This window comes from Brachionichthys hirsutus, chromosome 3 (genome assembly GCF_040956055.1).
Source record: "Brachionichthys hirsutus isolate HB-005 chromosome 3, CSIRO-AGI_Bhir_v1, whole genome shotgun sequence".
NCBI classification, from domain to species: domain Eukaryota; kingdom Metazoa; phylum Chordata; class Actinopteri; order Lophiiformes; family Brachionichthyidae; genus Brachionichthys; species Brachionichthys hirsutus.
In genome coordinates this window covers 13,394,636-13,466,724 of record NC_090899.1, presented here as the reverse complement: position 1 = coordinate 13,466,724, position 72,089 = coordinate 13,394,636, and the positions used below count along the sequence as shown (strand labels likewise).

At 41.5% G+C, this 72,089-nt stretch overlaps 1 protein-coding gene across 1 annotated transcript; it reads right to left on the bottom strand.

The window, feature by feature from the left end:
• Positions 1-12,079: 12,079 nt before the first annotated feature.
• On the bottom strand, positions 12,080-69,876 carry me1 (malic enzyme 1, NADP(+)-dependent, cytosolic). The gene is made up of 14 exons (XM_068756298.1): positions 69,733-69,876; positions 50,724-50,857; positions 48,176-48,325; positions 30,174-30,249; positions 28,346-28,507; positions 21,998-22,101; positions 16,102-16,211; positions 15,571-15,668; positions 15,110-15,223; positions 14,477-14,582; positions 14,108-14,250; positions 13,812-13,985; positions 12,737-12,835; positions 12,080-12,658 (listed from the first exon to the last, which is right to left on the bottom strand). Exons 1-14 carry the CDS (start codon positions 69,859-69,861, stop codon positions 12,491-12,493), a joined length of 1,767 nt encoding a protein of 588 aa, XP_068612399.1. The 5' UTR covers positions 69,862-69,876; the 3' UTR covers positions 12,080-12,490.
• Between the last annotated feature and the right edge of the window lie 2,213 nt (positions 69,877-72,089).

Sequence of the window (72,089 nt, the reverse complement as noted above, 5' to 3'; positions counted from 1 at the left end):
AGATCCAATTAGGAGGGGAACGAGCTGCTTGGCGGAGGTCTGCGCTCTCTGAGCTTTTCTAATTTACATTTTATTTGAGCAGAAGTGTTCCTCTTGTGTTTGTGCTGTTTTTCTGTTTTTGTTGTTCCGAAGTTCAAGAAAAGAAGATGTAATCGTTACGAGAAACAGTCGAGCTATAATTGACAGGAATTGTGTGAGAAGCTGGCGACTTCTGTCAGTTTTGTCCTCATGTGTTCCTTTGCTGTGTTTGAATGTACTATTCTTCTACCTGCTGGGTCTATGCCAGCCTGCCAGCCAGCGACTTCCCTCATTTACTGCTTCATACTTCTCCTAGTCCTCTACCTGCTGCTGTATCTGCCCATCTGACTGCCTGCTGGGTGACTACCCCATAATATCCCCCCCGGTGGGGCGAGGGGATTACCAATCTTTCTGATGGACCATTGTTCAGAATTTTCAGTGTCTTGAGAGGGAATAGTTTTCCACCAATCTGGAATTACGCACGATCTGGTAAGATAGCCTTAAAGCATCGGCAATGTCAGGGCACCCTGTTGCTCAGCATTAATAAAGGAAAATAATACGAAGAAAAAAAAACATGGGTTTCTGTCCAGAACCACATCCAGAACCTTAGCACTACTGAGCCTCCAGCAGCAAGGAGCCCATCACAGCAATTTGAATTATAAATTGGTAATAAATATTACAAGAAGACGTTAATGCTATACTACTGAACCACACACCTGTTTCAACAAGGATTGATGCAGAAGAACAGCGATATTAATTTGTGACTCAACCGTGTGGAAAATAAAAAAGTGATGTCATTTGTTTTAAATATTAACTAAACTTTAAATATTAAATATTAACTATTTAACTAAAACTCTCTGCTGATCAGGATTCCCTAAGCCTTCTGTGATTAAGGGGAAATATTTTAAGACTCTATTGTAATTGGTCACACGTTTACACCCAGGCCATTCTCACAAGCATCCATCTGCCCCCCCCCCCCCAAGGCTGAAACAGGTCAAAGCTCTGATTTGAAAACAACGCCTTGCAATTTTCACACTTCCCCATCATGCCAGCTAATGGACTATGATTGCCAAATTAACTGGTTAGTAATTTAATTTTAATTATTCCTTTCCCTCTCCCCTTCCAGTTCCTCTCCCTTCCTCCATATTGTTGGATTTAAAGACAGGCCCTGTTTGGACTGTCACGTTCGATGAATTGGGCTGAGGCGGGTCCCAATTAGTATCATGAGGTGAACTCTTAAACAGAAAAGAAAACGAGAACCTAACAGGGACATGTCCTCAAGACATAATTGAATCAGATTACATCAGCTTCGATTTGACCAATGTTGCCTTCAGGGTAGGATTTTAGTCTCGTAAGCATTAAATTAATAACTGTTGCCTAATCCTAAATGTCTCACCTGTAACTGTTCGGAAAGATGAAAGACAGAGAAGTAATTATTTTGTTTCAATATGACAGGATATTGTTTGAATCAATTAAATACTTTTTTTTTTAGAGCAGCAGTCAATTGATCTGATTAGCCAGATCTCACAAAGTCCTCCCACACCCTTGTCTGCGTGATTGTTCAGGCGTAGACAGCGGATAACCAGAGATAACTACATCAAATAAAGCTTTAGCAAAAAATAAGGAAAACAAAACACTGGGAGCCATGCCTTCACATATTTGTGATGCACAAACATCTTCACTCTCCACCGATCCAATCAGCTGCTCCACTCAGAAAATATGAATCCCCTCATTGCTGCACCCACTGATCACACAGCGTCTGATTAAATTAACAGTATCAGCAGCTTCCAGAGCTTTTTGGACATTTTGAAAATAAGTCAGGAACTTGATAAAAACCCAGCAGGTCAAGAAAGAGAAGCTGCACAGCGAACACTTTTAAACAGCATGTGAAAGAAGACACGGGATGATGTGACCTGTACTTCAGTGCTGTTAGCAGGGTTCATGGTGAAAGGAGAAGTACAGCAGTAAACCGATGGATGTGGACCAGACAATCCGATGATCTGGGATGCATCCGACTCCAAGGTGAAGCATTTAACGGATGGAACAAAGACTATAATTATGAAGTCAGGATGAACGGTGGCAAGGTACTCCTTCTGGAGCACAGCACCATTCTACAGAAACCCTGCTTTATCCTGCATAGAGGAAATCTCAAACATGAGCAGAAGGAGATTTTATTCTCAGGTGTCATTCAGCAGAACAAAACCCACTTCTGTTACCTTCTTTTATTATTTTGTCAAGGGCTTCACAAGCACGATATGGGAGGAGGAGAAGTTGCATCCGCTTCTTATAAATTCTTAGTTTAGACCGGTCTACTTTAACTGTTAGCACATCCATTCTGCTGGGTGACTGGAGGAAAGTTTAAATAAATTAAATTCCAGAATGCAAATTTACACATTCTATCTGCACAGAGGCAGATTCTCATGATAAGAAGGACCATGCACTATTAGCTGCTCTGTCGGCAGGCATAGAAATCTGTTTACTGCTACTGCATTGCTATGCTATTAGTTGATTATGTGTATCAAAGCATTGTTGGTAATTTGTAGCAGTATTTGCATCATGTTAATGTTAGGTTTCTCCTTTTTCCCTCGGTTCTTTTATTATATCTCATGTTGGAGGTGTTTATTCAATAATGAGTCAGGATTATAAAACAAATCAAGTTTACTGAAGGTTTTCAGTAAGTACAAAGCTGGTAAGGAAATACAGCGCTGGATTCTCCTACAGACGCGGAAGTGGGACTCTGTCGAAGAGTCCCGAATGTTCTACGGCAGTGATCTTTATAGTGGGCGACAAAACACCCTCCTCCTGGGATGGGCCGTTAGGGCCCTAACTTATTCCCACCGTGTATCAGTTACAATGTGTGATACTTTATATGTGATTAATCTATGTGTGTGATTACCTCAGAGTATGTAGAGATAAAGAAACTAAGAGTGTTTGTGCAGCCTGTGTATTGTGAGCGTGCATGCATAACTCAAATATCTAATGAGATCTTGGATGAGATTTTTCTGGTTTGTGTGTTGGAATTTAGCATGATAAAATAATTTAGCTGTTTTAAATAAAATAAATATGCAAACACAGGGGCTTGTACAACAAAGGCTATAAAGTTCCATTTACCGTGAGTGTAGGTGCAAACTGCTGAAGGTGTGCACTGCTACATCCTGCAATGTAATGGTGACCTCTTGTGCAATGCCACCTGTCACAGGGGAGCAGCTTTCAATCTAAATGCTTTTCATATATTTCACTCGTCTTTAAATTTCCACACAAGACTTCATTTGCAACAAACTATTTTTTACGTTGAGGTACTTTTGCTAAAGAAAAAGAGCTATGATGGACGACCCCACTATCTTGTTAGTGTCCATGATAATATTGTGGTTTACGAGAATAGTACATCGTTCTCTCTCTCCATCACTTCTAATAGTGCATCTCTTCCTCCCTCGTCGTATAAGTGAGTCTTCTCTGTGGATCTTGGATCACATTACCCGAGGCAAGTCCAGACTTATGATCCTCCAGGCCAAACTTAATGGGACACCAGAGTCCCAACCCGCCCCAACCAGCCCAGTGGATTAGTGCTACTCAGATTTCATCATGTCCAATTCTGCCATAGACTCCCTTCATACCATTTAACTACAAATATGAAGTGGCACCTCTGGGTCCAAGACCTGCTGGACTCTACCCATAGCTTCAAGTCATGTGGCCTCACTCAGCAAACCTGGTGGCCTGAGGGCACTGAAACAGAGCGAGAGAGCGAGAGAAGGGATGGCTGACCCAGAAACACCAGCGCGGTCAGACACATGATGACCGCTCCAAATTTTCTGCAGCCAAAGATCTGGGCTGAAGAACATCTGCTGAGCATCGCTGGAGTGGGAATGGTCAGTGTCGGAAATCAAAAGAGAGAGAGAGAGAGAGTTGGCAAGATTAGGAGCGAGTGTGAGAGAGAAATATGTTGTTTTCAGTTGAGCATTGGTCAATGGTACCAGTCTTCAATTAACCAGAATTAAAATGGAAAAAGGTCCGGTAAGTCCACGCTTTTCTGCTAAAGTCTAAAAAGTTGAATGCCTACAATTATGGGCTCATGTATAAACTAGACTAAAACTCAGAGACCACAGACCTCCACCAAGCAGCTCATTCCCCTTGGATCATCACCAAAAGGTTCTAAATTGTTCTTGGTATCTTTATACACCAACCATGAAAAGTAAAAGTGAATCAGAGTGAATTGCTTTTTGAATCCGTAAATGGAGTTTTCAATGTTAGAATTTACTATTTTGTCCTCACCTCATTCCATTTAGACATTTATCATAATAGTTCATATCGGACCCCTTTATGACTTTGATTTTTTGTAAGTGAATTGAATGCAAATTTTACAAGATATGATTTTGTTGAAGAAAAACAAAACTCCATTAAAAGTAAATGGAAAAATCCGGATTGTGACAGGATCCACAATCCGATCCAAATGAAATTTGGTGGCAAAATAGAGGTACAAATTTTGATGCTCCATTGACTGCAATGTTACTAAAAATTTCAAAGTGATCCAGAACCCAGGATCTTTTCTGGATCACCACCAACTGTACCTCCCAACATTTCATCAAGATCCATCCAGAACCTTTTGAGTTAGCTTGCTAACAGACAAACAAACCAATGCCGGCAAAAACCTAATTTCCTCTGCGGAGGTGAAAGTCAGTTATCACAATTTACATTCATGTTGTATGTTCATTCACATGCATTGTCTCTCCTTCTCTCTATCACTCTGTAGAAGTGAGAGGACCATCAGGGATCCAGTCTTTACTCCTGCCCTGGACATCCAACTGTCCTTAAATCGGCATCAACTCACATCCGGCTGATGACATGTTCTCATCAGGACAACAATCACTAGAACATTCTCCTAAATATGATGTTTTTCACATAATATCCATCAGTGTTCCCTGAACGGGATGTGGTTCCCTGACCAGAACCCCAACATTACCAAACCTCTGCCAGGTTGCAGCGACCTGGTGACTGTGTGTTCCTATCTGTTTCCTGTTTTTCTCCACTACACACTGTGTAGAATTCTTGCAGCTACTTGTGGGAGAGGAAGGAGATAAACAGTGGTGGAGAGAGGGAGCCACGTCGGAGACTCGTCATCGTGCATGAGGGGAAACAGAGGCAGAAATCTGAGCCTAATCAAAAAACCCATCTAAAGAACAGCGTCAAAACAATTAGGTCCGTTCCGTCCGAGCTCAGTGTAACGGAAGCCACCGAGATGACAGGGAACTAGTGAATTTGTGGTGGGCACACAGCGGCTGAGAGATCTGGCAAAACTAGTCTTTTATCTGATTGGATTACTGTTACTTAGACCGTGAGCAGCCGAGCGTGACTGAGGGAAAGCTCTTATTTTTTATTTTTTTACTCTACTGCCTGTCTCTCGTTCTGCGTAGGATCCTAGTGGGTGGAGGCGAGGGATGGATGTAGACTCCCTGACCTACATGAAGGACGTTTCCTCGCTCATGTGTACATCAGGGGCCTCATGTATCAAGACTTGTGTGGATTTCCTACTGAAACATGACGTACGCACAAAAAAATACAGGGGCCTCGTGTATGAACCGGGCGTACGCACAAAAACCTGGCGAACGTACATCCTCACGTCAAAGTTCAGATGCATCAAGAGTGAAATGACCGTGGAAATGTGCGCCGTGCCTCACGCCAACTTCATGGCTTGCAGGCGCACGTTTCTACAGCTGTTGGCCCTTTGGCGACACTTAGAGGTGATGCTGGGAAATGTGAAATAAATGTGAAATACACATCAGAGAGACATGAACAATGAACACCGATAAACAATTAACGCACTCAGCAGTCTGCAATTACAGGAGCGGAGAGAAAAGCATGCGCAAAGTGGTGCCTAAAGCACAATGGCTGCCTTGGCTCTATGAGAAGACACTGCAAATGGTGCAATGAGAAGAGCGCGTGTGTTCAGAGACCGGGGGGGAGGATGTACCGGCCCATGATGACGACTGGCTCGTCAGCCGCTTCCGGTTCCCGCTGTTAATCCTCCCGGAAATGTGTGCAGAGCTGCGGCCGGCCCTGGAGCGCGACAGCGCATGGACCCATGCGCTGCCGGTACCGATACCGGTGCTGACCACATGGGGTTCCGCGCAACCGGGACATCCCAGAGGGAGCTGGCAGACCAATCGGGACTGTGCCAGTCGACCCTGAGCCGAGCCGTGTGGGACGGAATCATCCGCATGTCCTCCCGGTGTATCACACTCAATGCAGCTGAACAGGCCGGCATTAAAGCAAAATATGCAGCGAGGGTCGGTGTTCTTAATGGAATCAGGGCTATCGACTGCATCAAGATATTCATCCATTCAAGTTGGTCCGTGAGGCGCATGCACGCCCCCAAACACTGTCCCGTCTTCACAGCATCACGACTAGTCAGTGGTTAAAGTTAGTGACGTCCTGTTTTCTCTGGTTAAAATACAGCTTCAGATCTTTCTAACAAGCCCCTGATTGTCTCTGTGTGCAAAGAACTCATGTTAATAACTCCGTGCGTCTTGATCATCCTCACACACGCGCTCCCCTCACCCCTCTTGCCCTTACTGCTTATATAGGAGGTCAGCGTGCCAAAATGTACATCTTCGCGTGCCTCCACTTCAGTTAAAAGCATCTCCAACTATCTTTCTTTAAAGTTTCTCTTTTTCATTGCTTAGCCATCCTTTTGTTTTCAGTTTCTGATAGCGCAAACAAGGGAATCTCAGGTGCAGGAGTCATTAAAATACGATTTAAATGGCAGCGTGGACAGGGCGGGGTTGGCGCCTCCAACATGTGCGCTCGATTTCATGTTGATTGGGATGTATGAAGGAAATGTGCTTGGATTCATGCGGACGCACGGCTTCATACATGAGGCCCCAGAAGATTACATGTTGGTGATGATTCAGAAGAGATTCTGGATCCCTTTGAAAGTTTCATCAACATTGCAGTCAAGTTTCAAGATTTGTTCCTCAATATCTCGGTTGATTATTGACCAATATTTATGGAACTTGACACGGTCGTGTCGGGTGGGGGCCTCTGTCGCACCACCAAATTTCATCTGGATCGGATATGAATTGTGGCCATTATCAAGATAAAATAAAATGGAGGTACACTTGCGTTTTGGCCTACTGTGCCTTTAATATTAGAGATAGAGATATCTTACAGCTGAGTCAATTCTCCATCAGAGCATGTCAACGGGTTTGTTCTCTCTTTACCCGAGGAGACAGATTCAGATGAAATCAGGGTAAATTTTCACAACAAAAGAATTTTGTTTTTGGACACTTTCAATAATATCTCTCTCATTACTTCCACAAAGGAGGTTCTGTCTTTGCTGGCCTTTACCAAGACACTGTGGAATCAGTAGTGGACAAACAGATTTGTTGTATCTTCAAAAGCTCCAAAAGAACCCGCCATTACTGAACGCGTGTTTTTTGGGAATAGTGTAACTTATAAACTAATGTGAATCCAATTGCTAAATTAATGTTTTAAAAGGTTAAGGAATCTAAACATGCAGATAAACTAAATGTAGGACCATCATTTTTGGTGTAAGTAACAGTATACTGAGGTGCTTGGTGGAGGTCTGCGCTCTCCGAGTACCGAGTGCTTTTCTAGATAGAAATGTGTAGAATATCGACATGTTTCAATCTGTGCGTCCTTTGTACCAGACAGTCACAACCGTGAGACGCTGTCCTGGTGTAGCTCCGTGACATACTGATAAAAAAAATAACAGCCTTTGTGTGTTCTTTAATCTATCTGTCAGGTGGACGAGCTCAGGTGGACTCTTGAGCAGTTGAGGAGATAACACAGAGCAACTGGGCCACATCAAAGAGAACCTGGTTATAATGGCCAAGGAGAGCACTGGAGGTGCATTACCATCACATACACACTTCTGTCCTCATGTATAACCAGCCACACACACACACACACAGAACATACGTGCAACAGGACAGACACCTTGATCTGATGAGAACAAACTGCCTTTTATAGTCATAACAACCACAAGCTGTTGTTGGCTCTCGCAATTAATTAGGCAACTTATTTAGATCCGGATGCAATATGCATGTTAACGTGACAAGTAGAGTTTCAGGGAAAAAAAGAGAGAATACTTTGATGTTTGTAAAACGTGGCAATAAATCACAGAATTAATGAAGATACAGAAAACAATCGACACGGTTCTTTTTGCAGATCATTTTAATCTTGTTGTACAACGTACAATGACAATAAAGATTTCTATTCTATTTCTAGATAGACGCATGGTAATAGCTGAAAACACATGCATGTTGAATGTGATTAAAGACAATACTGTTCCTCACAATGTAATCAGACTTATTATTGGTGCTCTCTTACTGGCCTCAAATGTGTCTTAAGATTGGTCTTTTAGTCAGACGTAATATGAATTGCCTTAAATAATGCATACATGTAAGCTGCAGTACTGTACTTTTATTAGAGAACCAGTTTTCTAAGCTAGTTTGGGTAGATTTTGGCAGGTCAACATACAAGGAGCTCATAAAAAAAATAATTCCATGTGCAATCAATTATAAAAGTAATATAGTGTATCAAAAAATTATAGATCTGTAATTTACAAAAGAGTCTCAAGGGGACAACACATGCGTGCTAGTTTTATTCTACCTATTAAGATGCGTTTGTTCCGTTTGAGGATCTTTAATAATGTCTTTGGATTTACTTCTTTGCGTGGTGGAGCAGAAGTGAGGGATTTAGGTCACATGCAAATGTCTTGCTTGTCATATTTTCAGCATGTGTTGATCCATCTGGAGCTTGCAGCAGAATAATAAGCACAAGCCTCGCTAGCATGTGACGGTCTTCAAAAGGCGGCAAAGACATGCTCAACAGCTAAAGGCAACATGCTGCGTAGCTTCGCCACACCGGGCCGAAATATGTTCAATTTTCTGTTTTGAATTATGAGATAAAAAAAAATAAACTTCTGTAGACCTGTCACTTGTTCAACTTTGCCTAAAATTATCATTCAGCTCAGCAAACAAGACAACATTTTCCACTAATCCTACAACGTGGCCTATTTTAACAGAGCACAGATTTTTTTTTCAGTGATGAGAGCTGCAGGGAATAATGTCCGTGCTCCATGCACTGCAACAAAAATTAATTAAACACGACTCAGGGTCGTGATCACACATGTCATGTTATATCGCAGTGGAAGAATCCCTAGACACTGGGTGCAAAAGCTCCATCTCATTACGGAAACGTTGTCATGGCGTTGGCGCCCCTGCTTGGTATCTGCTCGTGGTACCCGTCTGTTAAACAACAGGCTGTCGGAAACCTGCGCCCACCAATGCCTCTCAGGCTAAAACCTGTGCAACGGGCATGCCTCGCAAACTGTCTGCGAGACAGGCGTCTCCTCGGATTACTCCTAAAATCATTCACCTAAACAGCACAACGGCACAAAGCTGCTGGACAGCGGTGGTTTTGACAATTGTCCTCATTTCAGTCCATCGCCGGACAGGCCGGTCGTTGAACCTGACAGAGAAAGACCACAAATAGCAACGAGATTGCTATTTATTTGAAGAACATTCTGCATCTCTGGAAAAGAAAACTATGATGTGTAAAATAAATGAAAGGAATTTGACGACCATAAATCCTTGCTGTTTGAGAAATCATCTTTACTGGTTGTCTTTTCGGTTATTCCCTATTAGAGGTCAGAGGTCAGGGTTGAAGCTGATAGTGTGGTGCACTTCAGCGAGACGCAATAGTGTCCACACCATGTCTCACACGCTGGATTCACCGCAAACAGCTGTTAAAGACTCAATATCTTTCAGCTAGAGGCAACAGACTGACCGAAGGATGCATCAAGTATGAGCCGGCATTAGCTCCATAATCAAGTCAGTTAAAATATTTTTTTAACTTAGTTTTGTTTATATATTGCAAATGATCAAAGTTATCTCAAGCCACTTTCCAACAAGAGCAGGTCCAGACCGAGTCTTTACTCTACCAACAAATCTCTCACCAGCAAACACTTGACCACATCGAATAAAGATCTTAAAGTGTAAAATGTTAATTAAGCAGGCTTTAGAAACCAGCTGGAACAAAGCTTTTGTGACAACAAATATTTCATTTAGTTCAATTACAAATACTTAATATATATATATATATATATTAAATAAGCATCAATTTCAAATGTTTTTATTGTAAGTTCTTATAAAATAATTATCCTTTGTATTCTGTTGTGTGAGAAATATTAATATTTCATTATTAATATGTATACATAATTTAAAACATACATTTATAATTCCTCATGAGACTTTACATTTGGATTTAGAACCTACATGATAGAATAATGTCAAATAAATAAAATACAAATAATACATCCCAAAATATTAGTATCGTATTGCAAAGCTCTATAAATGTCTGGGAATATCCAAATAGTTTTTGTCCATTTGTGCATTGGCCTCCATCATTTCATGTTATGCTGCCGCCATATTGACCCCGATAACGAATTAAATATTCTCGTGAAGATGCAGCTGGTGAAAATTATTAATCCATAAAGGTATTATTTAATTTATTGTGACCGTGATTACAAATTCATACGCTGTTGGATCCGGTTTAAGTCCACCAGACTCCAGAGGCTCTCTGTCAAACAACATGCTAGAGCGCCCCCTGCTGGCCTTTATAGGCACCAGCTCTTCTTCATACACCAAAAAAAGTTTGATTTCCACTGCATGTGAACGCTATTATTTGGGTTGTATAAAATAAACTATATAGAATAGAATAATGTAAAAATATATGTCTTAAATATTACAAATTACGCCACATCATATTTTGTGACGGTGGAAAAACAAAATAGCCATTTAGTGGTCATGAGAAGAAATTACACAAACTGAGTCGTGGCTGATTGTGGCCGGTAAACTGGAGGGGGCTTGTTTTGGGTCGGTGAGGGTGGTGTTGGGGGTGTCATGGCAGACAAGCCACAGGGAGGATGGTTAGACAGATTCACGCTGGCGACATTCCCTGGGGGGCGGCTTTACTGATTGGCTCTGATCACAAGGTCTGAGCAATGCGTCATTGAATGTGAGACTGTTAAAACAAGGTCAAAACGATGCTGGGTCCCAGCTCAAGGTCACCAGCCTGTCTGCAGTGGAACACTGGGTTGGACCGAGACAGAGACATGGGTTCTAAGGGCTGCTGGGAAGAACCCACATTAGAACTCCGTTATGATCAAACTAACCGAACATTGTTCAATTACTAACTCATCACTTATTTGTTTAACACACACTAATGTGTCAGATTTTGTAGCCTTCTTTTCTTAATCTGGAATATACGTCTGTGTCTGTTAATCCGTGTTGTGATGCACATTTCATATATAGTTATTCTCATAATGCACAACCAAGAGAGAGTTTTTGGAACGCTGCCATTCCTGGCCTGGACGACTGCGTGGTCTCGACATTGAGACATATTGATCATCACGTCAGAGTGATGGCTGCCTGAGGCTGATTTAAAAGAGGATAAAGGAGGAGGAAACCAAATGTTTGTCTCGATGAATCTGCCCTGGGGTGAGGGGGCTCAGCACTGGATGACTGGTGATACTGCTTCCCTATTGATTGTGAGCTGGGACGGGCAGCAGTCCAACCAGGCCTCTGGTGCTGACTGCTGTCTGGCCAGATTGACTAATTAATGTAAAATCAAACCTCAGTTTAAATCAGACAACATTAATCACAAAACAAACTGTTCTGATCTACCTGCTGCTTTTATTGCAGCATAAAACACTTTGCATGGTTCTGTTTTAATTTAATCCTTAAACCCACTCTAAGGCTCCTGATCAAATCTGACGATTAGAAAGAAAATCTGCCTTAAAGAAAATAATTTAGTGTGAAACAGAACTATACTGGGTAATTGTTGCGATGACAGAAGATGACCTCTTGAGGGAGCCAGAGCATGATGAGATGATGTTTTAAGCGAGTAATAAAAAAGAAAATGCATGAATTCTTAAATTCGTCAGACCAACATTGCCCGTAGGTGTGAGTGGGCGTGTGTGTGTGTGTGTGTGTCTTCAGGAACACGAATGAATGACTCGCCACAAACACAGGTTCTAGTGTCCTCATTAGATGTCCCTTTAATATCCAAGTCTAACACACAATACATCCTTTGTAAGTACAAAACACACAATTAAACCCATTTTCATTTGACAAAGAACTTTGGATTTTCACTGACACTGTTATAAGTGTCTTTTAGGTTACAACTGAAACTGAATACCGAGTGCAGTATTTGATTTAGTATCCCTTCCCATCCTTTGTGATATTCAAAAGGCACTGCGTATTGAACTGCATTTCTAAACTACTGTACTTTTGCTGCTAAAGATATAAAACACACTAATTCTCCTTGTGTTTGTCAACATTCATTTCACACTAATTACGTGACAGAGAAATCTCTACCTGACGGTAGCTGCGCAGCGTCTTTTGATGATGACGCATGTCAGTAGTTCACGTCTCCCGCTCTGTTCGCCGGCTTACAGCTTGCATGACTGCACAGTCATGCTGTCATCGGGCCAGCGGTACGAGTCCACAGCAAACTCCTCATAGTCGGTGCTGTAGGTGAGGGAGTTCAAGTATGCTTCTTTGTCGGACGGTTCCGGGTGAAGCGTCGCCATGCCGTGCTCATAGGCATACTCCATGATCTGTAAGGCACAGGTTTGGGATAAGGTGAGACTCTGACATGTTCAAGTCGAGCCACTCTTTCTGCACCGAGAGCTCACCTTGGCGGCCAGTTTCAAGGAGACATCCCTGATGGAGCTGAGAGACGGATACAGTCGTCCTTCACTCATGTCCTTCTCTGTCGCCAGGTGGGCCAGAGTCTGATAAGCAGTTAGCACACGGTTCATGTTATGGTCAAGAACAAAGTTAAATAAATAATAAGCCCAACGTGAGAGCGATTCAGATGCCACTCTGTCACAGTAACTTGCTTCAGAGTTTATTTCCTGTTTTATTTTGAAAGTTAATTTTCCCGTTACGAGTCTTTCCTTTTGCTTTACACTCGTTTCTGCATCGCTCTGGATTTATTTCAACCGCTAATGCCCTTTGCGCTTACTTGGTGCTGTGTGTTTAATCTCTCCTTCCTTTCATGTCTACATTCCCTTTCCCCACCCGTTTCTTTGTGTTCTTCATTTATCTTCCGCTTTGAGTTTCTATTTTCCATTCAAACTGATTGTCTAGTATTTCCCACCTGCCTGCTATTGTCTCCTCTGTCCTGTCCTTTAACCTGTGTTCTCCTAGGTCCCCTCGCTTTGCTATCTCCTCTTTTATTCCCCGTGTTCCCGTCATTTCCTTGTGTTTCCAGTCTTTTCTTAGTGAGTTTTCCACTAGCGGTTTTCCTTTTCATTTTGGACTGTTTGCTTGGTTGGTCTCTTATATTTGGTCCTGCCCTCCCTTTAGGATATTGTCTCGTTGTTAGCAGGACAACTGCAGAAACACACCCTGCTAGGATTTACACAGAAAGGAAACTATTGATGCATTGACCTGCTTCTAAACACATTTGCAGAAAAGCAAACCCACTTTGACACATCTCAAAGCAGTAATGACACCACAGACTGACTTTTAGTTCAGCTGTCAGTTTCCCTTTAAGCTATTAGGTCTCGGTCTCAGAACTATTTCCTGATATCTGGTTGTTCTAATGTATTGATCTGGAGAGAGCGTGCGTTCTCTAGAAATATACACAGCAGGCCACCATCATTAACGAGCACAATGGTTAGTATTTAGTGCTAATTCATAGTTTTAATCTAAATTTCAGAGACAGTGCTGCCGGCAGACAGTGTGTGTTTGTCGGTGAGTCACCTCTGCTGCATTGAGGAAGATTTCCTCAGAAATGTGTCGGATGGAGCAGGCAGTGACGCCCAGGCCAACGCCAGGGAAGATGTAGGCATTGTTTCCCTGACCAGGATGGAACGTTCTTCCATCAGGCAGTGTGACGGGGTCAAACGGACTGCCACTGGCAAAGATGCCCCGCCCCTGTAGCACAGAGTGGCGCAGTAACACTTTCAAGTCCATGATTTCCATTCGATAAAGGTGATTTTGCCATTCACAGCCACATGTGGGACTGTAGCTGCAGCGTAAAGGGTTAACGTGGGCACCTCTGTGAGTGTGTAGCACTGCTCCGCAGTGCATTCGGCTTTACTGGTCGGGTTGCTGAGGGCGAAAATGATTGGACGGTCATTGAAGGAAGCCATGTCCCTGATTATCCGCTCGGTGAAGGCTCCAGGAATGGCCGCCACACCTGAGGTAGAAGATGTGTGAAACATACATCCCGTTTCTGTCACTAGTTGCTTTCTCAACATTATCATCCAAAGAGAAAATTCAGCTTTTGTATTAGTCCTTAAATTCTCACTCAGCCTCTCATTAAAACTTCCTTTCTTCTAACAGCCCTTTACTTGGCCCAAGTCTCCTTTAACCAACTAACAAATGAAAAACTGTCGAGCTTCATCAAATATTTGTTGTTTTACCAATGATTGCTGTGGGTTTCAGTTCCCGAACCACATCTTCCAGTTTCCCCATCTGCTGATGCTCATGAGCAAACCTCTCCTTTTCATGTGTCAAATGGTCCCGACCCTAAAAATGATGGAGAGAACCATGTGGAAAAAGAACACGAAGCCTTCTGCAAAAACACTAAACAAAAACAGCAGCTTTTAGTGCTGCAGGAATGAGAGATTCGACTCCACTTAGGGAACAATGTGGAGGTGGTGAGGAATGACTGTGGGTGAGACAGGCAGGAGCCCTGGGACACTACTGGTAGCGAGCAGGAGCTGAAGACATTGAAAAGGAGCTGGAGGTGGAACGATGGATTAGAAACATGGATAGTACAGATAAAACAGATGTGGAACAGATGTAACGGCTCATCTCCGGTGATTCCGAGGAAAGATCTGTCAGATAAATTAATGAACCACGGGGAACATTTTTCACGAGTGGCGAGTAACTGGACCGAACATTTGGAAAATGCACCAATAAAATGCACCAGGATATCTTTTTATCCTGTGATAGCACAAACATGTAGCATTTTAGTTTAAATTTAAATATATATATCTACATTTTACTGTCTGAATGAATGCACTTTAGTCCATGTGTGTGATTTACTACACCTTGACAATGAGACCCTTGGAATCAACCATCCAGATCTTCTTCAAACATTCCTCCTTAGCGAGTCCTTCCTTCTCCATTGCCATGGTAACTAGCTCAGCAATCCCCATCGCTGCCTGGGAAAGAAAGAAAAGGGAAGGATCGGGTTAGCAGCTTAAAACCTAAACCAGCTGCAGGTTAATGCGTTAACACCTTGTTTAAACTATTTGATACACCACTCCTAGTTCACTATCTTCATAGGAGTGCGAGAAAAACTGCTCTGTGCTCCTGTAGTTGTAAATATGTTCAACATATAGCATCAGTTTCTTTCCACAAGGATACGTGACGATATTGTATTATAGGTTCTCTCTAGAACATGTGGGACTACTAAAGCTAAATTCAAGGTGCAGTCCTCTTCTGATCATCTATAGCTATAGTTATAGCTGCTGTTCTTACAGCTTTCCTTCAGCTGGGCTGCACATACCTCCCCTGCACCTTGGAACACAATAGTGTGGTCGCACAGTTTGGTCTTGGTGATGCGGAGGGCGACCAGGAGTCCAGCGACGGCCACTGCAGCAGTACCTAAAGAGAATCAGAACGCAACATGAACACTCAGGTTCAATGTAAAACCTTATTTTACAGCCAGTGGTTCTCAGTCTCATAATTAACAGCATAAGTCGGTGTTACTGGCATAAATGATGACGCTGAATTAGGTGCATTAATCCAACCCCTTCATCCTAGTAGGATGTGATGACCTCAGGTGACCTGCAGCCTAAAAGCCAATCACATCGCACCATAAATCAAACAGAACATCTGTACATTCAACATCTATTCTGTCTTTCTTGGTGCTTCAGTAGAAATGATACTTTATCTCTGCTGGTAAAGGACACATTTTAGCATATCTTCACATTTATATACAGATAATGATGAGATGAAAGAATGAGCTGCTGAGACGTGTGTGTGTGTGTGTGTGTGTGTGTGTGTGTGTGTGTGTGTGTGTGGTGCTGCTGATTACCTTGGATGTCATCGTTGAATGTGCAATACTTGTTGCGGTACTTGGTCAGCAGGCGAAAAGCATTGATGTTTGCAAAGTCTTCAAACTGAATGAGACAGTCCATCCCATACCTGTAAGCAGAGGCGCATTTAATCCGGCTCAACTAGCGTCAAAAGACAGAAAGACGTGAAAGAGACAAAGATTCGCTTTGAATCGCTTACATGAAAGATCTTTTAAAAGACTTGCACAAACACAGAGAGCAAGTCTCATCTTAAATAGACTTAATTCAGTCCTGAGGGGGGCGCTCTTCCACTGCAAAATGCAGCACCCTGACCCAATGACCCAGCACCCTGACCCAATGAAACTGCGTGAACTGTGTTCGCACAGTTCACGCAGTTTCATTCGTCAGACTGACACCTGTTTTCTTTATGAAGACATCTCACAATGCAGGGGAGGAAAATCACTGTGATGCAAAATAACACGGAGCCCACCCATCCTCCCAGGAAACCAGCACAAGATGCTGCTCGGACCACCTCACATCCAGTCTGAGCAGCACCACAGAAGCCAGAGCCAATGAGCTCCTACAAAAACTTCATGCAGCAACAATAAGGCCAGCGTTACAGGGCTGTAAAGGAGATTAAGCAGCCACAATGACTGGATGCTAGCAGAACACTCACAACAAGGTACGGGCAGATGTGTGCAGAATCACGTCATATACATGAAGAGCTAACATCTGATTACAGCTGGCACAGAAATGGCTTATGTATCCATTTTTTTCTCTTATAAATTTTATAGTTTTTTTTTTTATTCTTTTCTTTTCTTTTCTCGGGCATAATGGGCAGACAATTGTAAGAAAGCCGTATTACTCAGACAAGAGTAAATAGAGACTGCCCCCCCATCCCCTAACACCTGCAGGCATGTAAGGTAGCTTATTAACCAGGAAGTTAAAATAACATTTATATTTCTCTCAAGACAATATTTGTCCCCCTCTTCTCCTTTCTGATTTTAACCTCTTCTTTCTTTCTGTTCAGACTTTTCATAAAACCCCACCTCAAACCCAATAAAGGGAAATGCTCCCTGTCTGTGCTGTTATTGTACATTTCACTGCTGCTCTCTCCTGCTTGTTACAGTGGCTGCTAAACTGCTTAGACTTGAAGCAGGACGAGGATGAGACTGAGCGGAAGCAAGACAGGAAAGAATTGCAGGATGAGAGGCGAGCTCAACTGCAGTAAAACCTGACGACCTGTGGACAGAGTGCCGTTGCTGGATCACTGTTTATTCTTGCCTCTGCCACAGTGTGAGACACGGATTCCTAATAAAAAGAATGATAGCCCGACTGACTCACCGCCAACACAGCGGGAACGGCGAGGGGGAAAAAAAAATGTGTTTCCTATCAAGCAGAGAGCAGCACGAACACTCTGAGCTGTACGAAGAGGACGGATACTGATGCCAAGAAGGGAACCATAAACCTTTCATTGTGTTGCGACAGACAGGCGACAGGGTGGCTGTGGCCTTGCCCCGATGCCAGTGCGGGGCTCTTTGCGCCCACTACTGGAGAGTTCACAGCATTACAGGCAGAACAAATCTGCTCATGCACAATCATCCAGAGAGATGAATTCTGGAGTGCAGCTCTTTGAAGAAGTTATACTCACATTAGGTGTTCACACCTAACAGAAAATATTATTTTCTTCCATTATTGGGGGAGATATCAGGAAAGCTGAGTTGTGAAGACATCGTTATTCAAGGGCATGGGCTGATCATGAGCTGCAGAGAGATCTGTGGTTGGGTTAGGTTTAGGGAAAACAATATCTTCCAAACAGAATCCTCCGTGGTCTCTGACCAGAGGGAGTGTTTCTGCCAATGAGTGTGAGCTCTGCTATGAACGAAACACCTCCGGAGGCCAATAGTGTTTGGTGACCTTATATTTCCTGAAGGTCTGTTGTCTTTCCTTGACAACCCGACGGATGGAACGTCGAAGTCTTTCAATGGATTGCAGTGGCAACTGACAAAAACATCAATATTTGCTTCTGTATCCAAGTTGAACTATCAAGGGCGACACGCTAATCGAGACAAGGCATGTCTAAAGGAATAACAAACACCATCCTTATTCCTGACTGCACTGAGCGATGCCCATTAATCTTTGAGCGGTAGGGGAGGTGCTGAACAGACTGGGAGATTGTTCTCACACAAAAAGCATCATTATTTCTATAAACAGATGTTTGAACTTGGAACTTCTGTTACGCTCTTTTGCCTGAGGATGTTTTAACTTGGCAGAGGGTTAAAAAAATGCACTAATCTTTGTTTAAAAGTACTTTGAATTATGCTCTGCAGATTTCAAGGACATAATTTAGTGTACAAAGGAGGGCATCAGTAAAGCACTTCCTAGGAACATATACTGGGAAAAAATAAGTAAAAGGAAACAACACTATCACAGATTAAAGTATTTAAGATTTGCTGGACATTGTTTAATCAAAGTTAATTGATAGTTGCTTTAAAAGAAAAGCCCAAAAGTCCATAACTGTCATCACAATTTTATTGGGTAAATATCAAACCCTGATTGGTGATTCCATACCAGAAAAATTAAAGCTTTCCAAACAGGCCCCGCCCACTCTGAACCAAACTGAAGTCTCACATTTGAAATAACTAAAGGTATTTTAACTTTGGCAGAAAAGGCCACAGATGACTGTGTAAAGTCGAGGCTTAGTCTCAAAGTCAGTTTCCCATCATCTCCTGCCAATAGATAATACAATTTGCTTAAAAAAGCAGCTATTATATTAAAGAGTTGTAGAAACTTGATGAAATGTGATTCTACAGCTAGCAGAAAGTGTTTGGAGGTCATATCTAACACTGAGGTGGAGACTAAAAGCAAAGTGCAAAGAGAGACAGGACCTCTGCAAAGGTCACTGACATGGCCGTTCTGTCCAAACGCAGCCGTCGCACCTGTGTGTGTGTACACAAACACACACACACACACACACACACACACACACACACACACACACACACACAGGCTGTGAGTGCCATTCCTGCAGCGCCTCGTGGCTTCATGGCTGAAGCCTTAATAAATCTCTGGCCCCTTCTCGTTGTTCAGAGAGCCAGCATCTCTCAGCACATATTATTTGTCAAATCCCCCGGCTGTCATTAAAGACAAAGAAGCATTCTGCTTACTTTCTTCTCTCCCTCACTCTTTCATCCATCCATCCATGAGTTTAAAATAGTTGATTGCATTCCTCGAGCCTGATCTGAATGGTTCTGAGGCCTGTTTCTGGTCATGCAGCTTTGCTGACAGATCTCACCAATTCTAGAAATTCCTTCAGCATTTTTTTTATGGGAAGTGGAAATATTTACATTTTACCTTTGCACATTGAAGCCATTCTTTATTCCCCGGCCACTCACTGCCCATGTTTGGGGCTGTCGATCATGACATCACCTCTTCAGATCACCTGTTCAGATCTATCCAATAGCGAAACGACACACATTGCCAAGTTGTAATTCTGTAATCTAGCTCCTTCCTTGATGCATTTCCTCCTCACTCTGCCTAATCCAGCGATGTTGCCACAGTGTGTGCCCTCCACCTCCTCTTCACCGCCTATTTTGGCAGATCCTTCAGTTTTATCAGCGTGTCCAGCCGTCAGCCTCTGGAGAGTCATCTGCCACCACCACCACCATGGTGTTCTCCAGTATCAAGACTCCCCATTCAGACTGGGTGATAAAGAGTTCTTTATCCTCAATGCTCAGCTGACTTAAACATATATTTCTCACTTGTCTCCTTCTCACTTTGACAGTGCATACTTCCACCAAGATTGGCCTCATAATCGAATTATGTCTTTAATTGGAATGAATAATAAACCATGAATAATAAATTAAAAACAAATAAAACTTAAAAAATGAGATGCTTTGCTAGCTAACTGACAAGCAACCGTATAATTTGGCCTTTATGTGCCATAAAATCCTGAATCAGAATCTTTAATCCCATAAGAACACAATTCAAGGCTAACTATTGAAAACGGCTCCTCTGACACTGCTTCACATAAAACACAGATAGATTCCAATCATTTATATATAAACAGCTGAGCTCTCAACAACAACCAGCACTAAATATAACTACTCACCATGTGCAATACCGCCGCCTACCTGACTTCATGTGCAATAACTAATGTATGCTACTATATGCAAAGTAGTGGACAGTCTCTCTGCATGCACTGTTTATCACCTTCAATCTGTGTCGTTTTCTTCTGCTCTTAGTTGTATTTTATGTTGTAACTAAGCGCCAAAGGGAGCAGCACTCCTAATGTCATCGTGTAACCGCTATGCAATGACAATAAAGGCTTTCTATTTATATTCCTACAGAGACATCTGCCAACAAAAACATCAATGACGACCTTTGATGAAATGTGAAAAGCAAAGGTGATTGTTCCCCTGACAGAAAGTGCTGCGTTCAAAGTTTCAAAACCTTGAGCCTTATTTCATCCTTTCTAAAGTGTGTGGGTGTTTGTCGAGGCAATGGGATTAAGGGATAATTCAATTGTGCCTGAAGACAAAAGCAGCAGACAACACCTGCTGGTTATCCACAATGAGTGAAGGATCCGGACGGGCGGCTGGCCTGACATCAAACAGTCCGTTGCGTTATTAACCTTGCTGACAAATTTTGGAAGGGTAGATTACATAACCCACCAGACGTCTGCTGCTTATTGATGATGAGTCGATCTGAAGTATTTAGCTTGGTTTCTTAGAAATCTAAACATAAATATTACTTTACAGACTTGCAGAGCTATAATCGCTCGTTCAATCTCCGAGTCCGTAATTATTCATTTTCCGCCAAGCTGTTCCCTGCAGTTGAGAAGCTACCCAGTTATTAGAGTCACGGCTTCCTGCTGCCAGCTGGGAAGGGCTCAGACCCAGGACTCTCCTTCTGGACTCTGGTCTCTATGGGATAGGATGACTCTTAACCAGGCACATGTGTGTGTGTGTGTGTGTGTGTGTGTGTGTGTGTGTGTGTGTGTGTGTGGCTGTGATGGCTCCATAGCACACGGTAACATAGAGATACGTGGACCTGACTTGCATGCAGTAGAAGATATACAGAAGTCCCTGCAACACACACATGAGGCAAAGCCCCAAGCGAAGTTAACTTCAGCTTAGTGAGGAGGGAAATGATAAGCTCAGCGTATGAAAACAGAATGAGTGAATGTGGAATACTATATGCTTCAGTGCCTTGAAGCTCAACTTTCACTGTGATGTCCTGCTAAATAAAGCAGCAGGGCGTCATGACATCGGCGGTCTGAATAATGCATCTTCTGTGCTTGTCATAGCATTCATATGGTCGGATATGCTGCCTGGACTGAGATCATAGAGGTCAAGCCAGAGATCTCCCATTATTCCTCTGATCGTCTGTTTACAAGCTCAGTCGCATTCCCTCAGCATCAAATGTTACATTTCTCCATATCCTGTTTACATCAGATTAACTCTCCTTTCATCTCTGATTCATGAAGCGTTTCTGTGAACTAATGAGAATACCATGTCATTGTGCTTCAGTTTCTAAATAAATCACATGCATATCCATATGCTGCACACAGCATCGTCACCAGAATGTCTGAGCGGCTGTGTGCTCATTGAAACCCGATGGCGTCGATGCTTACCAAGGCTCGCTGATCACTTTTCAATAAGCTGACATTAAAGTGAAGCCATTTCACAGCAACCAAGACTTTTGTTCAAACAAGGTAAAACTGGTTCATCCGTGTCTGAAGTTCCAGACTCTGGAATTCCACAGTCGTTGGCTCCATCGCACTGCACACTCTGGCTATGCTAAACAGCTTAACATATTTCTAACAGCCCCGTTTGCTGTCTGTATTGAAATGACAATCCCAGGCGGCATGAAGGGGGTGGGCAAAGGATGATCTGAAGGCAAATACGATCGTACCTATCTGATACTGCGTTCATAAATTCATCCAGCAGGTCATCGTAGGCTTGACCTCGTACCCTCTTATGTCTCAGGCCGATATAGAAAGGGTCCTCCAGCAGCTTCTGCAAAAACACATGGAGACAGAGGACAGAATAGGAAGTCAAGAAGAGATAAGAAAGACATCACTTCATTTTTAATGTGCCATCTCAACCAAAAGTTCATTCATTCTTTCATAGACCTCGCTGGTACAGGAGCAACAGTGTGTGGATTTCTCACTGGCCTTGGCTGGATGGCAATTTAAAGAAAGAGGAGAGACGTCTGCAGTATGTGGATTTGTGGATATATTCTCACACATAAACACACCTGGGTCTCTGCAGACCTTCGATCTGGGCTGTAATGTGAACCATGTGTGTGATCCTCCAGACCAGAGAAACATCTCCTGTCACTTCACACATAACCCGATGATAAATGTACAGTAAATCCAATACCTGTAGAAAATATTGTCATTTTCACTGTAATATAAATCATTTTCACATGGTTCAAGATGAGTACTCATGATTCCTATATTGCCTATCTCCTGCTTGCGGTAAATAAAGTATGCATCTTCGTGCTTTTGCTTTATTTGAGATGTTATCTGGTTAAGGTGATATAAATAAAGGCAATATGTGAGTATAAGGGCAACAGGAGACATCGTCATTTTCAATACCCATATAGAAAAGCAGAAACAACCTTTGCACCTTAGCATTTTGAAGAATGAGAGGGATCCAGCAGAAGAGAGGAAAGTCGTGTGTGAGACAGAATAAAACAGACAGTGATAAATTAGGTGAATGCAGAATAAATCACTTACAGACTTTCCTTTGTGATATCAGAACATTCTTCATCAGAACTTTGACATGCTGTACTTGCCTGCCATAACATGGTTGTGGGAAAATCCAATAAAAAAATACAACATGCAGACCATGGAAGGCCCCAGATTTGAACAGCTCTACAGCAGAAAGACAGTACAAAAAAATATATATTTTTCCTTAGCTAGAGAAACAACTTGTTATCATTCTGTTGAAATTGTTATTTAGCTGACTTATTTAAATTAAAATAAGTTGTGCTTAATTAAGGGTTGTGTCCTCTTTCAATGACGAATACCCCCTGGAAGGCATCACCTCAGCTGCTCCTTGTCACTGAATTTGACCTCTAGACTGTGTTTGTGGGCAATAAAATAAAGCAGTTTTTTCCTTACTATTGTCAAACAACTATTGCTGACTACTTTCTGTTTGTCTTTTTTATCTTTGTTTCATGAATAGGATTCAACAATAAATAAATCAGGAGAATAATCTCTCAACAACCATTTTTTTTCCTACATTTCTTTTTTTTTTGCACTCATTAATTTTTGCTCTGAAGAGCCACAAACAAGTCCTGTTGGTGCAGCGACCTTTACTTTGCTGGCGATTCATAATTAGAGGGTGCCACCAAGAATAGCAAAGCGGAGCGAAAGCGACCAAGTCCAAGAACCGCTCAAAAGATTTATTTAAAGCAATATTTATTTGAAATTGACTACTCATTTCCTGGCAAGCTTTAGGCAGCAACAGGCAAAAGTTCAACTCTAACCATAGAAGAAAAACATTTTCGTGTGATCCCATGGTGAAGCGGGTTGATGTCAGAGCGAGCTTTAGGTGGCAATTCCACAAGATGATGCAAGAGCAGGCAAGAAGAAAGACAAAAATAGTTATTTGAGGTTTTTTTGTTGAATGTTCCCACTGCTAAGTCACTGATGGTGAGTTTTTCCATTACTATTGAGATGCAAGCTTTGACAAAACCACATTAAAGATAACTACAACAAGCTGCATTATCGGTGCCTGGGACAGTCCTGGATGAGATTCAAGTGGTCTGACCTTGTTGTCACTGTGATGAATTATGGAACCGAGTCCCCTTTGACCCAGATCATCTCCTGTTGTTTGATGGAACAGTACTTTGAGGTGTAAAATCCAATTTCTCTCAGAAGTCCACATGTAAGACTTTAGAGCTCATGTTTGCTAGAAACGGGTAGCTGTGTTTTCACTGTTGGGACTGGCTCCAAATTGATGACTCGGATTAAGTTCTATCTGACGGACTTTTTGTCCGGGGCCTTTGATGAAGAAGTAGTTTAACATCTGACTTTTAGAGGTAAATGTTACTACCTTTAAGAAAGTTGAAGTTACTGGTGGAACAATGCCAGAGGTCAATAAGTCTGAGGCTTTTGAGATAAAGGCCTATCCAAGGCCTATCCAGTGCAGGCATACAAACAGCATATTGTCCAGGATGACATCAGTGAGTCGATGTTATTTCAGGTGATCCAGGGATACTTGATCAGTGCAGGGAGATAAGAGGATAATGCAGAAACAACTTTCCATGCAGACACATTTCTATGACTTTGTGTGTGTTTGTATGAGCTGAATAGAGGAGAGGGATCCAGGAGTATATTGCTGGTTGTGTCACACAAAATGCATGTAAATTCATGTTCTGGACGAGAAGGTTAATACCACTCTGTCTTTATTACTATATCAAAAATTCAGCTACTCTTTATCCAGGAGCTAGTTTTTTGCTTTGAAAATTGACAAGATATACCCAACATACAATTCCTTACATATATGTTTTCTGAGATAACACAAGCCATCTGAAGATTTCATGTATCCGTCTGTCTCTCCCTCTCTGTCATTGTCTCTCTGTCTTTCTACCTCTGTCTCTCTCTCCTTCTCAATCCAACCGGTCAAGACTATGAGCCTTAGGTTCTGTCCAAGGTTTCTGCCTGTTAAAGGGAAGTTTTTCCTTGCCTCCATCGCCAAAGTGCTTGCTTTTGTGGGTCAAGTTGGGTTCTGTCTTTCCGTGCAGGTCTTTCCATGCTGCACCTGTAAACTGCCTTGAGATAACCTACTGTTATGATCTGGCGCTATAGAAATAAAAATGAATTGAATTGAAATAAGATAAATTAGTTTAAATGTGCTAATTAGTCGGTTAGAGCGATGCTAGTAGTCATATTTTGTTACCTTTTGACAGAGATCAGTTTTCCGTTTTCAGTGTTTCAAGTCTTTTGCCATCTCATCACTTGGTGGATATAGATGCATATTTGCCTTAAAGACATGATTGTAGTAACAATCTTCTCATCTAACCTCTTGGCAAGAAAGCTATTAAGTGTTATTGAAATTCTTCAAACTATTGTTCAGAGAAAGGGGATCAGGGGGTTTGACTGCTTCATTGTTTGGATGTCTGCCTCTTTGCCTCTCGTTCCCTCCTATATCCACTAAAGGGCAAATACAATCCCATAATAAGAGTCATTTTAGTAATTAGCGAGAGCTACTCCTACCTCATAACCTCCCTCCTCAATTTGCCCCCATCATGCCTTCATAGTCTGGGCTGCAGAATGAGGGGGGGGGAGGGGGGGTTAGTCTGCCTATAGTCCTGAAGAAGCAGACGGGACACACATAAAGGTACACTTACAGATGGCCAATTTATCCCATTACAACTCACTTAGCTTGTCATCTCTTCATTGTAATGAAAAACTGGAGAAGCTGGTTGTTGTCAGACGTTTTCTTTAAAACTGCATGATCAGTGTGTGTGTGTGTGAGTGTGCTTGTATGTTTGTCCTCCTGCATTTTTACCGAAGCAAAAGTTGCATGTAACTAATAAAAAAGATTACAAAAAATAATATCCTGTCTTTTTTCAATATAGAACATAGAAGATATACATATACTGTAAGTCTCCAGTCCAAAGAACTGTAAAAAAAACACCTTGTACTCGTTATATTACTTCATATTAAGTGTTTCGGGTTGTGGTATGAGTTTCTAGAATTAGCTTCTGAGCCTGGGAGCATGCAAGCTCCTGTAAAACCATGTTGCAATTTTTGCATTTCTGTTTGTACAGGGATTAAACAAACGCATAAAAATGAGATAATTATTGCGCTTTAAAGGTGATGTGAACCATAATTATGAGCTTTGGACAGATTCTGCTTCCAGACTAAACGCAAAGACTTGGGAGTGGTGTCAACTGTCTCATCCAACCTTTGAAAAGAAATCAAAGACCTGAAACAACAAATATTTGACTTGATTATGTCCCAACAATACTTCCATATCTCCACCAGACTGATCATTCATGAGATCTGTATTCATGCTGGCTGACACACACATCAGTGTTTTATTTCTTGTTTCTCTGGCAGTCAGAAGGCAGATTGAAATATGGCTAAAAGACAATGACACAGCTCGATATATTTGTGATTGAGTATTATGATGCCCATAAAAGTCTAAAACAGTGGCAGTGCAAGCAATAATGTACTTGACAGATGAATATCACTGCAAGCCAGAATGAAAACCAGAGCAGAAACAAACAACTAGGGCATTATACTCAGTGTAGAAGAGAAGCCAGTGCAGGAAGAAGCCAAAAGGAAGCGCTAAAGTAGAAAGTGCAGGCTTGCTAAGATAAAGAGCTCAAGTGGACTTGAGCAAAAAATATTATTATCTATACCAAGTTCACTGCACGAAGAGGACTAATGTTGCAGAGTAATCTGTCTGGGAAGAAGGACTGTGTCTCTGTTGTAATGATAAAAAGGAATTTTGCTCTGACCGGGAACGTTTTCACAGAATGCCTATTTAGATAAGGACTAAACGCTACACAGGTGAGAATGTAGGGTTATTGCTGATGCACCTTTGAGAAAGCAGTGATGAATCAACTTTAGAATAGGCATGAACTGGTAAAGCTGCAAAAGTGGTGAAGGCTGCATTATTTTATATTTAACTGAGCAGCAGATGAAATCAACCATCGTGCAATGCAGGCAAGTGATGGATGTTATGGCCATGTTGTTTGTTGGTTCACGAAGCGCTGATCGACACGTACGTAACTCCAGATGCTGCAGTGTTACGGCTCATGTCTCTTTTGGTTGTGGAAGACTGTCATTCTTTCTCAAATGAGACATTTAGCTGCTGCTCTATAAATAAACAAAGACGCCAAAAATAAGGGTTGCGGTTCGTTGCGGCAGCGCAGTACAATCCCTGTGTAAGAATGGCTACTGTAGAACCTCAGGACATGAATGATGCCGTGACCTGCATGAAAGCAGTATGCTTGTCTGATACTCGGTGTCTGTCCAGCCCAGTATTGCATTTCATTATCACATAATACTTAATTACTACTTTTTATTGATTTATCCCTCGGAGGGCAATTTGGTTTACAGCAGTTAGAGTCCAACTGTAGTCTGCTGCTGGTCGCCGCGTGCGCAGGCGCCCAGGCAATGTGGGTGAAGTGTCTTGCCTAAGGACACAACGACAATGCGCGCATGTGCCTGAGCCGGGAATCGAACCGCCAACCCCTCGATCATAGGACTACCCTCTCAACCACTGCGCCACCATCGCCCCTTTTTTTTTTTTTCTAAAATGCTCAACTGCGGCACTCATTCTGAATCCAAGTGAGACGTGCTTGGCCTGAATTTATCTCCTATTATACTGAGTCATGGGAAGACTTTTGGAAAATGAAGGACAGCTCCTAACACGCTGAGCTCAGCTGTGTCAGGCATCTGAGGTTGTCACGCCCTTGGCCAAGTACGAAAGTTGAATAAACACAGAAGTGCACACAAACTAATTTTAGTCTGTTTAAGGCTACAGACACACGTGCTGCCTTGCCCAGAGCTTGAATCATCTTCTGGAGGCACTAAAGAGGTGTGGCTCGCCAGCTCTGCTGGCTGCTGGGCTCACAGGCTGGCAGGCGGAGAGGTGCTTTCCCACATGACATCCTGGTTCTCAAGGTGATTCCTGGTTCTCAAGTGTGAGATTAGGTTCTTTCTCTTGGCTGATTTCTGAATCGAGGCCTGTTAACCCTTTATAGGGAACTCATTGAAATACATGTAGAAAGTCAAAGGCTCTGGTCCTATGGCAGCTAGCACCTGGATCTGTATCCCTTTGCCGCTTGGATTCTCTCACCCCACCACATCTCCTTTCTTCTCTGGACCTAACTTGCATGTTTTTGGTGGTGGGAGGAAGTCGGAGTACCTGGAGAGAACCCACTCAGACACAGGAGAGAACATGCAAACTCCTCACAGAAAGGCCGTAAGCTGGATTTGAACCTACGTATGATCTTATTGCTGCGAAGTGAAAGTGCTTACCACTGCGCCACCGTGCTGCATGATGCAATTTATCGAGCCATAAATGATTGAAATTTGTCTCACACTGTGACTTTATTTTCATGTCACAACATCAACTTAAGTCGCTGGTCAACACCCACTATAATATTTCATTATTTTTCCCATTTATGTACAATTCAATAGGCCTTTTTGTTTTTTATTAACAATGTAAATTATGAACTCAAGTACATTTCATGACTATATGCTGCTTGTGGTTCTAAATGACCTCTTACCTCATTATCTGTGCCCACATCCAACATGACAGGCAGGCACTGCTGCGGCGGCATGCCTCCACAGGCTGTGTAGAGGGCCAGCTTGCCTACTGGGATGCCCATGCCATCACAACCCAGATCTCCCAGCCCCAGGATCCTCTCTCCATCCGTCACACAAACAGCCTGTTAATCAAAAGAACTGTCAGCCATGACTTATAGTCACCACGTCATAGGGTGAGATCTGTGCACTCATGATGCTTTTACTCATGAATATATGATCTAAAGCATTATTTTCCAAAACCAGGCTGCCCTGCTGTGGAGAATTGTTATTTTTCTTTTCCCCTAAACTAAGTCTTTCTACAGCTTCCTGACTTTCCACTCACTTATTGCCTCAGGGCTGATTCCACATCAACAAACAAAGCAATTGTGTAGCACCTAATTTCAGAAGTGTTTCAATTGAAATGTTTCCAATTCTAATTATTTCCCCCCCACAACCACTCGAGCGAAGCAGAAAATCCTGGCTCAATATGTTTTACAGCCTTATTCCTTCCGCAAACTGATGGGATTAAAGACATTCCAAGGTTTTAAATCTACAATGACCACATTTAGCAGATTTTCCCCAACTAACACTTCACAATATGCGACAGAGGGAGTGCAAAGGCTTATCAGTGGATGACTACCTCAGGTCTCCATGGAGATATAGAGCGTAGGCCATATTAGACAAGACCACCCTGATAAGCAGAGGTGGCTTGTGAGCCTTAAAGGCCCTGCCGTTGACAGACATGAACAGGTGTCTGAGGCTGCAGGTATATTGGAAATGCCAGGAATGCCAACTGGTTTCGTCATTTTAGCATGACTAGATTATGACTTGCACATATTTGATCTGTAGAGAAGATTGAATCAATATTTCAGGTTTTTGGGAAGTTGGCCAGTAGAGCAGGTCAAATAAGGCATATCCAAAATTCTTCTCCCTCCCAAACAGACCAGTGGATTCAAAGCACCGGCTGTTGGTAGATGACCCACTTTTGACGAGTATTAGACTACTAAGCATTATTTAATAATTATTTACTAATTATTATTATTATTTCTGACATTTAGACTTATATTGCAATGAGATTCACTCTAAATGCTGTTGCAAACACCATGGACTGCTTTCACTCAAGATCCCTTATCATAAAGTTGGGAAACCACTTTCGAGAATGTCTTTCGTGAAACAAAATTCCATAGAGACAATCTTTTCTCCATGGTAGCAACATGAGCCGTTTCTGGATACGCTGCTTCTGTTTCATAGTCAGTTTGTATTTCTCACCACATGCAATGACTTTGAAGCATTTTGTGTTACAAGAGTGTCCATACTACATCCTTATAATATCGGTTTGCTGAATGCATCTACTTGAAAGAACAAGGTCACACTTTATTTTGCAGCCAAAAAACAAAAAAATAATGAATTCTATTTCTTCTCTCTGGCTTTCAGCTCCAGAGTTGACTCCTATTAAGAGCATAAAGGTGACACAAATATGCATTATGTTTTTTACATACTGAATAGTTATTTCAAAGCATCTTGGATCTGTAGTTTTCAGCTACTTTTTGTACATCTGATTAAATGTTAATGTGGACAGATACACACAGTATATCATATCTGTGTCCTTTTCACTCATTCTGTTTTGACCGGTGGGCCAATCACTGAGGTATCTTGATTATTACCCTCTTTTTACTTTTTTATGCTCCATCTATTGTGGTCACTCATAAAAAAGCTTCAGAATAGTTCCTAAGGATTTTGTAATAAGGGAGTGATGCAATAAAATGAATATGAATGTAACTTCATGCCACTTTGTTTCATAGAACTTACCCTGATGTCCTTCTCTGGCCAGTTCTGGAGCAACGTTGAAATGTGGCCGCGGTCGTGAATGGTGATGAACAGCCCCCTGCAACAAAGAAAGACAAACAGAAGAGCTTCAATTTTAAAACACCGCCATGGTTGCTCTCTTACTTTAACTTTGAAAAAAAAAAAAAAAAGTCATTGCTGGTTTGATTAGAAATGTTTTGCTACTGGAACGTCAAGAAGAAAATCTGTATTTTATGAAATTCAGAAAGTTGCAACTTGTGGTGACAGGTTGAATCAGCGGGACCCCAAAAAATATCCTTTAAAATGTGAATCCCTGAAGTTTAAATGAGCAGCAGCACTACAGTATAGTTTTTACAGGCTCTACTTTGGTGAAGCAAAATGTCAATCAACGAGTCTTGGAAAAAACAAAAGAAAAAAAAATAGATGTGAATACTTTGCACTTAAAAAAAGGTTCTTATCTAAGGTTAGAAGGAAAAACAGCTTAAAGCTCTGACGCTAAGGTCGTTAGAAGTTTAGCAGCTATTCGCTTTCTGCTTTTCTTTCTTCTGATCAGGATTTGATTGACTACTGATGGTATGTGGGATTTAAATGTTGAGCTCAAAGCCCCAGGCCGAGTTTGTTTTGGACCTGTGAGGCTCCGGAAATATTAATTTATTATAGTATAACCTCCTCCAAGCAAACCTCCCTCTTTCCTTTCCTTGCTCCCTGGCACCAACATCCTCCCTTCTGGGAAAATCCCAGGATAAAGAGATCATATCTATGAGGGGGGGTCCAGCTGCAATGGTTTTCCTATCTAACACACCCATTGGGCTAAATTTCAGGGACAACACCTCCAGTACCAGTGAGAATAAAGATATCACTATTTGTGAGAATGTGCTCATAAAGTAAAAACCCATTCCAGGTCAAAACATGGAGAAATGTTGAAATGAAAACAGTATGACACATTGTAAGAATCAAGAGTAAAATACAGACAAATGAAGAGACATACATAAAAGTGTCACATAAAAATGCTTTGATAAGTCAGGGATGTGGGTTAGAATATATCTCAGCATGGGTTTCCACTTAAAACAGAAAGTATTTAGTGGAAACCCGAGTCAGGAAAAATGTCTAACTTCTCTGCTATGCCATTTTGCTGTTGCTAGCATGCTCACAATGATAATACAATGGCATTTTGCTGGTTATGTTTGTCATATTTCCCATATTTCTATCATGCTTTTACAGGCTACTATAAAAGCTCAAGTCTGACATCTCTTTTTCATAAACATGAATATGAAGTTACGGCTTGATACGGGCAGCCCATTGTTCCCAAAACTTACAACTTACAGCATTGCCCTCATTCTTCCTGTAACTCATGTGCCATGTTTTTACATTTACTAGTACTAGTATTTTCCCCATATTAATCCTATAACTTGCAATCACTTAATATTCTGAAAAAAATTCAGAGCAAAGGCAGCTAAATATTTTTCAAGTGAGGTATCCCAAATGATCATATGGAATGAATTTAGATTAAGTTCATATTTCTGCAAGTGGTTCTATTGCCAATACAAATGTGAGGGAGGAAACTGTATTCATGCATGTTGTGATTACAGCTTCTATAATGGATATAATGCATCTGTTCATCAGATATTTATATTTGAGAATAGACAGATTTAAAGAAATTAGCTGAATTGACGGAACATATAACAAGACAAATCTCTGTTGTGCAAAAAGCTCTGCAGGTTGTTTTTTTTTGTGTGTGCAGGTTAAATAAAGGTTACCAGACATTTGTCATTTTAAACAGAGTTAGACTTTTATGGCAATATAATGACCCACTTCTGCATACTTCTGCACACACGTGTGCACAGCAATGTGCTGCACAAAATGGGACATGGGAATATCAGTTTAAATATATACAGCTGTAAGGTACGTACGTGGAAGGAGGTGGATTGGGTTTCTATTTTACAGTGGATGTGCCAGAGAAGAAAAAGAAAGGAGGAAGTGAAGCCTGCTGGGTGTTTACCTGTAGCCAAGAGGGGCCGACCGATTTACCCCATCGGGGTAAAGACTGAGACTTACCAGACACCAATTTAATCATAATAATTCATTCTAAAATGTAAATTACATTTGATGATTATTGTTATAGGGTTCACTGAGAGTCAGTGCAGATGCTGCCTAAACTCTGTATTTCACCTTCTTTATTTTTATCAGTGTCAAACTTGACACGGATCAGGTTTACGAATAAAACTTATGTTAATAAACCTTGTAATTGCACAATATAATCTAATCAGTATAGGTCGGAGCACTTACCATGAATTCTTTCCTTCTACAACTTTCATTTTCTGCCACGCTGCACTTACAGAGAATCACCCTCATTACTTTTGACTTGAAAAAGTAAAATGAAGCCGAGCTACAGGACTGCCTGTGCCTGCAAAAAGGTCACTGTGCTTTATCACAAGATCTCAGCAGGCAGACTGTTACAAATCCATCATCACGGCCCGTAAAGACAATGATCATCTTTTGAAATGAAGATAAAAACTTTATGGATCGTTGAAGGCAAGCCAACACTCTCACAAGGATATTTTTTTTTTTTTATCAATAATCCAATTCGTGTGTGTGTGTGTGCTGATAACACGCTCAATAAAAGAGGCAGTGAGAAAGATGTATTTTTGGTATATACTCTGACATCATTGTTGTGGAAAGTATTTTCGGTGCGTCTGCATTCCTTCCAGATGTTGCTGCTAGTTTAAGGTTAACATTTGCATCGAAGCTGAAAGGAAAAAGTGCTTTCCCAAGCTTTTACACTTGTTAAGCCAACATAAACAACACATGGTTCTGAAACTCGGGACAGAAGCCCGACATCAGATAAATCATTGGTCTTAGTGACTTGCCATTTTAATCATTTAGGCCCACTTTGGACCCATTTATTATTTTATTTATTCAGATTTCATTTCAAAACTCTTTATGATCTGATAAGGCCCATTAAGTATAAAATGTAATAGCTTTGTAATTTTTTTATTTTATTACATTGTGCACTGATGCATTTATAGGAACAATAAATTTTAAATCGATTATTTTGGACATTACGTCCAAATCTTTGCACAGGTAATTGTCATCTACTGTATTTGTCCACATTAGACAGTGTGACAGGCTGAGCAACCCTTGTTTACACTGTCCCAGGGGAGACTTTTAACTCTTCAGCTGAGCTGAATATTTTAGGTGTTGGAATGAAGCCGGAGAACCCGGAGAGAACCCACACAGACACGGGGTGAATATACAAACTCCTAACAGAAAGGATTTGAGCCCGGAACCTTGTTGCTGTGAGGAAACGCCGCTACTCACTGTGCCGCCGTGCTGTCCATCACAATTTGTATATTCTTAAATTAGTTGTAGGAACTCAAATAATCTTTAATTCGGCCCAGTAATGAATGAATGAGGCAAAAGGACCTTTGTTGACCATCGCATATTTCTTCTCATGCTGATGTGTGTGTTCGTCAGACTGCTGCTGCTGAAATAACCACAATGAATAGCAGTGACTTTATTTTCTAGATGAGAGGAGGACCACAAAGAATCGAGCTGCCAGGTCTGGTTCATCCTGCAAGAGAGTGTGACGTGAACAAAGAGGGTAAAGAAAACAGCCCGATGGCATGAAACAGCTCCACCGCTGACCTGCAGCCCAACACAAAACACACCATAGGGAGTGTGAAATGCTGGCAGGAGTTAAAGCCCATTTCCACACCGCAAACTCAAAACACTGGCCTCCGATCACTGACCCGTGTCCACACAAAAACAGCAGCAGTCGCTGGTCTTCACCCACGCCGCATAACCTTAATCCTCAATGTGCTGGACGGGCCGGTTAATAATCCACATAAGGTTCAACTGACACTGGACACAAATCACCGGGAAAAGGCCGCGACAGGAGGTTCAAAGGTCACAGTCAAACACTCTGAGACTCCCCAACTCATTCAGCTCCAGATCTGCCATTTATTTTCTAAATGTGCTTGAGAGAGCTTAATAGGATTTAATATATTCTTGTGGAAGTCTGCCCAGAGCGAAGAAGCAAATGGCATCAAAGTGAAAAATACAACTTGTACTTTTTTTTTTTTTTACAATCTGTAACTTACAAGGATCTTGTTAAAGCCTCTTAAACGTCACTTTGACACAGGAAAAGCCTAAAACCCCAGACAAAGATTTGGGTGTTGTCTAAATGCCAGCTTTTACATCATATTTGGAAACGGTGTTATAATTGTTCAGAGGTAGCTGCAATGTTCCAAACAGAGACCTACATAAATCTGAGGAACGACTGGAACTCTAATCCAAGGATTCATCTTGCGTCTCTGAGGGAACCACTTTTGGGTTTTTGACTCCCACCACGCCAATCTGGAATGCATATAATAATAAATAACAGATATTAGTCTGTTGATATATATATAAATTCTGAATTCTGTGTGTGTGGAGGGGGGGGGGCATGACAGTAACTGTAAACCTACAGGCATTCATATGGAGAGAAATGGAAACACATTTAGCTCTGCAAGTGATGCAATCCCTAGTCACTCGCGCAGTATGCAGTAGTATTATGTCTACACTCAATTAGGAGTAACAGCAAAGGTTTGTGCATGAACAGACAAAAGAAATCATGCGGCAAGCACAAACTGAACATTTAATGAACCGTAAAGTTTCAGCACAGCATGGAAACATAAACAGAGAGGCGTCCAACGTACAGTTTGCCTTTGAAGGAGAATGGAACATATCCATTCATTGGAGGATCGCACATGGATAGGAACGGCTTTTAAAAATGTCTTCAGACAGGAGTGGCACTCCAATGTTAACACGGGGCAGCTTTCTGCCAGAACAGCCGCTGGGATATTTGACAAATCATTTCATTAATGCTGGGAAGTTCAGCAGGCCTCAACTGCAGCAAAAGCATGAAGATGCCAGCAGCCTGAGATGGAGAGGTATAATTTCAGTCGAAAGGCCAGACATGGTGACACAATGACTATTGGTTACTTAATGCAGTGCTCACATTCTTTGTGTGAAATACTGCGCGTCTGCCATATAAATTTAGCTTAGAAACAGGGCTATTGTTAATTTAAATAACAGCCATCTGTCTCCCAACTGCAGACAGGCATAGGTAACACCACAATCATCAGTGCTTTCACTGCATTGCTGTTTCACAGCGGTCACAGGGGACAAACGGAACCATGACGGGATCCGATGCTTCGACAGCCATGTGAGGATAGCCACTATGTTGGGGTTGTTTTATTCGTGCTCGATGTCAAAAGCCAGTTTGTCACAGCGCTAGACAGATACCGGCTTTGACCTAACTCGCAACCGTGTGTCATCATATCAGGGAAGGACCCTCCGAGGACCAGCTCAGCATCAAATGGGACAGCTGATCACAGCGACACATGAGGAGAGACATTCACTAATAGGAGACAGAGTAATGTCTGTGACTGGATGTGGTATCGGACCACAAGCTGCAGACAGCACAATATTTAAGCACCAGAGAACAGCGCGGTATTTTATGGGGTAATATCTTTCCATGGAAAGAAAATGATTTAATTTCAGTCCATGCATAAATTGTAAGTTCCTGTAAGTATGCACAGCAGGTCAGTTACATTACTGAGGTTGAACCCTTGGTTTGTTCATGCTGATCATTTCTGACGTGACTAAGCGAGCAAAGTCACGTCTGTTAGCGCTGTTGGAATCAAAAATAACCCATTCATACTTCCGCACATAAATACAGCACCTTTTACACCTTCACAGTGCCCAAAGCGCTTCACATTAGGCCTCACATTCACGCTTCAGAGACCTTGACATTTGGACAATCAGAGCAGTGATTTGAACTGCCGGCCACTGGACAATCCACTCTACCAGTACCAGCTGAGCTTCAGTTGCGCCCCCCCAAGCAAAAAAGCGACCAAAGGAGGAGTGGAGGAAAACTCTGAGAGAAGAGCAGGGATGCTGGTCGAGCCAATCAACGGCCGCTTTCACACTGCAGCCAGAGCTCCCGAAAGCTATGCTCATTGTGAAAATAACCAGTTGAAATGGAAAGCATGATCGTCAAAGAAAATAAATGCGTAGCAGACCTCTAGGAAAAGGAAAAAGGGCTGTGTGAGAACAAAATGAAATGCAACCGAGGGAGCAGGGTGTTGGGGATATTTTTGAATAAAACCTGAATACATGTAACTATTCATATTACTGTTCCATCCGTATGTGCAAGCACACCTAAGTCTTTAGGCACTTCAGTTTTTTCTTTAAAAAGGTCTGGTGGGTGTATTTAAAAAACCCCATCTATTTCTTCAAGGATTTCATCTCGGCACCAAGATGCGACTGTGCCTGGCAATGTTTGTTCAACACACAGCTCCCATCACTTAGAAATGAAATGTGACAGGCAGGAATTCTCATCCTGGTCTCTTCTTTTTCCATTCCCTTCACTCCTTGCGCTCTCAATATTCTCTGAAGACAATGCAGTCTTCTTCTTCTTCTTCTGCCTCCCACCCTCTATGGCACGCTAAGACTTTGACAGGATTCCATTGCATTACAAGTATTTAACACATTGCCTGAATCACTCTCTCTCTTTTTTTACACAAGCAGGAACCAGTTCCAATCTCTGGCCTTGGAAAACCATAACCCACCCACAAATCATTCCATTGCAGCCCACTGAAATCAGCCTAGGCCCCCATGCAACAAGCAATCTTTCCTTGTGTAACTTTTCCAGACATAAAGAGGGGAAACTCTTGAGAATGTGAATCCAAAATGAACAACGTTTAACCCAATCTTATAGGCCTTTCATCACTTTGGGCTGCATGCTGAAGCAAAACACACAAAGGCATGGAATCATTGACAGTGACCAACCGGCAGATAAAGAAGGGACACCAAAGTGCCGGTTAGAAACCTTTCAGCCCTCTGAAGCCAGATTCTCCCTTTTCTCATCACACACATCTTGACATCTGGGGCATGACAGTGACATTTCATGTCATAGTCAAAACAAGAAAAGCACTCAGAGTGCAGACCTCTGCCAAGCAGCTCATTCCCCTCGTATTTAGATTTACACCATCCACACGGTGATCTGGATCACCATCAAAAGGTTATAAATTGTTCTTGGTATCTTTATACATGTCTATACAAGGGGGGATTCCAGATTTGTTCTTTTTTTGGATTCTTTTGGATCCAGATGGGTTTCCAGATCGCTCTCAAAATTTAATGGGATGCAAGTTAGACCAAGACCCAGCTTCAGTTGAATTTTTCCATCGATATCCATCCAGAACCTTTTCCCTAATCCTGCTAACAGACAAGCAAACACCATGAGAAACAGAACCTCCTTGGCGGAGGTACTGATCCGGCTTCCCTCAGCGAGCTTCAGCATAAGGTGCAGTTTTAGGTTCGTTGTAGAATAGTCAGGAGCAGATAAAACATTGCATAAACATTACATTGAACTTCAAACACCTTAATGAAGGTAAAGATAATATTGCAGATCAGTGAGTATGGTTAAAAATGATTTCTTGTCTGGTGTATTCTGACATTCATTCTGTACATTTTCTCATCTTGTTGTCTTTTCAAGCTGCAGGAAGATACGGCAAGCCTTCATATTTGCACAGATAATTTGTCTTTTCTAGAGTGCTTACACTACCACCTCTAACCCGGTGTTGTTTGGTAGATGCTGAAAAGGAGAACTGTGGTATTCTGTCCCAGTTTACCAAGCATTTAATTAATTGTGGTTGATGCCTGCTTAGGTTCAGAAATAAATCTTGTTTTGGGTTACATTGAGAACTTCAGAAAGGGTAGGAACATCTGAAACATTGTGGCTTGGGTTAAAATGTTTCTTCTGAAAGTAAGGGTCTCTTGTTACCCTCGCCGAAGCGGAAGCGAGGGTATTGCAATCGGTTTAATTTTTTTTTAACATCATCTGATTTAATCCTTGGCTCCCAACATGGGATATTTTACAATGACAGGGTTAATTAGGACACTGTTAATGTTGTCGCAATTTTTTGATTTTGGCTGAGGCACATTCAACTTGCTGTTGTCTTTTGTCTTTTACTTTTGTGGTCTGCCTAAATTATTGAGACAAACCTGGAATGTGCAATTGTTTTTACGGATTTTGTGTATGCTTGGTTTGGCCCAAAGTAGACTGGTCTCTTCACCTACTGCATCTATTGATCCTTGTGCTATAATTACTCCCCCAGACTGTAGGTATAAACAGGGTGTGTGACATGGAATATACAAAATACTCCTATTATGTTATAGAAATGTACATCAGAATGTTCAAAAGTTTGGGGTCACTTTGAAATGTCCTTATTTTTGAAAAAAAGCACATTTTCTTTCAATGATAACTTTAAACTAATCAGAAATACATTCTATACATTGCTAACGCGGTAAACGGCTATTCGAGCTGCAAATGTCTGGTTTTTGGTGTATAGAGGCCCATTTCCAGCAACAATCACTCCAGTGTTCTAACGGTACGATGTGTTTGCTCATTGTGTCAAAAGGCTAATGGATGATTAGAAAACCCTGCAATGTTAGCAGAGCTGGAAACAGTTTAGCTGATTAGAGAAGCTATTAAAATGACCTTCCTTTGTCTGGGTGACCCCAAACCTTTGAATGGTAGTGTACATCTGATGTGATTAATGTGGATTGATAATTATTAATATTTAGTTTCTTCATTTGTTGGAAGTAGGATAAAGTTTATTAACTTTAATTTATAACTTGTTTTAATATATATTTAACACTGAGTGAAAACAGAACGTCACCCGGGTCGAACCCCGTTCCTCTGGAGTGGTCAGAGGTCAGACAGAGAATGTGTCTGCATCACCGCCAAATCCAGTCACCACACAGTGAGCTCTGTCAAAATGAGTACATAAGCGATTAAGTATTAAAGTGTGTTATATGTCTTTGTATATTTCCATAACAACAATGACAGGCAGTGAAACATCATTTTTGATTTAGATGAGAAATGAGAAATGAAAATAGCCGGTCTGATTCTCCGAGTATTGTTATGTTTGAAACAGATTTTTTTTTTTGGGGGGGGGGGGTTAATCTCATATCTCAGAGCCCACTTCAGCAGATGGATATCTTCAAGTTTTCAGTTTCAAGCCAAAAGCATGAAAGGATTACAAGTGTTAACAAGCAAGGCTGATCTGAGAGCTGTCAAAACAAAGACAAATCATCGGCCTTCTTAGCACATGATGCATTAACTAAGCAGAGAGAAGCTCCGACTGTATAAATAAAGAGCAGAGCTTAAAGTATCGGACACTCTCTGACTCATACCATTTAGAGACATCACATCTAAGTGCAGATATGAAGGTGATTATTAATCCAAAAGTCTGCTGTCTCAGCTCTTATCAACTGTAAGGAGTGTTCGTATCAGCGCACCACTGACCCAGCTCTACTCTACTAACAAGACTATAATTCATTATGACTATATAAATATGTTCCAAGATGCTGACTTCTATAAAAAAGTTTTTCATTTCTTCACAATATGGCAAGTCCTCCAAACTAAATTCAGTAAAAATACATCTTTTCTGAAGTCCCTTTCTTAAACCTCACATTTTATACCTCTGTTTTCTGCCTTGATGCAGACAAATTAAGAAATATGTTATGTTGGCATTTGTGAGTACGGTACTGAATTTCTTGCCAGGAAACTGATAAGAAGATACCACTCGTCTGTCAACTAAATATTGGTTTTTACATTTGGATTTAAACAAAAGAAATTCAGTTAGTTGATTAGAAAGATTAAAATTTTCTGCTAGAAATTTAACTTCTTTTTTTCTTCTTCGGTTTACTTTGAGTTTCACCAGAAAAGTTATTTTCCAAAGCTTTATAATGAGCTATAACATGCATGAATATTGTGTTTCCTTATCTTAGTATTTTTTTTCTTCTTCTTTTTTGTTTGCGCAATTGTCCCACTATGCAGCCAGAGGTCATAATTGTTATTAATGGTGCAATCATGCATAAGCAGACAATTTATTTAATTTGTCTCTTGTATGGGGTGGCATAGTGGTTAGCGCTGTCACCTCACAGCAAGAAAGTACTGGGTTTGAATCCTATCTGTGTTTGTATGTTCTTTCCGTGTCTGCGTAAGTTTTCTCCAAGTTCTCCAGTTTCCTCCGAACACCAAAGACATGCAATTTGGGTGAATTGGTTATTCTAAATTGTCCATAATGTATGAGTGTGTGTGTGAATGGTTGTCTGTCTCTGTGTGGCTCCGCGATGCACAAGATCTTTAGTAAATCTGATGATTAGGTGGGCTCAGCAAACATGAAACTGTCAATCTCCATCATCTTCACTAAGGCACTGATGTCCAAACAGCATCATCAGGTCACCACTGAGATGCACCAGCGTGTAGAGAAGTGGTCGCAGCTCTTTAAATTAGATTGGTTGTTTTAGCATAATTCCATTAGACCATAAGGCCATAATGACGGCAAAAGTTTAGAATGCAACTCTTTTTCTTTTGAGTTTCCAGGCAGTCTGTGGGAACCAAAGCTGGATTTGACAAATGATTGTGCTGTTTTTCCATGCAAAATGGTGATGTTTTGTGGGTCGGAGAGTGTGACAGAATCCCAACAGTATTTTTTTTCCACCAATGAAGAGCTGTGGATTTTAGTTGCGGGAAAGACGTTCCAGTTGGACCACCACTTTCAACACTTTTGTGTATAGTAGCTTAACAATAATACAAAAGATTCTAATGACATTTCTACTTGTGATCCACATTTCGCCCAGACCTGAACTCAGGGAGGAACTGTTGAATTGATCCATACTACAGTATTACATATGCACTGCATTACATCATACATGCCCATCTGGCTGCTGCATGTCACACAGGAATGAGGCCAGCAGCATGACAATTCTGCTGAGATGCCAGCAATTCACTATAGTTTTAAAGAAGCCGCCTCGAACGAGTGCTTTGTCGCACATAAAATGCATGAGCATTTTGACCTTAGCAGGTGTAATGATGACGTTTTATTGAATGATATTAAATAGTATTGAATCATAGGGCCCATACTGGAGTAAGTTTGGGGAAAACACAATATTGTTAAAACATCCAAGGAACCTAGTACAAAGTAGTGGAGGTGGCAAAATTGTGCAACCAAAAAGTTATTCCACAGGGGGCGTCATATTTAAATCATCATCTACTCTTAGATTTATAGCCCCTCTAGTTTCCCAAGGCACGATGATTAAAGTTAGATGTATACACTGAGGAGAAACTTTAGACCCTATCCTTGCCCAACACTACTGTCATTCAATACATTTCCTCTCATGTTTAATGCACTGTGAAATTCACATTAAAGCCATTCCACAGAATGTCGCCAACCTGTCTAACATATCCTGAATGAATATTCTGCTCGGACACCTGAGGGTTGGCTTTAAAAGTCTAACTATGACTCACACAATACCAAATGAGCTTCTTGGGATCATCAGCAAGTCATATTTTCCAGTGTGGGCTGGTGAAATGTAAATACCATGCACCAAAATTTGACCAGTGGAGATGGTTTGGACAAAGCAGTTATACAGAACTGCGCTCCATAATTTTGTCTGTGGTAGGAATGGAGAGTCTTGCATCAATGTATCATTCAGAATCTCAAAAAAAGTCAAATTAAAATTGCATTAGGGTAGAACTGTGGCGCAGTGGGAAGCGCTGTTGCCTCACAGCAAGAAGGTGCTGAGATCGATTTCTTTCTGTGTGGAGTTTTTAAGTTCTCCCTGTGTTTGTGTGGATTCGCTCTGGGTTCTCCGGCTTCCTCCCACCTCCAAAAATCTGCAATTTAGTGTGAGCGTAAATGGTTGCAAATGGTTGCTTGTCTTCCGTGTGGCAAGATACAGTGATCTTCTCCCATGAAGACTGTGCTGTCCATCTCGCAGCCGCCTGACAACAGAGGCATGTTTGAAACTGAACAGACAGACATTGCACAGCTGAGCCGTGGTAGACAAGGACACTAAGCTGCTGCTGCTTCTTCATGCGCTCCATCTTCTTCGCTCACCCCCCCCTTTTTTGTCCACCTACGTTGTACATATTATGTGTCTTTTTTAATTTAAATTTACTGTTATTTTGCATCTGTGGAGAAATTTATTTTGATTTTATTGGTATTGTTAAATGTCGATGATTTATGTATTAAGGACTTTCAACAGAAACAAGACCGCAAGGGCTTTTTTGAAATGCTCCTCTTAGACAGGATGTTGACTGTACTTGTACTGTAATACATGCTACTGTTTGACTGTTCTTGTACTCTAACATTCTATCTAATAAATATATTCATCATCATCATGCCTGTAAGTTTTGTGTATACTACCAGTATTAATTTCGGTCCACTTCACCCTGTCCTTTGCATCGTCCTCCCCAACACCAGCCACTCTCATGTCCTCCCTCACTACGTCCATGTATCTTCTCCTGGGTCGACCTCTAGCCCTGTTCCCTGGCAGTTCCATCCTCAGCATCCTTCTACTGATATAGTCCCTGTCTCTCCTCTGGACATGTCCAAACCATCAAAGTCTGGTCTCTCTGACCTTGTCTCCAAAACGTCTAACCTTCACTGTCCCTCTCATTGTCTCATTTCTAATCCTGTAAAACCTGGTCACTCCCAAGGAGAACCTCGGCATCTTCATCTCCTCCACCTCTAGCTCCGCCTCCTGTCTTTTCCTCAGAGACACTGTCTCTAAGCCATCCATCATGGCTGTCCTCACCACTGTCTTGTAGACCTTTCCCTTCATCCTAGCTGACACTCTTCTATCACAGAACACACCTGATACTTTCCTCCACCCATTCCAGCCTACCTGCACAATATTCTTCACTTTTTATTTTTACTGGGTATAGCTGATAAATTAACGTATTATACATGGAATTCTGAAAAGTATCCTCACATTACAGACTTCTATGAGAGTTACAAACTACTGTGCCCGAAATTTGCTTTGCTTTCACTGGCTCTCTAAAGCTTCCTCAGACATGAGCCCTATATTATTATACAAGGTCCTGAAACTCCAAATTAATCCCAAATGTTTGCCACGTTACCTATGAGGTCAGTGTTATAACAAACCATTTCTTTCCTTTCTACCTTGCCAATGTTTCAACGCAGATACATGGGCTTCTCCCACCAAAGAGTAAAAATGCAGAAAACAAATACGTGAGCAAAGGTCGTTCAATAGGTCTTGATAAGGGAACAAATTATCTGTGGACTTTCAAAATTCCAATACAGGTCATAATAGTTCAATAATGACATGCATAATAATACTAATTCAGTAGACAAGGTCATTTTCTGTTTGCCCTGGAAGCCCATCCATCCAAATGGAGTGGTTTCTCTCAGACATGTGCACCGTAAATCTGTGTGGTCCTGAATGGAGTGAGGTCACGGCTCCAAAGGCCCTAATCTACAAGTCTGGAACACTTCATCATCAGCATGTGCCACTGAAGTTTCAGCCCATGCCTTTCATTTGGCTTGTATAATCACGTGCAGCACACCCTCTGTTCTGGTTTAAGACCTCATCATGGCCCAAGCCTGGTTCTATTGCAGTCCATCTTTTATGTAGCTGATTATAGGTCAAGTCACATTTAATAGTTCTGTGTTTAGAAAACCCTGACATGATATTACACATTCCTTGTGATTTGTCGTAATACTTTTCTGACCGCACAAGTTCGCCAATTGCCAAACCATCCCGAAAACAAACAAACAAACAAACAACAAATCCTAATTCTGCACCGTTTGCTTCACAGCAAGAAGGTTCCAGGTTTGATAGCTTAATGTGTGTATGTTTTCACTGTGTCTGCGCGGGCTCTCTCTGGGTTCTCTGGCTTCCTTTCACCTCCAAAAGCATAGAGCTTTGGTGAACCCATATAGGAAGATAACATAAAAACTGCAAAGAAAGACAGTCCCTGGTAGATTCGAGCCTGGGACCTTCTTCCTGTGAGGCAACAGCGCAAAAATCAAGCAAGACGGGAAGTACAAAACCAAACCAAAAACCAGAATCACCGTCAGAATAATTATCAGCCAAAAACACAAACATAAATCGGGCAGAGCACAGACTGGCATCACGGAGCAAAACACTATGGGCATGACACTGGGAAGGTGCACGAGAGACAACGCAATAATCCGGTGAATGTTATCAGGTGAGCAGTAGTTCTAAAGCAGTCAATGACGGGAAGACGGATCACAGGTGTGTCTGCTCCGCTCTGCCAATCTGTCCCCTGCCACGCCCACTGCCGAGAGGGAGAGGACAGAACGAATGAAAGGAAATACCAGGAGCAGAAATGATCAAAATAAAGTAACAAAAAACTAAACCTAACAAATTTGTTGGATGAAAAAAGTTCATAGTTTTACATAAGGGTTTAATTTTCTTGAATTTAAGGCTAATTTATGCACTTTAAATCTTTTCTGGTTCAGCCTAAAAAAACAAGGTTAATAAAGTTCATTGTTGTAAGTGGATCTATAGATAGTTGTGTTGAATCCATAAACAGGTAGAGTATTTATTTTCTCTTACATACAGGAGAATTGTCAAATCAAATGTACTGACCTGGTTCTTACCCTGGACTCTCTGTTGGAAGATGATGAATGCCATGTCTTACTTCCAAGCTCTTGTCAGGCAGAGAGTCTCGTTACCCCTGACTAGGAATTCAGTCATGGGCTACCAATTTGTCTCCATCAGTGAGATGGATTTGTTCAAGTCACTTGTCTCAAGAGCTCATTGAGGAGCCAGACTCTCCAGTTTAAAGTTCTTAGTGCATGTTTATTTAGACACTCCATAGAAGTGCAACACAGAGGGCAAAGGGAACACTGGCAATGCTTTAAGTCGACCTAATTACCTGAATGTAATAATTGGGATCATTTTTCATCTACAAAGCATGAACATTTATCACAACTGAGAGCTTTTAGCTCTCAAACAAAATACACAACCCACCTCTATAGTGGAAACAGAAGCAAACGTTGTGAAATGAACACAGACAAACCGTCTCTGCTGAAACACTGTGTCTGTCATGAGTACGGTTGTCCACTAATCTTCCTATAAGGTGAATGTATTCCCTTTTTCCAGTTCTCCTTCCTGCCACTGCCCCATCAGTGAATCAGCCGTGTTTTCACATTTAATGGTGCTTGACCTTTAGCCTCCAGCACAGAGTCTAGTGTCGGAGTGTTTAGACTCCACGGGGCAGATTAGCGTGTAAAGACATGCGAGACCAGGAGACGCTGCTGCCTCCACACAGAAACTCTTTATACCTGAGAGCCCGTGATTAGAGTCCTAATCTGCTGCTGTGGTGATCCTACTGGAGGATGCTCACGCACACACACACACACACATGAACACAACCCATTCACAACATGTTGCAGGCATTTCTGGAGGTCAATGGGGAGTAAGCGCTGTGCATAAAAGACTTAGATAAGAACAATACCTCTATCCATGCCCAGCTGAGACATTTGCTGAGGCTACAAGCCAGCTGACATGTCTGTATGGGAGTGAAGAAGACATTGTTTCAAGAAAAATGCAACAGAACAATCTATCCAAAAATCTGTTTGGACATTTCAATCATCCGTGAAATACTGATTTGGAATGAACAAAAACAAAAAAACAAAATTGGAATGAACTTTACCATGCTAATATAAGTCACTGTGCTGCATTGAAATGAAACGTCTCTTCATTCAAGCTGCATTTACTGTGGAGGAAACTGGTAGCTTAGCTTGCTGCGCTTTCCAAGTAGCTTGCCCAACACTGATTACAGATTCAGTTGGCCAATTAGTTGAGACACACACTCAAAACCACAAAGTGGCAATTTAAAGCTATAAAATATGTCCTCTGGGAACCAGAAATATACATGAAATTTCCTTGTAATCCATTTGAACCAAACAAAAAAACTGTCAACCTCATGGTACCACCACTTGAGAATGTTATACTCCTGCCAAAGCTGGTCGCGCCTGACATTGCCATCCAGGGAGCACAAAATTAACTTGACCAAACATAGAGATGATATGCAAAAAATACACAAGGCATGGTTTGCAGAGGGAAGTCTGGCTCGAAATCAAAATCTGCTAGGAGACAGTGGGATTTGTCTCGGGAGTATTCTGGTGTATACATTTTTGGAGGCCAAAACTCTGAACCCTGAGGCCTCTGGTAGCAGGTCCAGTCCCAATGCAGTACAAATTTGACAGAGTACAAAATAGCTCTTCTGGTCAGTTCAGTATGAGAGGAAGGGAAGCATGCTGGGGATATGTTCCACATAGTTCTGCAGGGATAAGAAAACAGGGCGCTGGGTTGTTGTTGTTTACATGGAAATATGTAGCTCTAAAAGATTGGGGTTCCTCATCTAATTACAAATAGTCATGGTGGTGAAGTCTTTATTTGATCAAGTGTTTAGGAGACTTATGATAGAAATATAATTTTGCTAAAGAGTCAGTGCATGATATGGAGACATATTTAAACTTGCGTATTTTACCAACACTCTTACAAAGTGTTTAAAAGTACTAAATGTTTAAATGTTTTCGCCACACCAAGCCGTGTTGTCAAAATCAAACTTTCTTAAAATTTCACATGATGTCTGTCACTTTGACCAAAATACCCTCCGGCTACCAGCAATGGGTCACAGCAGTTGGCTGCTCTGTGGATTATTGGCTTAAATGTGTTCTGATACACCTGCCAGGGATGATTGTGAATGGCATTTACAGCTCAGCTTTAGAGTCTGTGAAGGACAGGGTGGTCTTTTCCCTATCGGTCTGAATAGAGTACAAACAAACCCAAAACTTGTAATGACCTCAGCTCCGATAAATGCAGGAAGGAAGGGAAAGGAAGCGTGTGTGTCAGAGAGTGAAAGTGTGTTCATAGCACATGACAAGAGGAAACCAATGAAAACCAACCATCTGTCTGCCCGGAGCAGAGCCAGTTCCCCTCAAGGTAAACTCGGATTTCTGCAGCTTGCAGCAGTCCTGACAAAACTCCAGCTGAAAGAGCCACAACGCCCAAATCTGGCTCAGATTTTAAGACATCAAAGACCAGCTTGAAAATAGCGTGCACATGTACTTACTTAAGGGTCCTTGGGTTTTTGGTTTCATTGCGATGCATCAAATCATGTGACAATTTACTTGTAGCTTCATTACATATTATTGAAATCTTCTGCAGTCTACAAAAATGTGGAAGTTCCATCCATCCGTTTTTTATAACCACTTATTCTTTGCTGGCTATTCAGGTCTCACATTGGAAAAGAAGTAGGATACACCCTGAACAAGTCACCAGTTATTCTTAACCAACAAAAAGAACCCTGCATCCATTCATTCTTGCATTGTAATCGCACCGATGATGACATACTGCATTAGGAGTTGGTTGATCAAGACAATCTGCTGGTCAATGACCTAATTGAATGTTGATAATTTACCTCAACTGTTGAAAGTCAATACAGAATAACATGATATAAATGTACCATAACTATTGGAGGAAGATTGCCGTCTCCTCATCGCTCCAAACAAATGTAATGTTTTTATATGTAGTGAACAATCCACACCCTTAATTTCCATGCCTCGTGATTAAGTTAAAATAAACTTTGTTGCATGTGTTTTGATGCACTGAATTTATTCCACTTCAGTTAAGCATCAAAAACAATTTGCAATGTTTTTTTTTTTTTTTAAGTGTGCAGTATTGATAGTGTACATGTTTAGACGTACAATAGTGGCTTGCATATTCTCAACTCGATTTGTTCTATAAATGTCTTCCCTTATCAAATATTACATATAAACAGTGTTCTGTTATTGTCACAAACCTCAGATCAGGCAGCTCATAAAACTATTCAGTTTGAAACAGCAGCCTGAAGCATGAGAAATTGATTACACACAGCCAGCAGAAGAAAATCCATGATAAAAAAGTACCACACAAAACAATCTGCCAATATAGTAAAACACCTAATAGCTGAGTGGAGGAAGACTAGTTTGGTGAGAACAGGGAGAGAAAATTGCATCACTCACTTTCCTTTGGCTAACCGCCTGCTCACACCACATAAATAAAATAAAACAAATCTACGTTTGGAACTTTTTTTTTTAAATTAAAGAGTTCACTGCTGTGTGTCTCACCTCGGTCTTGTAAATATCCTGCCATACTGCTGACATGCCGCACCCACAGTGGGAGTGTAAATGATGGGCATAAATCTTTCGATGTCTGATGTAAGCACCCGGTAGAACAGCTTCTCATTTTGGTCCTGGAGCCCCATCAGAAACACATATCTGGGAGAGACAGGAAGGGGAAGGGAAGGAAACACAGCATGTTAACCTCGACAACTACCTGCTGAACTGAGAAGGGGCTCAGATGTCAAAACCTGTGTGTTTGGGACTGAAACGTACCAGGCAAGATGGAAGGAAGAGGAAGGAAATAGTGGAAGGCGAGAAGAAAGAGGATTTATTTATTTGCTCAGACTAGAACATTTTTAATTGTGAATGTGCTCATGTGAATGTGAAATTAGTGTGACCTTAGAAAGAAGCTCACATTGATGAGATGAAACATGAGGAAAAAGGAAACGGAATTCCACCCAAATGTATAATAATTGCTCATAAAGATTTGTTTTTCTTTTGTTCCAAATTACTGGAAAATAAACAGAGTAAAAATCAATCCCTTTGATAGTGTACAAAAGCGCTTTGTTCTGATTGTAGAATGACAAGAAACTGAGGGTTTGTGTCTGACCCAAATTAAACAGCACATGCCAAAAAGGGCTCTTTCCCCAATCAGAGAAGTTTCCGTAGGGCCAAGAAAACAAGGTGCCTCTTGTTGAGGGGATAAGAAGTATGCACGCCCTCTCTGCTATAGGTTAGGCCACAGCAGCTGCACAATACATGGTGGTGACAGTTTCTATTGAGGACAGTGTTTTTATTTTGGTGAACCAAATTAGCTTCTGCCACATGTAATTTATCACATGAGGGGACTCATGCGCCTCACAGTATGAGAGCCAAAGTCAGTCTTTGAGTGATTAATTGTTTGCTGGAGACTAGAGTACATGCTCCTGAGGTTTTTACATAGTTTTTGACTTTGAAGTTGGATTAAATGTTTCTGTTGGCATGACTGCCACACTTTAGTGTGGAGGTTTTCAATTAATGCTTTCATTGTGAACATCAGGAATACTTTATCACTACACTCTACACAAATAACACATTATAAAGCACTATATTAACAGTCATAAAAAATTATAATTATACATTATAATGAAAGCTCTCGTGTTTAACAAATGTCCCTATAGGACTGAGCTCTTGTGGGCGGATATGTCGGACGTTGTTCCTGGTATCTGCTGGAGCCATGCATCCAGCTTGGGGGTTACTGCCCCTAGTGCCCCGATCACTACTGGTTTCAGGAAATCCAGAAACATGAATGTTTACAGTACAAACTGATTTATGAAGGAAGATCCACAGAGTGCATTGTACCATTTAAAGCCAACTTACTGGAGCTGCCGGGATGTACTTAATCTCTAACGTCGTCTACTTTAGCATAACTGACTCATTTGAAGCTTGTTACTGGTTTCCAAAAACCTCATTGAATATGAGGTTTCCCCTTAGCTGTATAAACTGCAGTAATTCAGTTGGCAAGGCCTTTGAACATCCATTTCCTCTGCTGACAGCACAGTCACAGTAGATACTTAAATCACTCTATCATCTCAGATCATAGGCGGATGTGCTTACAGGACTCTTTGCCATGATTTGTCACGATACTTTAATAACACAACAAAATCCACAGAAAGAAAATAATGGGAGTCTAGATATCCGATTAAAATAGATAAGGATGCAGCAAAAATTGCATAAATGTTTTAAAAGAAATTGCATGAGGCCATCCAACAAATAATATTGAAGCTGGGAAATATACTGTATATAAACACAGCAGGCTTGAGCAATGATATGCAAATAGCTGCAGTTAATCCACAGAAGCAAAGCCCAAAGTGGAAATAAATTAGAAGCTGGCGGACAGATTGTCGGTGACACTGATGGGGCATGGGAATGGCAGGATCATAATTGCTGTTTTAGAAGATGATGCTGTGACGAGGCCGTGGTAGAAAATAGCGTTGCCTGCAAGAAGCTGTCCAGTTCATGTTGACCTTAAATCCAGAATCACTCAGGCTTGACATTAACAGCGACAGCTGATAGAAGAGTGGCCTGAGAAATGGCGTCTGGGATAAGAAGCTATTTCACAGACAGATAACATTCATGGCGCTACGTATGACAACTTCACTTCAAAGCCTGGCCTCCTTGATCAAAGAGCCCAGGTTGAAAAGTGAGCATGGGGAAGCTTCCTAAAATAATGCTAACAGCCACGACTCGTACGTTTCTAATAATGCATTCAGAATGTAACTGAAGTTTTCATTTGGTCACTGTGGGGGTTATAAAAACATTAAAGAGAGCAGGAAGGAGTGAGAGAAATGGAATGGAAAGAGGACTGTGGATATTTGTTCAGTGAAATATGCAGTGTCGGGAGATGGATGTCCGTCTGAGAGGGGTTATTGCTAATCTGCCTCTCATGTTTTGAAGCCTTCCAGATGTAGGATCTCGTTGTGTGCACAGTGGCAGGAGAATCCTCGGGGGAAACAGGCAAAGCTCGACTGAATATTTGAAGATGGAAAAAAAGAAGTCTGTTTTTGCATGTCACCTGTCCAGGTCCTCTGTCTTCATGTCATAGTTCTTGAGCACCCGGAGCAGCTGGACATCCTGGCTGATGAAGCAGGGAGGCAGGAGGCCATGGATCCCCAGCTGGAGACGCTCCTCCAAAGAGAAAGCCATGCCCTGCAGAACACAAACGCAGCAATATGATGCTTGTGTTGAGATTCTAGAGTCTAGAACTGTTAATTGCTAACCCAGACTGTGCAGAATCATTTTAATTTCCTGCTAGTGAAGCATTTCCCCTCACAGCTCTGCTCTTGGTATTTAGCCCCATCACAGGTCAACTGCACTCTTTGTCCTCTGTTTGAACTTTGAACAATTGGATATTCATGAAAATATTCACTAATCATTTTCTAGTCAAACATTCCTGAGTGTTGAGAGAAGCAGCGTGCCAGACATGTCCTCTGTTCCACCAGGGGGTTTACTCTCAGAGGAGCTGCCAGTGTGTGTTCAGAGGGGACGCTGTAGCCTTACAGTCTGGCGTGACGTCCTCTTCCACCAACGTGCATCCTCAAAGACACACAAACAACACGGCCGAGACTAATGACCTACTTCACTTCAACCTTTACTTTGGCTTTCATCTTACTCTCCTCTGACCTATGATTTGACCTCTGACCTGTGACATTTTTCCACCAGAGAGATGTGACTTCAGAAAGTGGTGATGTCATGAGAAAGGGGATATTTAAGCAACAGCTCCTCTGATATAAATAGAAATGATTTGTCCCCAGATCATCATGAACAATCTTAGACGCTGTATTTACATTGGGAACAGCGTTCACTCCTATTCTCTACTAGTGACGCATAAGAGGGAATTTTAATTGTCACCCAAACCATTAAAAACTGAGCCTTAGCCTCAAGATGCCAGTTACTGTTGCTGACTGGTCAGACAAGCATTGTTAATGTCCAACGTTTGGATCCCATCCATGGATTCTTGGCCCTGACACCATAATTTAAATCCTTTCCAAGCCACCAGTGCTATTGTGTGTCTGGTTGTGTTAAAACATTGTTGAGATTGTAAAAGATGCACTTTTTCCACACAATACATGTTAGAGGAAAGCAGGAAACACACAGCATAGATAAACACACTTGGAATACAATTTCTCTGTCTTGCAGAGACACAACTGACATATATGCTCCTAAAACTTACTATTCCAACAGTTAGTTAAAAAGCAGACAATTTTCAGACTGTTGAGTTTAGATTTAATCTTCGTGATTGCTGCTGGTGGTGATACTATGAGGGAGGGACTGACAGGAAAGAAACAAGCCAAAACATGTCTTTTCCTCTTTGGCAGAACATCTAAAGAAATGGGTTTGCATGTTTTTTCTGTCAAAACCTTTAAGGAATTACTGTATGCAATTACATGCATTACCGGAGAAGCATGTAAACATCCGTTGGAGCAATGTTAGCTGGCTCAGCTTCAGTGAAAAATAGTACCGGCTATTTCAGACACTAAAGTAGGGCTCTGGTCTCTCCGTCCTTCTACAGGGCTCGATGCAGTCTGTACTTAACGGACCTCACAGAGACAGAAGCCGCTCGGAATTACAACCTTACTCCAATTATCAAAAAGATTTTCTATTTTTCAGAGAGCCAGCTGTTCACTTCAGACTCAGCATGTGCATTTGGAACAGAAAACTGGCTCTTGATGCTTCGCCCCTCTGCCTTCTGCCACAGCTGACCATGAGGGGAAAGAGTCTCAAAATACTTGAGGCAGAGAGCGCTCTTTCATTAGCTGCAATGCTTTTATTGGATTCTTATGTTCTGCATCTTGTTTCACAGCGAGAAGTGAGAGTTCCTGGTGCAGCTTATATTGTACATGGATAGTGAAGTGCTAAGAAAAGACTTATAAAACACACAGATACACGTTAATTCCTCCAAGACAACAAAGCCACACTTTGCTGCCTCACGACAGAGTGGCTTCAGAATAAGGGTCAGGTGAAAGATTGTCAAATGACAAAACCAGGAGTGTAACAACAACATGAGACAGTTAAACAATTCTGGATGTAAATATTCAGTATATATTGCACTGAATGCAATTGTATTATGCCAAACAAAATTTCCAAATTCTCTTTTGTCGAAACCTTTTGTTGTTTTTATGTACAATTTGCAAAGCAACACAACAGTGAAATATAAATGTGCAAAAATGCAATAGTTCATTCTGTAGAATAAATATCTATAACATATTTGTAAAACAAAAACAAACAAAAAACATATACCGGTAGCTTTGTGTCAGAGGAAGTCAATGGAATGGATGGTAGCATAATGCCTTATAAAGGCATCTATATATCTGTTTCACTGACCAACACTCTAAATATCCAGCAACTAAACTACTACTACTACAGCTAGTACTACTGCTACTATTACTACTACTACTACTTAACAGATTTATTTATTCAATAAGTCACTTCCAAAGCGCCATAAATGCTACCCTTTTCCATCATTCACAAACAAGGATTGAAAATGTCTTGCACTCAAATTGACATTTTTTAAAATTCTGTTTTCTGTACGTTTACACCTGTTTCTCCTAAATATCTGAGCTGTATATTAATTTAGGGCACACCTGAAATTAATATACAGTAGTCCTAGGTCACATCAAACAAACAATCAATCAAGCAATCAATCAATTAATTACAATGTTTTCTTTCTTTGAGTTGGGTGATTAAAAGTAGAAACAGCGGAAATCAAGAGCAGGTGCTATTCTGTACATTGTGGCCAGCTGACATAAAAGTCCCATGAAAGCGTTCAATGCCTCATTAAGAATAATTACCCACACAGCTCCTTGGGCCCCAAAGGCTGCCACTGCCGCCTGTGAAACAGATACCATCCATGGAGTTCAGCCCAAACAGACCAATTAACTTCCTCCACAAAGGGAGAGGCAGCTTGGCCTTTCAGAGGGGAATCCCTGGCCTGTCACTTCGGGATTGAAGATATGCATGATTGGGTCAGGACCGGGTTGGGAATGGTGAGAGGAAATAAAATGGGTGGGGGTTCACGGAGAGAAAATGTAGCATTGCACGGTTCGAATGGTTTGGCTGAGAATCTGTGGGATGAATTGACACCAATATTGACATCTCTTTGACTTTTGACTTGAATGTTGGCTTTGCTCTGCCGTTGTCCCGGGTTTGTAAATAGAATCAGCGATTCATTGTCCTTTTCAGTGAACATGACTGCCAGTTAGCCTTCTGAGACATCAAGGGAGCAACATTGTCTCAACATGGGCCAGAATTGTGAGCCAACATTTTATCGATGACAATAATACTGAAGCATTGCATTTAAACTTTATAAGAAACTAAAAAAAAAAAAAAAACATCCAGCAGTTCTGCTCAGTGGGAAGTGAAAATATCAAACCCGTCAGAGCCTTTTTAATTCTTTTAACAAGCACTGCTTGTCTTCTGAAGGGGAAGTATGAACCTGAACAAGTCAAGCATTAGATTTAGAGGTGCATCAATCATGGACTGAACCAATGGCAACATTTTCTTTTACTGCGTTTTATGGTTTATGTTCATGACAACCAAAGTATACTGACATGCACACATTACAACACATCCAAACCTAAAAGCAACCAAAACTGACCACACATACTCACAGCATTCCTATGTTTGTTTGTCTGAACACAGGTTTGACTCGCTGCGATGCCTGCCCTCTCTGCCCTCGCGAGTCCTAAACTGGGCTGAGCAGAATAAACCCTGGAAAGCTTCCACATGTCCCTGACCACATCTGAAGTGCCCGCACCCTTTGCCAACACATGTGACTGCCGCAGCGCCATGTTCCAGAAGCCACGGGAGCAACCCAAAACCTGTAATCATCCCAATGGCGAGTGGCACCCCTCAACCTCGCGCTGCTTCACTGCCCAGCCCAAAACGTTCAGCGGAGAGGAAACAGCTAATTAGTTTCCCAGAAGGCCAAACAAGAAAGATTAAACAACTGATACAAGGCCTTCCCCCACCAACACTATCAAAGGGAGGGTTTCTGCCATCTCGGTATAAAGATATAGGAATCTAAACAGTATGCTACCTTCTCCTTTAATTTCCCTCGGCCATAACCTCGCTGAGCTCAGCACAATAGCCACTCCCTTCATTACAGCTAAATTGTCCCTCGACTCAAATTCCTTAACGTTGTCCTCACTGTTTGCTTTAACTCGCGCAGGCTCCGTCTGACAATATCAACACTGTTCTCAAATGTTTCTCACGCATGTCCCCCCCCCCGAATATTTTCCCATATTTCACTTTGGGAAACTGAGGCACTTTGCTACACTGTGCTGAGACAAATTACAAACATGAGTGCAGCTGATAAAACTAGGAAGGCCTGCCATGCTACACATGTGCAGTCGGTGCAAACAGGGTCAGAAGAATATTTTATATTGTATATAACCTTGGGGCAATGCGAGCACGGAAAGTAGGCTAATAATTTACATTAAATAATATGGTATGAATTTCAGTTAAACTAAGTTCAATTTCTATTATCTTCTAAATGGGTCAGTGACAAGTCTCAATAACATTTAAGGAAATATGGTGGTGCAGTGGTTTGCGCTGTGGCCTCACAGCAAGAAGGTCACAGGTTCAAATCCAACTTGGGGCCTTTCTGTAAGGAGTTTGCATGTTCTCTCCGTGTTTCCGGCTTCCTCACACCACCAAAACATGCAAATTAGATGAATTGGTTACACTTAATTGTCCGTAGGTATGAGTGTGTGCGTGGATTGGCTGTCTATAAGTGGCAATGCAATGAACTGGCGGCTTGTCCAGGGTGTATCCTGCCTCCCTGGGATAGACTCCAGCATGAAATGCAGATAAAGCAGTTAAGAAAATGGATGAATGAATAGTGCACACATTATTATTCACTATTTATACATAATTACTTTTGTACTTATTCGGCAGATAATAACAATTTAGTGCATTATTTCCATGCATAACATTTCACATATCCTGCTTTTAATAATGACAAAAAACATTTTGGGTATGTTTACTGACAACTGCTATCTTAACATGAACTTCTGTATCTGCACTAAGAAGCATTAGGAAGATGCAACTTCATACAATAACATGAAGTGATTCCTGAATGTAAGCTATTGCCAAACAACGATGACTAGACATTCCTTTATACTTTATCAATAACAGGAGTGCTATTATTTATCTCATAGCTGCTAAGCTATTATGAATGAAAGAAACAAATATGTGGAAATATATGGATCTTACATTGTATAACATCTAATGCAATATCCAGTAAAGTTTAAAGTTTTGAGTAAATGTCCATTTTGAGTAAATGCAATGGCCTGCTGGAAGACCGGAAGCTGTTTTGCGTGTAGTTCAGTCTCACAGTACATGTTGTTACAGCACCCAGCCCTCTTTAGATTGCGTTTTTGATCATTTGCACATCAGATTATTTTACTTGTACCAGTAAAGCACAGAAACACTCACATAAGCACCTGGGTAGCTAAAAATATGGGATTGTGACTCACTATGGGACTAAATAACTGGTTTCAATAGGCAATATGTTGATAGAGGAAAGCTTGAACCAAAGACTTACAACCACAAAGCCTTTCCACTTTCCGGGAAAAACTTTAAAATGATGTAATTGCACACAAAGCCATGATTGACTTGGTTTGCGACCTTCCCAGATGAGACAGGAGGAGTTTCACAGCCCTCTGCTCTCAAACACACTAATCCTACGTCCAAATAAAAAGCCGATGAATCTTTCCCTCTTTCTCTTCCCCTGTGACCTCAGAGATGCTGCTTCAATAGCCATGCTCTCTGGTCCCGGAGACACAGCCCCCATTGAGTCTCCGTCAACCACGACTGGAGATCAGACATGTAGACAAAAGCCCACAAGCCTTCAGCAGGGAGAGGGCTCAAATGTTGGGCACCAGGATCCGGCCTGGCGGAGACCTGTGTGGCCACAGAGCATTACTCTATTCAGCTGTGAGTGGGAGAGGGAGTGTGTTCTTTTCACAGTAGACTGAGTGGAAGCACTGGAAGGGATGGCCTGCTTGTACGACCACCTCCTGAAAGTGATGTATAGTAATAGTCATCTTAATCCTGCTCAATCCATTTTTTTTCCAATCAGGTTGTATTAGCACCAGCACAATTTTTTTTAACTCAATGATTCAAGCCTTGTTAATAATATTTATGAGGGATAAGCGTACAAAGAATCCCAGAGTGTTCCATGGGGATTAGAAATAAACAAAGGTGCAGTAAAACCTGGTAAAAAAAAAAACCTCATCAGTGCCAATGAGAAGCAATAAAGATTTGAAAAAGAAAACTTTAATTAACACAAGATGGGAAAAGTATTCTGCTTGGCCCAAGTCCCAGTGTCTCATGTTTTAATCAAGTCTTTATGCACCCAACATGGCACTTACTGCCATTTTAATTGTCAAATAAACTTCACATTGTTAAATTAAAAGAAAAATGATCAAGAATTACTTTGTTTTTATATATAACTGTGATACAGCTAAATAGACATGAAAAGGGTATTTCTCAAGTATTTTTTAATGCTAACACTGTGAGGTGCTGTCTGAGTGACGAGTATTGAAAATCAAACATATATTGTGATCTACCAATTATTATGACCCAATTAATTACTTATTATGAGATGTAATGAGAATAGTTTTAAATTTGAGAACATAGAAAAGCCCAGAAAAATTGCTGAGCCGGTGTTTCAAAGAGGAGAACCCGACTGTTCAAGATCACAGAGGGCATCAAAATCCAACTAAATATTGATATAATTTTATTAACTTGAATATAATGGGGCGGGGGGGCAGCACGGTGAAAGAGCCGCCTGAAAGCAAGAAGGTCTCATGTTCGAATCTGACTTGTGGCCTTTCTGTGAGGAGTTTGTATGTTCTCCCCGTCTCTCCGTGTGTTCTCGCCGGGTTCTCCGGCTTCCTCCCACCACAAAAACATGCAAATTAGGTGAATTAGTTACACTAAATTGCCTATAGGTGTGCGTGTGTGTGTGAGTGACTGTCTGTCTATATGTGTGGCCCTGCGATGAACTGAAGATGAATGAATGAATATAATGTTGTCCATTTCTTTTGTTTGTTTAACTGCTGAAAGCCTGAATTCACATTAGGAATATAGTGCGAGTGCAATATAAATATGTTGTATATTTTCAGCAAGATAAATGAGTTCAAAAGCTTTGTGTTGGCAGTACAATTCACAATGTGTGTGGTTGCATGTATAATAGTTGATTTTGAATCAAACTCAAATGAAAGTGTGGGAGGCCAACATTTGAATATTCAGTGGGGCTGTGAGGAACCCGGTTCCTGCAGTGCTTGGGTTCAGCCACATTGGTGTCGCTCTGCAGGCCAGAGCTTCTGGATTCAGTTCTGCTGGTGATGTCAGGGCTCCTCAGACCGAGCACCTCTCTGCAGCTGACCAAACAGGGAACAGAGGGCTGCTGAGGTTCTTCCCATAAACACTACAATCTGCATCATCCACTCTACCCCTACTATTACCATCACATGTTCTCTCCACTCTGCATAAGGACTCCCGGAAAAGACGCTGCTGTGAAAGACAGCAGCATCTCATTTAGCCGGTCCAGGCAGATGGCCGTCCACCATGAGCCTAAGGTTCTGTTCAAGGTTTCTGCCTGTTAAAGGAAGGTTTTTCCTCGCCTCCGTCGCCAAAGTGCTTACTCTGGTGGGTCAAGTTGGGTTCTGTCTTTCCCTGCAGGTATGTCCCTCCTACTCCTGTAGAGTGGCTTGAGATGACTTTCTGTTGTGATCTGGTGCTATAGAAATAAAATATAATATAATTTAATTTAATTTATATCATTGCACTCAGCAGAAAAAAATGGCACGCAAGCTACAGAGGAGAACAGGAAGATGGTGATTTGACTTTGACCTGAAGATAAAGAAACTTCATACCCAGGAGGTTCAGATATACTCACATAAACATCCTTTTACTTAACATTGAAAATGCTACGCAAACCAGATGTGCAGACTAAGCTCTTTTTGAAAAGTGCACACAGAAAGCTGGTAAATATTGAGAGTCAGCAGAAACTGAGTTAGAAACTTGCTATCACTGAAAGAATCCTGATGAGTTCACCGGCTCGGCCCGTGGGTGACCCATTCTGGGGGAGATTCTGGCCAACAGCTGGAGGAAACACTGAGTCATGCACCTCCATCCCCACTGTCACATTTATAAACACACACATGCACAAATATACGCTCGATGCAAATGCAGAAATGTCAATGCAGATTAATAAATAATAAATAAACACGTAATAAACACGCACGGAGCATCCCTAAGCCATGAATAACACAAAAAGATAAGTCAATGTAGTCTTTCCTCACGACCCACCACGTCGTCCTCAGTGTGCAGAAGTACAGCACGGTGCCCCCTTGTTTGACCAACAGGGGCACGTGAGCAGTAAAAGAGTAGGAAGCAAAGTGAAATGACAGATTGATCCCACAGCTATCATAGTCAGGATTAGAGAATAGGTGAGAAAGATGAGAGAAATATAGCGCTAAAAGGTGACCAAAAAACAAACAAAGAAAAGAGCGTGAAACAGAGAAAGATAGTAAAAGACTGGGACACTCTACTATGAAGGTCAAGAAACTGGCATCGTCTGGCTGGTGGTTGACTAGATTTGACCGACCACTCAGACCTTATTCATAGCTCTCTCAGGCTGAGAACAGCCAGGCTTGTTATATAATGGGGAAACCACCAGACCAGCACCAGCCTCTCTGTGCTGCCACGTAGCGAAGGATGCAGCACTGGGAAGTCTATCAGGATCTGGTTCCTGCACACCCCATTTTGTGGAAAAAGACACAGCTGGGGGATGTAACAAAAGCAAGACTGGACAAAGCATCAACCTTTTCAGCAAAGCAATGGAGCCATCACAGACTGAGAGAATCTTGTCGAAGAAGATATGATGAATCAGTAAAAGCATGATCGCTCGTCAATAATGTCCCTTTTCAGACCGTCACTGTAGCTATGGGTTGATAAACCTTTATCATCTAACAAAACCATCCAAAGATTTAGTACCTAAGACATTTCAAGTGATTATTTTTTTGTCATCTAAGAGCCACATAAAAAAGATGAAAGGATGATTTGATCCATAGATTGTATGAACGTATTATTGTACAGCATATCACAGGCTTGATTAATTTATAAAAATTATGATGTTTGGATGCATTGCTGCTTGTTTTCTTTTCCGGTAACCTGTTCTTGAGTGCTTTGATGGATAGACAGACACACAAGTGACAGGACATTCAAGTCACTTTGGATGAGTACTATTTCAATTTTCAACAATGTGACTTTTTTAAAAATATAAATGGATTACAACAGCACTTTTCTTATCTAAATCTGCAGCTCACAAGCAGACAGTAACTCAGCATCTACTTCTCACTTTCATGAGTCACGATCACCACCTGGACTCACCAAAAGAACCATTTTAAATTTCTGCTCCTGTGCAAATAGGCAAGAGCAGGTCATTGTAAATAAGGACGTGTCAACTTGTGAATGTACAGACACATTTAATCGCCAAACAGCCTTGAAAATTGAGCCACTGTTGACTTAGGGAGGGCAGCTGTGAGTGGGCGGGGGGTGGTGGACATGTAAGCTGCATCAAACGCAGTCAATCCCTGCAGTCCAGGTCCCTTAGGAGCCTGAGTGTTGCTGGGAAAGTGTGCAAACTTCTTAAGACATCAGCAACTTTGTGAAGATTTGGTTCCAAATATTCACTTCTGCACAGTGGTGCTTTATCATTCATTGTTCATTGTTCAGATGAAAGGCTTTGAAAACTTTAAAAAAAAGTGTTTGACTCCCTCAAGATAAACACGTTGTTCAAATACGTAATTTATTTGTGAAAATAAGTTGTATTCTAAACCCATGTCTGTTCAGACTTATTACAAAACGAGACTACAATTTAATTTAGTAAAAATTGAGTAAACATTTTTGGAAGTCAGTACATTATCTGTATCAGTATATATATATGTTTATGTTTCCTGTGAAATTATTTTAGTGAGAAACATGGTTTCTGTAGTTAGTTACAGTGGATTTACACAGCTTTGTCAAATACCCTGAAGCTCTGTGCAAATTAGCTAAAATAAATAAAATCCTCTCTCTCTTCATTAAAGTGTGCAAAGTGAAATAAGTGAAAATAGCTCAAGCTAATGTGAGGGCCAGACTGAAATGTTTTGTTGTCAAAGGCAAGCCACAGATAATTACAAAAATGTCCTTTGTCCAAATGACTGCCTACATGGCAGCTGATTCTCAAACTGTACCTAGACTGTAAAAAAACCGAGTGGAAAGAAAATTTCACTCCTGTCAAAATACAGAAAAAGTGTTACGACCAGGAATAACGGGTGGACCCCAGAAAGCAGAGACACACACACGAGAGATAGCTAAACTTCTTCACTGAGAGAAAAAAGAAGAAAAAACACTACAAAAGATCAAAAATCAGATTTGATGTGCATTTATAACTGATTTTTGAATGCAGAAATGGGATTTTCAATGTTAAAATTAATTTTTTCCTTACTTCATTCTGAATCCCGATCCAGATAAAATTTGGTATTATGGAATTTGACACAATCCTACATGATTGTGTCTAATTCCATAAACATTGGTCAATAATCAACCGAGATACTGAGAAACAAATTTTAAAGCTCCATTGACTGTAATGTTAACAAAAATTTCAAAGTGATTCATAATCCAGGATCTCTTCTGGATCATCAAGATCTAATCATCTGTTCCTGGTAACATTCCCAACATTTCCTGAAAATTTCATCAAGATCCGTCCAGTACCTTTTGAGTTATCTTGCCAATAGACAAACAACAACACCGGTGATTACATAACCCCCGCCTTGGCGGAGGTAAAAACTGAACAATGGACCGGCTGGAGTCCTCGCACAACACAAATGAAATTCACACCCGAACGAAAATACATGACACACAAAAATAGCCTGGAATCTGAATGGAACACTTCTTTAAGCATCACAGCTCCTGCCACAACTCAGTATTCAATCTGCCTCAATAGCATTTGGAAAGTCAATGACATTTACTCCATTCCCATTTAAGTTAACGCGAGGCTAAACCAAAAGTTATCAGACTGGATTTGGGTAAATCTCTGTCCGGCCACAACTTTCATAGAGGCTGAAGAATAAACTCTCCACAAGCAAAGTGGATTTTGAGGCTACGCAGACCTCTGAGCAACTATCCCAGGAATGGACAGGGGCTGACTCCAACAACATTGTATATACAGTTCTAATGTAACCTCCATGAGTGTAAAATTAGAATACATATTGAGTGATATAAAGTACCGGTACGTATAGATTCCAGAAGAGTCAAATTCACCACCAGGTCCTTTATTGGTTCTAGATCGAAGCTTTTTGACATGGGGACACTTTATTGTATACTTTTGCCACTGATCAATCAGAGGACATCCTCACCATGTTGGGCTAACAAATCCCAGCCACAGTAACCTTTGGATATTTGTATCATCGAAATCTGCCTCATTAGTAAACTGATCCCCTTTTAAAAGATTTAATGTGCTGAGAGAAGAGAACTTCTCTGTTCTGATACAGCTAATCGCTCTATTTTAGCTGTCTCAATTTTGTCCCTAATTATCGGTTCATTCAAAGGTTGACACTGTCTGGATGAACAGATGGAAATTTCACAAATGATGAGGTTGACCTGAAAAATTACAATGATTTGCATTTCCCTCGCCAGGAACTGCAGAAACCAACGCAGCTCCATCGAGGTGAATTGTTTCATATGTTTTTGTAATAAGGCTTTAAGTGTGTGCACTGACAGATTCATTAATGGTTCCCTATCATACATCGCATTAATTGAGAAGCATGCACACAAATCCTTTTTAACCAAAACAGGACCAGTCGGAACGATAGCCATCTACGTGACCTCGGGATTTGTACATGATGTATCCGCTTATGTCACAGAGCAATGAAACAAAATACTGCCTTTGAATTCTGGCTGCTGCTTTTATCAGTCATCTCCATGACTGATAAAAGCTGCACTGAAGAGAAGAGGAGAGGCAGGAGAAAGGAAGCTTGAGCTCCATTGGAAGGTAATGGTGCTAGAACGGTCTCTTTCACTCGGGAATGTTGTCCTCACATGAATAGGATTGGTCTAACATAAAACACACGCTGAAGACGTAGGGCTTTAGTTTACTACTGTATAAACATAGTCTCAAATGTGTGTGTGTGTGTGTGTGCGTGTGTGTTTGTGCAAAGATAAAGTACATTTTTTTCATATCATGCTACTGAGCATACACTGATAAAAGCATTCATTGGCCTGCAGGTTAAAGCCCTGCTTAAACTGCTATCTGAAATGTGGAGGAGGGTGTGATTCGGTAACTAGAAGGGAAAAAGATCCACTCCAGGCCATCAGAGGAATGCCTGGTCACCAGCAATGTGTGGTTAACCTGAAACACCTGGCTGCACCTGGGACTACAAACACACAAACACACACACACACACCTACACACACCTACACACACCTTAAACATTTTACACGCATATCCCAAGATCTCTGGAGCGCTCTGAGAGAGGGGGATTGACAAGAGCAGCTGCTCGGCATGAAGTCTGAACACAGACCGTTTTGTCCCATTTTCAGCACTCAGTTAAACGAGGGATTGTAATCTGACTGCCAACACCGTCGCGTAACGGCTGTCATCCACAGCGAAACAGCCAGTAATCACACACAGGCATTTTCACATGGCTTTAACCCAGGCATGGGCAAACCAAGGCCCGGGGGCCATACATGGCCCTTTGGGCTATTTAATCCGGCCCGCAGAACTTGTCCAAATTAAATTAACAAATAAAATGTTATTATAATTAAACCTCATTCATTTGACCCTTTCCCTGTAATGATACCTGTAAAAGGCCAAATCCTTTCATGTAATGGCTTTTGCATGTTATTTATATTGGCTAACACAAAAACGCCATCCATCTGTTCCTGGCCCGGCCCCTCTGTCAAATTTTAGAACCCATTGTGGCCCGCGAGTCAAAAAGTTTGCCCACCCCTGCTTTAACCCCACCCAGAGCCAGCGTGGTGAGTTCTTCTCCCCCGTGTAATAACCTTTGAAAACATATTTCCACAGATTTTGAGATTTATTTTTACAGGTTAAAATGATGTTGTGACATAAATATTTATGCATGGGATCATTTGTGGTGATGGAAAATTTCACTCAATCCATCCCATATTTGTTGAGAGGTTTGACTCAAAAAGAAAATGTCAACCTCTCCCTGGTGAGAGAGAAACGATCAACACTCAGCATCAGTCATTTATCCCAAAGTAAAAGATATCTGCATGTTTCAAATTTACCTGGCAGACTTCCTGTGGTGTCAAGCTTCAAATGTAACTCCATAGGAAGAAAAATTAACTTCATGCAAGAAATGACTCATCATAAAACTATTAACTCTCAAAGAGTTGTTATAGCATTATGACTTTCCAACACAGGATCTGTTGTGGAATGTGAAGTGCTCATGATAAAAACATTAAAAAAGACAGAGCCAGAAAGCTGAATAAAAAGTTAGGGTCAGCTGGAACTAAACAAAACTCAGGATGAGCTGCTGTGCACTAACCAACAAAGCATGACGCATATCCAGAGGAGTCGCCTTTTGGCATGCCGGCCCATCTTTGAAACCCAAATCAGATACACCGTGACCCAGCAGATTGTTGATTCTAGTCTTGCCTCTGATGGGCTATCTTGTGTCTTTTGTGGAGCCTGTGGTTGCGTAGAAGGGTGTCCAATGGTAGCGCTGTCTGGGTATGAGCTCGACATTTTATTCCTCATTCATAGACTCTAATGTGATGATGAAAAACCTCAATAAAGAAAATACTCTTGTTTTCGCCAAGGGGATCCATGTGGGATTTATTGCTAAAAAGCACAAATAACAGCTCCATTAGGGCCAAGCTACATTTCAAAGTTATCCATTGTCTATTGAATTGCACATGGGTGCATAATGAGCAGCTGGTGGCCACCCTCCGAAAGGTTAGTGCCGTGACGGGGTGAAACAGTGCACTAGGTTGAGGTCTTAGGTGTGTTTTTAAGGAGGTTTTCATTGTTGTAGTTGCTATGCAAGGCCATGACATGCAGAACCAACCTCAGAGAGATGCACTGAGGGCCAAGGTCCACGCAGGTTCATCATTAATGTGTGATCGAGTGTAGCGACAGAGGATGCCTGTGGCTCATGTCCAAAACGCGCTTCACAGAGAACCCTTTCTATACCTCGCACCCAACTTCATGTCTTTACCGCACACGAAACACACCCATAATATCTAGTTCCAGATGCAGAGAGGGAAGAGGGAGTGTTAGTCAAGGTCAAGCAGTCTGTGTGCGTGCTGCACGCGTGCATCGTCTCTTCAAGTATGACAGCAAGGACAGGAATAGGAAATCGAAGGCTGCCGATGTGAGGACAGGATGCTTTCAGCGCTGCGCCTCTCAGCATCAATTAACAGGTTGTGCTGTGACTGGCTCCTCTTAGAGGTGAAAAGAGCCAGCTGTGTGAAGTAAACACATCTCATCCCCAGGGCTCGCGGAATCACAGCAAGGGCAACAATGCGCCACTGCCTGAACCACAGAAGCCAGCCTGTGCACCGCCACTAACACGCTTTAGCAGTCATTTCCTACCTTCTCCTTCAATTTCCTCACCCCGGTTCTTGTACGTGGGGGGGGCGGCTGACACTGGATGGTTCACCTGGCTGCATAAAAGTCCTTTTTCTCCCTGTGTGTGTGTTTGAGGGATTATATGTTTATATTCATTCGAGAATGACGTGAGGGTCTGGTTGATCAAATACAACAGCCAACTTTTAATAATACTGTGAGCTCGTGGTACAAGTTAGACCGATTTGGAAATTGTTTCAGTGCCCTGATTTAGGATGTTGAATGGATAATAAGATAAGAAGAAGAAGAAGAAGAAGGAATGTTGAAAGATTCTATGTACCGGTAAAACAAAAATCCTGCATCCACCTTTTCATCTGAATCTGCACTAAACTCCAAAATCTGATGTAAAATTAGACGGTGATGCCCTAGTGGCTTTAAAAAGACCTTGTTTGTGATTGTTGACGACTGCACACGTCATGCACACTTCTCACACCCAGAATCTTTCCTCATTTAATTAATCTCACTATCTATTTCACACTAATTCACCACTTTTATTTTTCCCATATCAGAGTAACAACACAAATTGTGAGCTCAGCCTCAGAAAAACAATTAAATCCTTCTTGTAAAGTGAACAACAAGGACTCATTTAATTGTCAAACTTCAGTGAGAGAAAAGGAGGTGAAAGAACTGGTTTATATGAATATTCCGCCTTCTTTAAAGGGTCCAGATTTAAATGCATGATGAGGCCAAGATGTTAACAAGCATTCATTAAAACAAACAAAATACAGTGTAACAACTGAGGTGCTTGCTTTCACACAAACCTAGGTCAAGATAAACTTCTTGAAGGACCCTGTTGTACACCGGCTCCATTCAGGGGCCCAATATGTAAAGTGAGAAGCAAACAAACCTCTTACTGGTCCAGGTGTATGCTCTGAAGCTCTGGGACCCAGACTGACCTTTATTACAAACAGGCATCATCTAAGCCAGAGGACATTCTAAAAAGAAACCATTTTGTCGAGATCAATTAGGCAAATGTAGAAAAAACATATTCATCAAGAGAAAATCAAAGAGCAGTTTCAACATGAGGCCTTAAAGAGCGTCTTGAACGGTTCCCCCTCCAAACCACAGCAAGAGCTCTAACCTGAAGCTTCAGCGCTGGAGTGTCAGACGCTGCCAATCGGAGCATTGATGCATATTTTCTATAGGGTTCAGAATTTATTTTATTTTTTTCAAAAAGTAGGACACATTCTTGAAAAAGGGCTGCCAGGACTGGGAAATAGATGTCTGCACAGGGACCAGACGCATCCTGGCTATGCTTGATGCTTCTGAACTTCAGTTAGTAAGACGCTTAGGGACGGGAATCAAAAACCTGTTCTTGTTGACAACTGGTTCCCAGTGTTTCAATTCCTTGGAATTCCTTGGAATTGAAACACTGTTTTAAAATAAGAAATATTTAAAAAAAATATTTAAAAAAAAATACTATTTTTATTTCTAGAAATTACATAAAATTTTTTATTTACAATCAAACATCGTTTGCAACACTGAATTTCAGGTTTATTTGGCAGAAGCCACCACTCATCAGAAAGGGTGGAGAAGTGGAGTGTGTTATTATTAAATAAATCATGGCATGTGTTAATGTGTCACAAGATTAGGGACATATTTCATTTATTAAACAAGAGGGCATTTCTCTATTCATGCAACAAGAACACAACCTCTGGTTGTCTGCTAACGTAATCAAAAGCAAGCCATCATAAAATAACATTCCTCCTTTCCTTCTCTCCCAGGAAAAACATCAGGAGCTTTAGTAAATGTATTCCATGTGTGATATATTACGCATTCTAACACCAGCGTGTTCATATGAATGATTAAACAAGCAGGCTCCACTCTGTAAAACCATCGCTCACAAGACAAGATGAAATTTGTGTCTGGTTGAATACAATTGGACGACAAAAGGATGTTGCATAATGCATCCTTGCACAAAACTCACATTGCCCTACAACAACACGCACAAAAACAAGCACAGCGGACGGTTGTGTGGAGGTCCCAGGAGTGGCCTTATTAGGTTGCCTCACAAACATGTCTCTGTGCAGTCATTCGTCCAGCGGCCCTCTCTCCACAGACGCGGGCCTGTTTGAGCTTCACTGTCTCACTTATCAGCTCGCTGTTGGACAGAAGCTGCTTCAACTGACTGCAGCCATTATCACACTGAAGCAGCCGTGATATTGAATTCTGGGAATTCAGAGTGATATAAACCGTCAATAGATTGTAAATTCTCAAAGCTCATCCGTAGCTTCCAAACGAGAAACATGCCCGAAGATTGAAAGTGCAGAAAACGGCTAAGAGCGTTGAATAGATTGTTCGAGTGTTCTTAATTTCGTTTGACTTCAACAGCCTGTTATAAGGCACGCTTATTGTCAGAGTAGAAGTTACCGTTGATGGTCAATCAGCACCATGGACAGCGACCCTGTCACCACAGCTTGACCTCTGGGGCCCCGTCCCACCACACAAACCAAGAGAAAACACTGGAAAGGATAGCGGGCTGCCAGATGCTCTTTTGTTGAGGATGGACATCAAGCATGAATGAAACTAGAATACGTGTCCAAGTACCTCGATCCCATTGCTGCTGGAAAAACACTGGAGTGAACAGATAAAGTTCAAATGTAACCCCCCCCCCCCAAAAAAAAGGTAACTTTTAGAGCCCCTACAAAGCATGCATGCCATTAAATTGAATTCTGCCTTACAGTGTTTGACGACATGTGGACAGCGTATACCCATTCTACATCAACAAGAGCGCGTAAAGGCTCGCTAATGACTCACAGTAAAGACTCCATTCATTTCAGCCATATGTTCATGCTTCCTCAACGCTTACACTCACAGAGGGAATGGAGCGGCGTCACAGTAAATCACTGGGCAGAGTGTTATCGTAAATAAAGCAAGATACAACAGGAGCCTAAAGACACAAAACTCATTATGGCTCAACGATTTAATGACCTCACAAACCCCAAATACCCCCTATACATGACTATTTGTTGATTTTTATTTTTGTTTACAAGGTGGGCAGCACGGTGGCGTAGTGGTTAGCGCTGTCGCCCCACAGCAAGACGGTACCGGCTTCGAATCCTATCTGTGTGGAGTTTGTATGTTCTCTCTGTGTCTGCGTGGGTTTTCTCCAGGTTCTCCGGTTTCCGCCCGCCTCCAAAAACATGCAATTTAGGTGAATTGATGACTCTAAATTGCCATTAGGTGCATAACTGAATGGTTCACTGTCTATGTGAGACTTTGCAATGAACTGGCGGCTTGTCCAGGGTGTACGCCACCTCTCGCCCATAGCAAGCTGGGTGGGATAGGGCTCCAGCAACTCCCGTAAAGCAAAAGAAAATGGATGGATGGATGTTTACAAGGGACAGTATCACTGTCACCTTATGGATGCATCAATGTCAGAAATGCAACACAATGTTGTTGTTGTTGTTTTGCCCAGTTTGAGAACTTCTCAAGGTACGCGGTTTACAGCTCGGCCTTGTGAGTAGCCGAGTGTTGGAAAAACATTTTATAATAAATAACCACAATGCCTTTAGCCAATCTCAAATGACCACTCCCTTGACATATAATCTGCCCCAATAAAACACTGCACATATTCCACAGACTCAGCAGAGCTGTGGCTGGAGTGGGCCACCTTCCCACAGGATGACATCATCTCATCTGCATGTATAGACCAGGAGCGCCACCTGATAGATTTATGGTGCCCATGTTTTGTTTGAATCATGTTTGGTTACTGATTTATGTAATACTGTACTTTCAAAAGTGATTGTTTTTGTGTGGGAAGCATTAAGAGAGGGACTTTTCCCCCCCCACAGTGGGGACATGCAAAGTCATCAACTTACCAGGAAACTGCTCAGCATTATTGTTTCTGCATTATGAGGCAACTTTCAACACTCTTCCTCATTTCACTATGAGAACAAAAACCAGCTTAAAAAATACAACACAATTTAGTGTTTTAACACCAGCTGTCAGAGCTCACAGCAAGTACTCGCAGTAAACTGGATAACATATTGCTAATCGTGAATAAACAACACTAACAGCGTGCTTGTAGAACAATGTGACGGTGACTCTGAGTGTCAGCAGGAGTTAGTTGGTCACTTTAAATCTAAATTTAACCACAGCTGATACCAAAACATGAAGGCTACTGTTGCGTTCAGGGTCAGACCGGTGTGCGACAGTTAAACTATTAAACACACCTCGTAGAAGTTTGACTGCTGACGTGTGGTGTGGATGATTACATTTAGAAACATAATAATTAGTTCCTTCTAGCTCCTCTGCGTTGATAATTGCAGACTTCAGAAATCAGAATCAACTATTCCCTACAGTCCCTGAAGGCAGCAGTCAGCTGTCAACCGCTGAGAAAGAAACGAGATGAAACGCTCCAGCCTCCACTTGCCTTGTTGAGGTGGGGGGTTCGGGTCACGTCGTAGCCCTTCTTCTTGGTGTAAACGAACGTTCTTCTTTTCTCTTCGGAATTGAGCATCTCTGTTTCCACCGACTCGCGTCTGGCCGGAGCGCGCGTCATGGCGTCGCCTCTTTAAATAGGGCGACGGTGAACTATTATGGACTCAACAAGTGGACGAGCAGGTTCAGCCGCTGCGCACTGTTGCAGCGCTGATAGTAAAGAGGAGCGGGGGGGGGGGGGGGGGGTGGGAAATCAATAATGCAAAATCACCTGGCTGTAGATGCACGGTTGTCATGGCAAAACAGAGAGCGCAACAAAACTGGTAAAACGGCCCCCCCCCTCCCTTTTTTTTTTTTTTTTTTAGACATTTTAAATTAAATCTGGATTGTTTCAGACATTATACCGTCTCACCTTTATTAAAGTAAAAGTATTGATACACAATACAATCGATTGATCAAGCAATACAATTATTTGTCTAGGTTGATTCATGTGATTGATTATGTCTGGACAATGTAGTAAATATCTTAACAAAGAAAACATTCACGTGACATGTTAGCAGGTTTTGCGTTCCTCCCCAGATGACCTTAGTTTCTAACAAGGATCAATTTTACGACAGTGAGTCTGAATGCTGAGACGGGGGTGAGGACATTTGAAGCCAGGGTCAGCCCTCTGCCTTCGCTCAGCATGAGAGTTAAACAGCATTAGCCGTGCAGCATACAGTCAGAGACGTCCTCCCATAAATTGAGCAACATTGCCACCGTGTTTCAACTTGTCCAACCGTTTGCATTCTGCAGTGATATCTGGTATTATCGACGAGTACATTCATGCATGGGGGAGAAAGAATCACAGACAAGCAGCACAATATCAGCAGGGCTTTGTGGTTTACATGGGGCCATGTGTTATTTGTGTTGGTGTTGATGGACAGGCCCAGCAGAGCTATCGGACAGTCCTCACGTCATTAAGATTGTAAAGTAAGTCCTGGTTGTCAAAGTTTAAATGTGTTTAAATATGACTAAATTGGTCAAAGAGTTGGCCTGTTGCTTCGTTTGATCAGCATCTCCTTATATAGCAGGGCAAAAAGTGAGTTGCTCCTGATCACTTTGTTTATCAGGCTTCCAGTCTGTGTTTGAATGGCTATTCTAGATGAATAGCATCGACCATCTGTTTCTCTATCAAGAGGTGGAAGTTATTTTTGAGCCTTAGGCAGGATGCCAGTCTGAAGAGAGGGAGGGCGTGAGGAATGCAGGAGGGGGGCTGGGAAGCACCATTGGGCTACCCACTGAAGGTGATCACAGGAGCAACTAGGAAAACTGGATGTTACAAAGAAAAGGCATCCATCAATTAAAAGAAAGATCCAAAATCTGAAATGTTTCATTATCCAACAGCAAATAAAATGACTGCACTACCAAACAGATCATCTTTCAATGAATGCTTTCATAGTGTTGAAGACTGTCGTCAGAACATGGTAATATGAGTAGCTATTATTTTTCCCTTGCAAATCATGATTAAAGCCTGCAGGTGTGGGAAATAGAACAGCCTGAAATCTTTAGTTCCACATTCAGGAATGAGGTATAAGATCAGATTTATAAAATGTAACACTACACCTAAATAAATTTTAAAAAAAGGTTCCCTGAGAGAGAGATGGGTCCCAGGAGGATATTTTTGTTTTTTTTTATTGATACTGAAATTATTTTCAATTTATAAAAGCCAAAAAGATTACCATTCTCCCAAGCTGGGAATCAAAATTGGAGCAAAAATTAATGACAAATAGCTGAAACATAGCTCTTAAAACTATCAACTGTAACTTAAAGATGCCACTTGAGTAAAGGCCAGTCTGAAAAATAATGCTTTGCCAACCAAACCCTGATGTTGTCATCCACGGGGCCACAACACATGGATAGCCCTAAAGAAAGAAGATTTAGCCAAAGTTGGCCAGTATCAGTGAAAGAGCTTCAGTTGCATGTTGAGAAAAGATGGACAACAAGTGGGAAAAGGCAGAATACATCAACTCAAGTTTTAGCATTTTGCATCTTATTTGAGACACTTATATTTTAGTCTTTACTTCTAGTGCAATCTGAGGCAGATATTGAAAGTGTCGTTGTACAAAAAGACTCGATTGCTTTGACAACTGATGAATATTTGTCATTGTTTAAGGTGGAGCTTCTCAAAGTTAGGGAACCAGAAAATGATTGAGGTGTGCACAGGAGCATATTTCAGTAATAGCGATTGGGCTTGCATTATCATTACTATTACCATTAGTAATAGTAGTATTTAACTCCAAGTTCCTCAAGCATCAAACCACCATTGCAAACAGCTTAGGTGAATTGATCACTCCAAATTGCATGTAG

What these genes read in the sequence shown, in the direction of transcription:
- me1 (XM_068756298.1), bottom strand. Translation starts at nt 69,861, where the DNA reads ATGACGCGCGCTCCGGCCAGACGCGAGTCGGTGGAAACAGAGATGCTC. An exon ending in TGTTCCAAGGTGCAGGGGAG is followed by an intron (nt 15,224 to 15,570) that starts GTATGTGCAGCC and finishes TTTCTTTCCCAG; the next exon opens with GCAGCGATGGGGATTGCTGA. An exon ending in CCTTGAAACTGGCCGCCAAG is followed by an intron (nt 12,659 to 12,736) that starts GTGAGCTCTCGG and finishes TGTGCCTTACAG; the next exon opens with ATCATGGAGTATGCCTATGA.